Here is a 72,089-nt window from a genome sequence, read left to right on the forward strand (position 1 = left end):
AATATAAAGACCATCCACAATATTGCCAAAAGAGATAAACCCTTTATCCTTCTTTATTACAACATTGTCTTTCAGGATAATACAATACCTATGTTTACCTAAATAAGTTGCATAAATTAAATTCCTACGAACATTAGGTACATATAGATAGTCTTCCAATATCAAAACTCTAGAACTAAAACATAAATTAAACACTTCAACAGCTACAACCGGAATCCTGCTCCCATCAGCCAAAGTAAGAAACAGTTCTCTGTCATTCAATCTTCTGGTCAACTGAAACCCCTACAAAGAATTGCAGATATGATTAGTACAACCTGAATCCACACACCAGGAATCCGTGGGATTTTGTACTAAACATATTTCAAGAAGAAATGAACATTTCATACCCTTATTCTTGGCAACTATGAATTTTGGACAATTCCTCTTCCAATGCCCTTTCTCACCACAATGGAAACACTTTCCTTTGGTGCACTCCTTTCCCTTGTTGGCAACTCCTAAGGCAATTTGTTTACCATCTTGCTTGGTGAAGTCCTTCTTCTTCTTCTTACCTTTGCCTTTCGACTTAGGTTGAGAAGTAGAAGCTTCACCAATATTGGCTTTAACACTAGAAGTTCCAAGAATGCCTTCCATTGTCACTAACTCATTCATTAATTCAAACAACGAATAAATCTTTTTGTTCATGTTATAATTAAGTCTAAATTCCTTGAATGATTTTGGTAGTGACTGGAGTATCATATCCACTTGGGATTCTCCATCAATGTCGACACCTTAGACTTCCAATGTATTCAAATTAGAGATCATCCTAAGACAATGCTCCCTCACTGAACTTCCTTCAGCCATTTTGGTATTATAAATTTTCCACATAGTTTCTTGCCTTGCAAAACGACCTTGTTCACCAAACATCTCCTTCAGACTTAGCATAATGTCCGAAGCTAGTTCTACATCCTGCATTTGATGTTGTAGAACATTTGAAATAGATGCTAGGATATAGCACTTGGCCATCTCATTAGATTTCTGCCAACAATCATATCGTTGTTTTTCCTCAAGAGGAGCATCTAATGAAGGAATGCTAGGACATGGTTGAGTAAGTACATATTTGTGCTCTTCAGCAGTTAAAATAATGTCCAAATTTATTTTCCAGTCAACATAATTAGATCCAATCAGTTTGTTTTGATTAAGAATAGCAACAAGTGGGCTAAATGATGCCATGATAAAATCTGAAAACAATAAACATTAATATAATAAGTAAACTAGACATTATCAATTTAGCAAATAAGCATATAATATGGAACCTTAATAAAACCATAATATAATATATGCAACGACAACCCAATCCCATGTTTATAATTCCTTGATAACAAGTTTATTATAAACACTATGATTGATCAAAAATTATTCTCATTATTAATGCTATCATGATAACTCTTATCAAACACTAATAATATGTCGTATTACCTTTAGCCTCTAAGCAATAAGGACATAGCTCATTTGCGAGGTTAACATTACACTTAGTCTAGTGTACACTATTATCTAGAATCATGTGTAGCCACATTTCATCTCCCTTTATAGTATTTAAACTTGTAGTAACATGAAACAAAACACCCTCCTTTAGGATCGCAAGACATATACGCCAAGACGAGGTGCTTGTAACACTACTTTAAATGGGTAAGTTCAATCTTGCAGTACTATGAAATAAACACCCTCCTTTGGCTGTTACAAGTGGAAAAATTGTTTATTACTATATTATATTGTTTCTACCTATTTAGTGTATTTTGTCCAATTAAAGTGGTTACTATTTTATTTACTGATTACAGTGTTATAGTAAATGTTTTCTTTCTCATAGTTTTATAGAATATATTTTAATACTATTAGAACTATTTGTAAGGATTATATATTGTCAATGATACTATTGTTTTGTTTTGAAAGACATCCTTATATTATGTAGTCTCTTATTGAACTTCTAGCTCACCCCCCCCCCCCCCCCCCTTTTCTCCACCCTTTCAAATTAGAGCAATGGAATATATTTTGGTGGTATATCATTGAAACCATAGATTAAAGACTTCTTTTGGAGCAATGTTAGTTGATGGACTATTTTAGTATATTTTCTTAAGATGGTGAGTTTGGCATTGGTGGAACTCTTTGAGATTGTTATTTTTGGAGACTTTATTGTTAAAGTTTTTGTTTTTATGGAATTCATAGGAAAGAGTTTGATGGTTTAAATTAATTACGCTTTGTTTCATTATATTATTGTTGATTATTTATAAGACAGATCATATATCTAAATCCTTGGTATGGGTTTGGGATGTTGCAATTCAAAACTCTCAAGGCATCATTCTCCTCGGCTGAAGCAGAATATAACCCTAAAATCCCAAATCTCTCTCTCTCTCTCTCACTCTCTCATCCATAGGTTTTTTTTTTTTTTTTTTTTTTGTAATTGCTATAATCTCTTTGGGTTTCTCTTAGATTTTATTTCACTACCTTCTGCAATTTGGTTGGGTTCACTGAATTTAAAAGTTTGTTGAGTTTGGGACTAGATTTGATTCATATGTTGTCGAAATTTATGGGTTGAACATGTTAACATCCGTAGAGATAGAACCATGGACATTAAACGTGGGGTTAGAGAGAGAGAGGTTTTCTAGGCTAAGATCTCCGAAAATGGAGCAAGTGAGAGACATGAGAGACCCAAAGATCACCACGACTCTATTTTGGTTTTTAGCTTCTGGGTTTCGGCTGGGCTGGGCAGGTGGTGGTCTTCGGATGCAAAGTAAAAAAATACAGAGCGGAAGAGAGGGAAGGAAGGAGAAAAAGGTTATGAAAAGGAAGAAAGTTAGGAAAAGGAAGAGAGGTGGATGTTGATTCTAAGTTTGGAGTAGTAGCTGGTGTAATGAGAAAGAAGAAAGTGAGAATGAGCAATAGTCTTGTTCTAAGTTGATGGGGGACAACTTCCTGACTCGGGCTACACATGGATGCAATTAATTACAATAAATACCACTTATGCTCAGTTTTCATAACTTGAGAACGTTGGAAAGTTGTTCCCATTTTCGCCGACTCAGAGGGCTACACATGGATGCAATTAATTACAATAAATACCACTTATGCATTGGCTATGAACAGTAATTTTAGGCCAATAAACAGTAATTACAATAATTTTAGGCCAATGAACAGTAATTTTTGGCATAAACAGTATCTGCTACAGTATTTTCAGCAATTAGTTCTATCCAAATAGATCCTCAAACTCAAAATTTTGAGTTACGTAAACTCAACAAAAACTAAACCAGACACCCTTTTTTTTTTTTTTTTTTTTTTTAGGTGAGACCGGTGGATTTTCAAATTTTGGTATGAATTTTGAGTTTTGAGTTAGGAAATTAGCTAAACTAAACACTCTAAATTAAGAACTGCAACTCAAACACTCTTAATAAAAAACTTCTACAAAAAACACTTTTTTTTAAGGCCAACAGTTTTTCCGTATTTGATCATTGAAAACTGAATGAATCTCATTTAGAGCTATTACTATTTTTTTTCCTCCTGGGCGAGGCAGGGCAGAAGAATCCAAGAATGAAGCATTTCATATGTTGCAACCTCAATGCATGTAAGTCATATGGGGATGTTTATCACCCAGTTGTATCAAACCATCGTTGTAGGAAGGACATCACTATTCTCCGACATCAAGTTATAGACAAAATTGAGAATGGAACGGAAAATAAAATTCTACATACAATCAAATTAAATATACAAAGCATTGTACTTCTTTCCACCACGCCCATGTTAATAATAATCCTCTAACCAGTACACCGCATGAACAAAAGGTAACACTCGGAACTAAGCTATAAACAGGTGTAACACAAAAGCAAATGATATTACTATCCTCATTTTCTGTGGCTAAGGGCATATACAATCTGTCCAGACATCCACCATCTTGCGTTTTGCCACTGGGTTGGTATCATAGTGCTGCCCTCATAGCTCCTCTTGCTGCATCTCGCTTCATCTCAGCAGCTTTACCACTGCCTCGGAAATACATGTACACTTGCTGCAAACAAAATAAAGAGAGAAATTATGAGAAAACAAGAAAAGAAGAGTGAGAGCTCTGCGGTGTGCGTGCATTTGCTTTTCTGATTTTAGGCCAGGAGAATGGTGGAATAGGTTATACCTGAATTACCCAGATGCTAATCAATGTTTCAAGACAGAATAATCCAAACCCGATGAAGTAAAAGATCTACAAGCAGGAAAAAAAAATTATGATCAAGCTTCGGCAATACAAGAAATTAAAATATAGAACTCAAGAGTCCAATCAATAAACTTTAACAGAAACATACCCCAGCCAACGAATGGTTGCCCACAACATCTATTGCAGCCAGAATGCCTCTGTTTCAAAGGAACACAACATAGAAACATCAGCACCACATGGGGAAAATATTGTGTTCCTCCATCAGCATTAACAAAGATAACAATTGAACATTTTCAAAAATTTTAAGGTATATGCTTTAAAGGTTAGGGCCAAAAATAAATAAATAAGCACAAGGGAAATGCAATTAAACACCAGTCTCTTTGCAGTACATCCACTTTGAACAAAAGAAAGATCCATGATTCCCCAGAGGAACAAACTTAGAATTTTTAGAGGAACATACGTGAGTGATTTTCCTTTGAAAATTATAGGAGGTGCAACAGCAGCTAAGATGCAGAAGCCAATGTGAAGCTGTAGACAGAAGAAAATTGAATGAGAGTAATTAGATGTCCATCCTTTTTTTCTTTTCTTTTTTTTTTTTTCTTTTTTTTTTTTTTTGCTGAATAATTAGATGTCTTTCAATTCTTAAAGTAAATAGCATTTCTAAAGGAACATAAGAAGCTTACCATATAAAACATAAAAAACCATCCAAAATTCATGGCACTTTCAGTCCTGCAAGAGATTTCTTGCCACTGTGAACAACTGAATCAAGTAGCTACATATACGAACAGCTAAGTGAAGGAAATCAGGGGAAATAAGTACCTAAACGCACGATAAAGAGGCCGATACCACAACACATAGGCTCCGGGAACCCCTGATATGAAGTAGATAAGGGCAAGGAACCAGATTTTTACCCCTACAACCAAAGAATTAAGAGGATTAAGATTCAAAACCTTTTTAAGGTATTAGACCCATAACGAGGACTCCCAAATACCCAGGAAAGATGTGAAACATATTTATGAACTCACCTTCCCCCTGAATCCACGCTGTACTAACAGCTATGACATTCCACATAAGGCACAGAACCAATCCTGCGCAACATAACCAACCATCGCCAACATCAACACCTTCGTATATAACACCTCAAAAAAATTCATCATATTACACAACACAAATGCAATGTCTCTTATAACAACAAATTGAATAAAGATTACATGATGCTAAGAAAAAGGTAAAACAGAGTTTGTGGCAGATAATTTCATTGACTTGGTCAACAAAAATTGACTAACTCAAACAAGCCAAGTTTATGCAGTGGAGAGTGGAGACTAACACCAAACAATTTATTTCCTTTGTTCGTTATTGTACTTTAGATATTGGGCTTTCGTTAAGGCAGTTTTGATGTAAGAGGTGAACAGCCTACCACCGACATCCATGAATTGCACTAAAATGAAATAAAACACCTGTTTGCATCTATACTATCTATACTACTAATAACAAGATTCCCCTATTTGGACTTCACTATTTGGCTGTACAAAATTGCCCCCATGTGAAAATGTCAAAATTTCTGTACTAATAGGGTTAACAACGTAAACTTACTACCCCAAAATACCCACTGCTATCACAACTCCTTTACCCACAAGTCAACTTACGGTTTTACCCACGTTCAGCACATTCAAACCCACAATCAACCAATATTAGACTCAAAATATAACTTCCAATATCAAATTCAATTCTTTCAATCCCTTATTTTTATAGGCTCTTGCCATCGTTAACTTCTCTCATTTTTATTAAATTTTTAACTTTTCAAATTTTTCAACCCACCTCCAACTCTTTCATTTAAGTTCTCCTCAATCCTTATTCTGATGCAGGACAACCAGAACAAAACTAAAACAACAATAAAATAAATGGATATGACCTAGGAGTCAACACCTAGGCGTTGCTTAGAGTCAGCACCAAGAGTAGACCTGGAGTCAGCACCAGACCAAAGAAAAGACCAAACGACCATTTTTGCATTCATCAAAATATCAACTAACTCCTCAAGGAGTACAATAAGTGGCTTATAAAGGATTGCTAATCTTATTATAAAATACCCTAATTGCCTTATTACAAAAATAACCTTGTTTCCAAATTAAAATACTAATAGCCTAATAAACTACTAGAACCTAAAACATAAAAATACAATTGACTTGCAAACATAAATAATATTAAATAATAATTTTTCTGCATCTCCCGCATCATATTCCTTCCCTTAAAATTAGGCACTTAACTAAATGTTTTGGATAACTACCTCCAAAATTTATTAATTTTCCAAATTCTAAATTAAAATTGTGTAACACTCAAAGGTTTGTAACCACAATGGAATAGGATTTCTTTTATCTTGAATAAGAATCCCCCACCAGGCTAATGGATTTAATGCTAGACAACAAAAAAGCATTCCCACACTCCCAACCCTTGTGCACCCAGTAATTGTTTTTCTTTTTCCTTTGGTCTTTTGACTTACCTTGGTTTAATTTGTTTGTTTAGTTGTGACTCGTTTAACTTGAATTATCTATGTTCACTTATTCTAGCAATTTTCTCTGTTTAGGATATAAATTTGCCTAATTGAGTAGAACATTGCATAAAGTTCAAATAATTTCCCATTTGTTTTGGTGATTAGAATCTTCATCTGGGGTTCAGGTAACAGAAATCAAATAAAATTTTGAATTTCTTTTGTTTTCCCATATTTTCCCGCAGCCCAACAATAGGTTTCGTAATCCCATATGTACGAATTATGAACTCAGTTCATGGAGGATTTCTGTAGTTTTGCACTGACAATTTTGTTTTATTTTTTTCATTGGGGCCATATGTTGTTGCTAGCTACTTTGTTGTTTCCTCTACTGTTATTAGATGTTGCCACCAGCCAAGCTAGAGAAACAACCATAATTTTTATTCTTCAATTTTATGTCATTCCTCTTTGCAAATTATGTATCCTTCCAGCCAATGAATTGCAGATTTAAAGTTTAATTGGGCTTCTCTTTTTTATTTTTTGGAGTAAAAGTTTAATTAAATAACTTTTTTTTTTTTTTTTTTTTACGCTTAGCAAACACAAAATTGAAACAATTGCTTTTTTGTTTATATTTTTTTTTTTTTTTTTGAGAAATAATTACAACATGCTGCTAACCCTGCAGCTCAAGCCCTTTCCCCCCTAGACCCCCAAGCACTTTGTACATGAGGAGGTGTCAATTCAGTTACAAGGCCTTTGACTTGTTTATATTATTTGAGAGAGTCTATGTTGGATATTTTCAGAATTTCTAGGATTATTTATTTTATTATTTTATTTTATGATGAATATGAGAAGTTTTAGGTGATAAAAAGGAATTGGATTTTTTAAGTTTTTGCTTCTGTCAATCTGATTTTGTTGTATGCTATACTTGAATTTCTCTAGGTTTTGTTTCTTTGTTGATATTGCTTTAAAAAATAGTTTTTTTTTTTTTTTTTTTCATTTGATCCTGACCTTGAATTGCCTAAATATGGATTCAAATAATTTTTTTTTTAATTATTCAATTTAGTACGTGTTCTGATTATATTTTCCTTGATTAAATTGTTAACAGCCACCAAAGTGTTCATCATTATGACAAGATGATACATATGGATAATGCATGAGTATGGTGCAGCCTAATCTTGGACAAAAAGACCTATACCGGTAGATTGGGTTGAGATGTTCTTTTGGTGCTTCCACTATTGTGAATTTCTAATTGAGATCCTTGACAAAGAGATCATATAGTGATGTAGAGTCTAAATGAAAACAATCTTGGAATTCAAAGTCTTTATGGTTGGCTTACACTACTGATTTTATGGACATCTTGGTTTACTCAATGGGGTTAACGTGTAATATGAATACAGTGATTTGTCTATAGCAAAGATTATTCTATTGAAGTTTTTAGCAAGTTGAAAAGTAGCAATTTTTGTGAACTATATTGACAAGTATTTAATAGTATCACATGTCAAATTTGGGTATTAAATGTTGCTCTTATTATGTTGTCATTTTTATTCTTTTATTCTTATTTTAGTATTACATCAACGTAGAGGTATTAATTTATTAAACAAAAAATTATCTCTTGGAGACTCTAGGTATTTTATGCCAAATGATTATTTTGATGGTCTAAAAAATAACATTAACCATGCATTTTTTTTGTTTTTGGAAAAACTAGCCTCATAGGCAGTCTTACTTTTTTTTTCTAAGGACAAAACTTTCCAATCATAATTCAAGGCTAATACATTTTCCAATCACAAAAATACCAAGAAGTATCATAAAATGTAGCACAAATAAAAACACATCTGAAAACACAATTCTTATTACATCCCTAGGTATTTTTGTGATTGAAAAATGCATCAGCCCCAAATTATGATCAACGAAAAGTTGCCTTAAAAAAATAAATAAAAAAAATAAAAAAAAGAAGAGAGATAGAGCTTTGGAACATGCGCAACGCATTATACCTATAATATATGATGCAAATTCCATACAATCTTCATCTCTACATCATCAATATGTATATACCATAAAAAACAAAGCATCTCTGACAGGCCTGTTCATACCATATTTTTGGTGATTTATCTTATGTACTCCCAACTTGTAAGGACAAAACCTCTTATGATATATCATATGCCATGATCATCATGTTCAGCATCCTCAGTGCTTCATTGTCATACGCATTAAGCACCCCATAAGGTATTGATCAACTAAAGTTCCCTTATCTCATCAATATCCCATCCTTCAGGTCTCAAAAGACACGTTCAGCAGTCACTTGAGTGCCCTTTGAATGGGTAATTTGCAGATGTAAAAAATAAATTATGAAAAATAATGTCATAGAGGCACCAGCTAGAGTGCATAAACCAGGCTCAAAACAACCCTCATTGAGTATGGTGTTTACCAAGAGGTGGGAAGAGGAAGGAGATGCAGTTGCAATCTATCTAGGCCCAAGCAATTTAAGCCTTCAATATAAGGTCGACAAGTAGGGGTATGCCCAAGCCAATTGGGTTTGGGTTGATGGTCAACCCATCACTTGACCAAGCATGTAAGGTAGGAAGAAACCTTCCACCGACTGACACAATCCAGCCACTGACCTGACTTTGCCTTTGGATAGGTGGTCGGTTATGGCAGTATTGTCAATGTGAGCCAGCAGGTGGAGGACAGTGGGGGAGAAAAGTGAAGGGAGGGGAAGCTTGCTAGAGAGAGAGAGATGAGAGTTTGGGCTCATTGCTTTCCAATTTGGGTCACTACATGGGCAGCTCCACTTGGAGCCCAGGGTGTTCAAATGAACCCCCTGAATTGGCCCAAAATAAATTATGTATAATATTTGTTTTTAATTTTGTTTTAGTTTTGACCTCCCTAAAATCAAATTTTGAATTCCCTAATTCTAGATTTTTTTTTTTTTTAATCCCAACTAAAAGAAGTTTGAATATGATCATCTTAACAATATCCTAGTCACAAATCTGAGGCCTGGCTACCTCGGATTAGCCATCAAATTCTTTGGTTTTTTCTTTTTCTTTGTTATCATGGGAGGTTCCATCTTCTTTTTCATCGAGTCCAAAACTTTTGAATTTTCGGTTGAGGAGGGAGGTTCTTATTATATGTAACAAATATATGAAAGAAATAAGGATTCCCTTCAGTTAGTTTTCATGGGTAAAGAAAGTGCTAAACGTTTGCTAACTAATGTGGAGGATCTCGTCTAATATACCTCCTGGAAATTTTGCAAGAACCTTCAGGGATGGTAGTAAGGTTTTTATAATGCAACGGGGTTCCAATGCACACGGAAGCTTCCTTATGATCTCTGAACTTGTTCATGGGCGTCGGAAAGGTTCCATCATTATGCCAGAAGGGAAGCTGGGCAGTGGGTGGAGAGGATTTGGATTGCATCTACGCAAAGCTATTGCTCCCGACTCACTTATCGTCAAACCTCCAACCCTATCTGTTTTGAACCTGACAGGGCAACAGTTCAAGCAACAAAAATCTTTTTTGTTGGCAACGGTGGATGGTGATCAGAAAGACAATGGTGGAAGCAAAAAAGGAAAGCATTTAATGCCCAGTTTCCAAAATTCTAACATATCTTGCCTCAGCAATCAGTTCCAAGATTTGCGGGATAGGGGTGTTGGGAAGGAAAGCCCTGTACCTAGTGCTAACATCGTGCTGGCACCAATTTTCCCTTATCGCTAGAACTTTCTTTGTGCTTGGAGTGTGGGCTGAATGGTAAGTGGGAACTTAAGCACTCCAATGTCCCGGGAAGTGGGTTGGGGAATTGTTGAGCCCACGCAAGTCTTTAGGCCCACTGTTCTGTCAAAAGCTTATCAGCCCGACCCAACTCTTTTCAATATCTCTAAGCCCAAACCCACCTTGGTCTAGCGGCCCAAATCAAAAGATTTTAACTCCCTATCTTTCCTGATTCAAGAGTCCAAACCTCCAAGGAAGTCCTCGTCGCTTCCATCAGCCTCAACATCCCCAGTGGTTGAAATTATGAGTTCCGATGGGGTGGTGGAGGTGCGGATAACGCCGTCGATGTCGTCGACGGTTGCCGCTGCTCAATTTCACGTCTCCAATCAGGTCGACGACGCCAGGTATGTGTTATCGGCGCTGTCTGACTTGAATCATGCCTCCAATGTAGTCGAGGCTAAGCTTCTTGGTTCCGATGAGGCTGATAAGGCCAAAATTGAGTCGGCATGCACCACTGATAGTGAAGAGGGCTTAGAGCGAGACTTCCGACTAATTCTTCAAGAGCATTCCAGCAATATAGTCAAGAAATGGGAGAATTTGAAGCAGTGGGTTCTTGAACTACGCGACGGAAGGAGGGTTGCGGTTGCGGTTCCGGTTCAGATACCTCTGCCACGGTGTGAAGCTATCGAGGTTTTAGAGGAGCAAAAACAGCTGGCCTTAGTTCCGTGGGAGTCTTCTGAAGGTATCAATGGGTCAACGACTCTTATCGAAGAGGATGAAGTGCTGGTGGAGGACTGGGTTTCAGATACCTACTTGGAGGATGCTAATCAACCTCTAGTTGTTGAACCACTTGCTTTTTCTCTCCCTTCGACTACCGCAGAACAGTCGGTTGTTGATGAGGAGAGGTTTGTGGGTGTGGATAATTCAGAGAGGCAAGTAGCTTACTCAAAGTGGTTTCAAAGGAGATTCAATAATTTCAATAGTTTCCTTGGCACATCCCTAGAGGGTTTGGAAGATCAAGCAACAGAATTTTTATTGGCTGTTGAAGCTGAATTAAAGCAGAGGGCTAAGGTGAACAAGATAACATGTGGCTTTAAAAGCTCAGGGGTGAAAGGTTTAAGAGAGCTGAAGGGGTTGTTCAGTTCTATTAATTATGGCTCTACCTCTGCTAGGCAAAGTGGTTCTAATAGGGACCGAGTTCTCTCTATGGCTCAATGAATCTGAAGTTACTAACCTGGAATGTCAGAGGGCTGAAGGAAATAAAAAAAAGCCTTCAGATTCGCAACTTGTTGCGTTCCTGGAAGGTTGATATTGTGTTTGCAGGAGACCAAACTAGAATGGATTACTAGAGGTATTGTCCAGAGTATATGGAGTTGTCTATACGTAGATTGGCTGTACCCGGGTTCTGATGGTGCTTCTGGAGGTATTTTATTGATGTGGGACAGTCGGGTTGTGGAGAAGGTGGAGGAAGCGGTGGGGCACTTTTCGGTTTCATGCAGTTTAAAAATGTTGGTGATCATTTTGAGTGGGCTTTTACCAGTGTATATGGACCAAATTTAAACAAAAGGGGTAGGTTGATGTGGGAGGAACTAACCGAGCTGATCACTTGGAGGGATTTGCCATGGTGCTTAGGAGGTGACTTTAATATCATCCATTTCCCTTCAGAGCGGATGGAGGGCTACTAGCTATTCTCAGGCTATGTATGGTTTCTCTGACTTTATCTCCCTTCAAGGGTTGATGGATATTCCCATGGCAGGGGGCCTTTACACCTGGTCCAATTCTTCATCAGCTTCTCGTCTAGATCGGTTTCTTTTCTCCCCACTATTGGCAAATCACTTCACACAGTTCTCCCAAAAAAGGATGTCTAGAGTACTTTCAGACCATTCTCCTATTTTGTGGAGGGTGGAAGTCAGCAAAGAGGTAGAATTCCTTTCCATTTTGAAAATATGTGGTTTGAGGGCGGATAATTTTGTCAATAAAGTGAAAGTGGTGGGCTTCCTATTTGTTCCAAGGAACCCCTAGTTTTATTCTAGCTAAGCAGTTGGCTGCCTTGAAGTTGGATTTAAAAAAGTGGAACGAGACGGAGTTTGGCAATGTAACGTTTAAGAAGCAGGACCTTTGGAGCAAGTTGAATGTTTTAGATGCTAAAGAAGAGACCCATAGATTATCAGCTGAGGAGAAGTTAGTACAAGTTAATCATCATACTAATATTGAAAAGTTTACTCTTTTAGAAGAGATTAGTTAGAGACAAGTCTAGGGTGTTGCATTTGAAGGAAGGGGACGCCAATACTAGATTCTTTCATAGAATGACTTATTCTAACAGGAAAAATAATGATATTGAAAGCCTAATGGTTAATGGTACCTTGTCTTCTAATCAGGGCATGATTGTAGACTGCATTACTCATTTCTTCATGAATTTGTATTCTACGCACCAGGTTGTTCGGCCTTTTCCAAATGTGTTAGTTTTTCCAATGATATCCGGTGATAATGCGGACTAGTTAGAGAGACCTTTTGAAGAGGCAGAAATCTTTGATGTTGTTCAGAGTTTTCATGGTGATAAATCTCCTGGTCCAAATGGCTTCCCAATGGCATTTTTCCAAACTTGCTAGGAGATTGTCAAACCTGATCTTATGGCTGTCTCGCCGGACTCCGGTGTCCGAGCGGTGTCTTTTTTTTTTTTTTTGCTTCTCCGGCACGGCGCCAATGCGGTAGACACGCCAGCAGTGGGGAAAAAAAAAAAAACAAAAACCCACAGCCTAGAAACCCACCGGTGTCCAAGTTCCCTCTGCCCGCTGCCCTCTGTCCCTTGCCGAAGCTACATCAGACCGATCGGCGAGTCGGCGAGCTCCCTTTGTTCCTTCCGATCTCTCTCTCTCTCGGCGTGGACAGATCCGATCTTCTCTTCTTCTTCTCTCTGTTTCGCGATTTTGTTTTTCTTTTATCTGTTAACTGACCCTTCACTTGGTGTAGTTATAACATCAAAACCTTCTCTCTTTTTTTTTCTTTTTTAAATCCCACTCACTGTTATACTTTACTGTATATATATATATTCCTTCTTTACTCAACCTTGTCTTATAAATTATAATGTTTATTATAAATTTAGTGATTTTTATTTTTGTGTGTCTTGCTTAATTCATTTTATGTTTTTAGTTTGATATTAAATGTAATCTATTTAAACTTTTGGTTTGTACTCTAAACACTTTATGTGTATTATTGTACTACTTTGGGTGTTAGTTTACTTATCTGTAATTAGTACATAATTTAAATTCTAGATATAAACGTATTTTATGTCTAAAAATATTTAAAAATATGCCAAATATAAAATTTAATTAATTATTTAATTGCCGTGTCCACGCCGTGTCGTGTCCTTGTTTTTCAAAAATTGCCGTATCGCCGTATCCGTGTCCGTGTCGTGTCCGTGTCCGTGTCCGTGCATCATAGGTCTGGGGTGCCGGGGCTGATTTGTAAACTGAATGTTGAGAAGGCTTTTGACCATGTAAATTGGAGTTTTCTTTTGCAAATGTTAGAAAGAAGTGGGTTCTCAGCCAAGTGGAGACAATGAATTTCCTTTTGTCTATCTACAGTCCGCTTCTCTATCTTGATTATGGCTCTCCTTGTGGGTTTTTTGGTAGCTCCAGAGGTTTGAGACAAGGCGATCCGTTGTCTCCTTTGTTGTTTGTGTTGGTGATGGAAGCTCTGGGAAGAATGTTAGATAAAGTAGTTCATGAAGGACGCTTTTCAGGATTTAGAGTGGATAACTTGGAGGGAAGATCCTTGGCAGTGTCTCATCTCCTTTTTTCGGATGACACTCTTATTTTTTGAGATGCTGATCTAGACCAGATCTTGATTCTCCGTATGATTCTTATTTGGTTTAAGGCAGTGTCAGGACTAAAGATTAATTTGGGCAAGTCTGAATTGGTTCCAGTTGGAGTAGTGCATAATTTTGACTTATTGCTTAATGTCCTTGGCTACAAGCAGGGCTCTCTGCCAATGAAATACCTGGGTCTTCCTTTGGGTGCTAATTTCAAGGATAAGACTATATGGAATCCGATCCTGGAGAAAATGGAAAGGAAATTGGCGGGTTGGAAATGCTTGTATTTATCAAAGGGAGGTAGAGTCACTCTAATCAAAAGCACCATTTCTAATTTACCCACTTACTTTTTATCTCTATTTCCAATATCTGCTAGTGTGGCTAACTGAATTGAGAAGCTTCAGCGGAATTTCTTATTGGGCAGTCTCGATGATGAACCTAAAATTCATTTGGTTAAATGGGCTACTGTATGTGCAACTATTTATTCGGGTGGATTAGGGATTAGGAAGAAAAGTCTTTTCAATATATCTCTACTTGGGAAGTGGTTATGGAGATTTGGGATTGAGATGGATGCCCTTTGGAGGCAAGTGATAGAGATGAAGTATGGTTGAGTGTGTGTGTGTGTGTTGGGGGAGGGGGGGGGGGGTCTGGTGTACCAAATCTGTTAATGGCCCTCACGGTGTTGGTTTATGGAAGAGTATCAGTCAAGGCTGGCCTTCTTTCTCACGCCATATTTGGTATGATATTGGTGATGGGTCTAGGGTGAAGTTTTGGCAAGACCATTGGTGTGGAGAGTCTCCTCTTGCAGTTAGCTACCCTAACCTATTCAGATTTTGCAAGAATAACGAGGCTAGTGTGGCTGAGCTTATGAAATTCCCCAATGGAGTCCTTTGGATGTGAGCTTCTTTAGGGGTGTGCATGTTCGGGAATTAGAAGCTTTGTCAAGCTTCATGGAAACCATATACGGTTCTTCAATAAGGGGGTTTGGTGAGGATAAGATGTGTTGGATTCCTAGCAAAGATAAGGGGTTCTTGGTGAAAGATTATTATAGAATTTTAGCTGGTCCTACTATCTTCGGTTTTCCTTGGAGAAGTATTTGGGAGCATAAGATTCCCTCTAGAGTAGCTTTCTTTGTATGGACTATTGCCTTAGGGAAATACTTGACGATTGATAACTTACGAAAAAGGAAGGTGTGGATTTTGGATTGGTGCTTCATGCGCAAGAGTAATGGTGAATCAATTGACCATCTCTTCCTTCACTGTCCTATTGTTATGGATCTATGGTCTATGGTTTTGGGTTTATTTGGTGTTTCTTGGGCTATGCTGCATACTGTTTTGGGGCTGTTAGGGTCTTGGCAAAGCAACTTTGGTCGTCATCGAAATGGTTATATATGGTCCATCGTTCCTCATGGCTTAATGTGGTGTCTATGGAGGGAGAGAAATAGTCGTTCTGAAGATATTGAGAGATCTATTGCGGACCTCAAGCTTTTCTTCTTGCAATTTTTATTGGATTGGTTGTTTGCTTTGCAAAACTAATCATTCCCTTCTTTTATTGATTTCCTAGATTCTTGCAATTTTTGTATTTGATTTGTTGTACCCTTGTTCACTCCCTGTGTACTAGGGTGCTTCCTTTTTGGTATCAATATATCTTTTACTTATTAAAATATATATATATATATATATATATATATATATATCCTAGAATTTTAAACACAAAAAAAAAAAGCTCAATAACAAATGAATTTGATCTAAAATTTGGAAAAAAAAAAATTTGATAAGCCCAATAACAAAAGTAGAAATTTGTTAATCTAAAATCTTAGAAAAAACACATTTATATCTTAAAAAATTTGAAATAAATCAATTAAATGAGAGATCAATAGATGAATGATTACTTGACTACGTATATTGAAAGAGATGTAACTCATAGGATTGATAATGAAAATATTTTGTAACAATTTCAAAATATGAAACATTATAGAAAGCAATTGTAAAACTTTATGTATTTCAGTTTTTGTTTTTTGTTTTGTTTTTTGTAATGTCAATATATTCAAGTTCTCTTTTGTTTTAAATTTTGTATAATTTATGTCTCTTATTGACACCCCTAAAAAATAATCCTAGAGCCGCCATTTGTCACTAGTGGCAGATCTAGGATCACTAACGCCAGAAAGGGTGGTTCAAAGGAAGAAAGGGGCAGGGGGAGAAAAGCAAGGAGGTCAATCTCATCCAAATATACAACATGGATTCCGGAAATGCAAATGAAATGTATATGGACTCTTATGTCAATTCGAATGAATCATCTTTTCCACTGAGGTAAATCTTTGCCTACTTGGCAAGAGGATAACAAGTTACAAATTTTGACTTGGTAAGATATCTATTTCTATTACTGTGAAATTCATAAATGAAGTAATTAATGGTGGGATTACCATTATTCCTATAGGCAGGTTGGGTTAGGCAGGTGGCAAGTGCCTAGACCCCAGTCTTACCGATAAGGGTTAGGTTTGATGCTTCAAAACTTTCCACTGAGCAAGCATGCCATCAAATCTGTCTAGACCTGATTGGGCTGAGTCAGAGCAGTCGGTTTTGTCACTTGTCAGGCCTTTTGGTTCCATGAACAGTCCTACCAATGAGTTTTACATAGGATATTGGTACACAAAAGGCTGGCAGGAAACAAGAGGTGCAGGCCCCAAGCAAGAGATGGCATCTAATAGACATTAAGTGCAAGGAGAGAGGGATCAATGCCTATGGGATTGCAGAGACTGGCAACCCAAATCAAAGCCATTGATCAGCACCAAGTTCATTATGAGTGTTGGGGAGAGAAACACTTTGGGGAGACTCCAATTGATAGAGACACACTTGACCGAAAAGGCCAAAGCCCTATGAGTATGAGCTCAACTATGTTATATTAATCACTCACTCTTCTCATTAGCATCCAATGTGGGACTTCACTCATTAATCAACCATACTACTCACACATGAATATTCCAACCATGAGCATATTGAGGCATAAAAATTTGGAAATAAAATTTTAGCCTAAACAAGCAGACCATAATGCTGTGCCCCAACACTAAAGCAATGTTATCAACTTCGTACTGAGTTGGCCAGTACAAGCAAACCCTTGGAAACCTACTGGCTTAAATTTTGGAGTGTTTCATGAAGTTTTGGCCATTTCAAGGTGTTTTGGACAGCAAATTCTTTCAGACCAATACAGATTTTCAGACTTCTTTTCCAAAAACTTTTAATCTAACAATGGAATGAGGAGAAAAAAAAAACAAAACAAAAGCTTACACGATTCATTTCTCAAAGCTAAAACAAGGAGTGTAACAAAAATTGTGACAATCTAAAACACAACTATTGAACCGGGGAGATGGTATGCCTTGAGAGTGATGAAGGTGATATGGTGTTAAGGAAAAAATAAAAAGAAAAAGGTGTTGAGCTTTAGACAAAAAGGACTTAGTTTTCCCTCATGTATGTTTGGTTGGGAGGATAGAAAAGTGGAGAGATGGTTTCCATGTTGTACCCGAACACTTCATTTGAGATTCCGTACCTATGTTGGACACTTGACACATCTAGGACATTTTTGAATGCGAGTCCCACCAATGTAGAACACAACTGGGACATGAGAACAAGAGAAATCGAATACCCTTTCACAAAAGAGAGAGCATCCATGCTCTAAATAGTAATAGTGCGTTTGAAAATTAATAAATATCTTCATTCTTGGATTGTATTCTAATTTCTAAACGTCCCTTAATAGTCATTGATTTGCTTTATTATTCATTATGACTCTTAATTTGATATAAATTTAACATTATATTGAAAATAAATGCTTAATAATATATAGAAAATAAAAATATATTTAATAGACTTGTCCCACCATACCCATGTCCTATTTTTTCAAATAATTTCGTGTTGCCGTCTCATACTTGTACCCATTTCCGTTAATCTTAGGATGGAAAACTCTTTTTGTTTGGTTGAGAAGAAAAATGAAAAGATAAAAAATGTAGTTTATAAAAATTTAATCTCATGCCCCTATTACATTAAAAAAAAAATTAAGATGAAATAAAATTTGTAAGAAAAAATAAGAAAAGGAAGGAAAGAAGGGAACCAACATGAAAGGGAGGAGAGGGGCAAATGAGTAAATTCCTATCTAAGCCCCTCTTTCTCTCCCATTTTCTCCCCAATTTAGGGACTCCAAAATCACTCCAAATGGTGGGTCCAGAGAGGAAACACCTGGGCCCCACCAAAATTAACCCCCCTCCCCCCTCTCTCTTCCCCCTCCCAACCAAATACACAAATCACCCCTATTTTATCCTCTTCATTTTCCATCTCCCACAAATTACCCCAACCAATAATTAAGAAGTGTGAGGAAGAGCCAAAGGAGAAAAGAGAGGGAGGAAAAAAAAAAAAAAAGAGCAGGAGATAGGAAGAAGTCAGAAGAGACTGTGTAGCAGGGGGGGAGAGAGAGAGAACATGTGGAGGAGAAGAAAAAAATAAAAGAAGAGACTGAGTGGACGAAAAAAAAGAGAAGAAAAAAGAAAGCAAGAATGAAAGAATCTGTTGGACTACAAACTAAGTTGAGATATGGGTAAAAATAAAAAGAATTTGGCAATAATTGGCCCAGTGAGTAATAAAAGAAACTATTTAGCAAATTAGTAACTTTCATTTTACGTCAATGGAAATATTATAGTTAATTGTGTATATATACACACAAGTACACACACACATATATAGCAGTAATCCATAAATGGTACAACAATATAGACTAGTACTAAAATGCTTTGCTTTGTTCGCCTGGCCAAATTGAAGTGGCCTCCAATTTGGCATTCACGACTTTGCACTAAAGACTTCAGTTATGCGGTTAATTAATTTTAATCCTATAGTCCAACAAAAGTTAATGTTAATTTTTTTTTTTTTTTAAAGAGAGTTTCAACCTATAGCTTCTAATCTTGATAATTGCTCTTTATCATCAGTCTAAAACATCAATCAATTTTTTATGTAGGCAAAGATTGAAGCCTAAATCTCTTATTCAACCATCAAACACTTTACCAGTTGAGCTAACTAGAACCCACTATTAAAATTTTGTTGATGTTTCATGTTCAAATTATGTCTCAAGAGGTGCTTCGAGGTGCTTCGAATTCTTGGCTTCCTTGGAAGGGGGTTTGGAAACCGAAGATCCCCAAGCGCGTGGCTTTCTTTCTGTGGTCTGCTGCTCATGGTCGGATCCTCACCTTGGACAACCTTATGCTTAAGGGTCGGCCCTTGGTTAATAGGTGTTGCTTGTGCTGTAAGGATGGGGAGTCAGTTAACCATCTTCTTTTGCATTGTCCTGTTACCCATTCTCTTTGGTCTTGTATGCTTCAGACCTTTGGGATTCTTTGGGTTATGCCAGGGTCGGTGGCGGAGTTGATTCATTGTTGGCATCAGTGGCTTGGAAAGGATAAGTCGGACATATGGAATTTGGTTCCAGGGTGCTTAATGTGGATTGTGTGGTTGGAACGAAATCGTCGTTCCTTTGAAGACAAAGAGAAGACCTTGGTTGAGTTGAATCTATTGTGCCAGCGTAGTCTCTTAGAGTGGTCTCGTTGTTGGGGGTTTTCTAATTGCTCGTCTCTCGCTGAGTTTTTGCCCTCCCTTTTCTTTGATTCCTAGTAGTTTTTTCTTATTGTTCATCATCATGAACTCCTTGTATGTCGTTCTTTCCCTTTTATAAAAATTTCCAGATTACTTATCAAAAAAAAAAAAGGACGAAGGCAACCACCCTATCCCCACACACACCAAAAAACATATTCCACTAGTGGAAACAGCCTAAGCTCCAACATAAAAGGATCAATGTAACCAATGATCAATACATAAATAACTCAAACCACAAAATTTGCAGGTAAATTAGCAGCCTGACTGAGATTCAAAACAATGTCGTAAATGCAATAACCATAAAATCAAGCAAAGAGTGACATACCTAAGAATGTGGAAAATGCAGTATACTGCAATTTTTGCAAATGAATTGGTATGTCATTTGCAATATCATGATGAATAATTGGAAGAAAAGGAGGCCAATTCTTCTCCTCAAGAACAATTCCAGCTGCAGAATGAGAGAAAGAACTGAAACTATAAATTACATGGCAGAACCATGAGGAAGAATAACTTCCCTACAAAATAGAACTGGTACTATGTATTGCACCAAAATTTAGAACACAACTTTATAATGTAAATATTTCCATAAAGAGAGTTAGTGAACTCAATATGGTGAATATTGACTTCATTTAAATGCAAAAATGACTTTGAATGCAACCCAAAACATGAAGGATGTTCCAAGTTGAAAGATGGAAATATAATACACAATTTTAGAATAATTGTTAAGTGACTAAATTCATCATTTCCTAATAGTTTAAACTTTTGGGAAAATCGGTAATTTAACAGAACATTTCCTCCCACCCCTTACCCCCCCCCCCCCCCGAGAAAAAAAAAAGGCAAATTCAAATATAAGCAGAGCAAATTACCTCGTGCAGCAGCATCTTCTTTCCGTTTTACTTCCTACATAGCATCAAAAAAGCTGATGAGTGAAATTCATGGAGATGCCACAAATCAACTAAAACATGAATCACTAAACAAATTGGGAGAGCTATTTACAATGAAATTAACAGAAGAAGATATATAGGGAAAAATTCTACCAAAATGGCTTTCTTATTTTTTGGCTATTGTTAAAGATTTTCAGTATCTAATATCCATGTCAAAGTTCAAATTTTTTATGGCCATCTAGTCAGTGAGAGCCAACCTACCATTTCCACATTTCAGTGGCAGAGAAAAACAAAGTATTTTAATAGAGAACATGACCTTTAAACAAGAAAAAAGCAAGAACTGTTATACTATGTATAGAATGGAAAATTTGTAATTTTACATTGTTACTAATATGTATAAATATACATAGAGAAGCCAGCCACTCAGGGGTTGAGCACTCAGTCTTTTCGTATTCTCCCTCTTCTCTAGCCATCAATGTCACATGGTATTGGAGCATAATTCAAAAACCCTAGCCCTGTATTCCTAATTATTGTCTCATTTTTTTATTGGTAATTACACATGCACTTGGGGGATCTACTCTTGAATCCATGATCTTACCCTCAACCTCGCTCTTTTAAGGGAAGGAGGTTCAATTTGAGCTCAACCACCTTGGCAAGTTTTGTCTACATCTGTCTTTTTCTCTTCACTTTTCTTTTTAATTCACTCCCAAACCCTATAAATCTTCAGCACCCTGATAAGTCGAAGGCTCGAAGCCACTGATTAACAGAAATCAGTAAAGTATTATACAGACTGAAGGGCCCAACTCGTGTTCTTCCTTTTTGTAGAGCCATGGCTCATGCATCACACAAAATGTTACGGGGGAAATCTCTTTTACAAGAATTGGGTTTTTTCTAGTGAGCCTATGAAGATGTTTTGTGATAACCAAGCTACCGTATTCATTGCTATTAATACCACATTCCAAGAGAGTACAAAGCATATTGAGGAGGTCTGTCACTTTTTCCAGGATATACTTATGCATAAACAATCTATTATACGTTAAAATCTTGGCCCTCACAATCTTTTCATATTCTGTGTGAGGGTGTTTAACCAGCCAACACCACAATAATTACATAATATATATTGAATAGGAAAAAATATTTTGAGACAATAGGTTTGGTCCATAAAAAATCTCTAACAATGGTTTTGAACCCATACTTATAACTTACTTTCCTTCAAGCACTAAACAACAATACTTGAGTGTACTACTATGAGTAGACTTAATCTCATTACGCCTTCATAAAATGTAATCCCAGATATTATAAAAGAAGAAACTTAAATGCATCTCATATAAAATTAATTGACAAGCCTTGTTGGCTGCCAGATTGAAAAATATGAATGCCACAAGGTAGGTCCATAGTTCTTTCAAAAACAGAAGAAAATTTGAATTCCATCAAAGGCATAAGGCACACCTGCTCCCGCCTTCTCAATTCAGCCTCCTTAGTTTGGAGTTCCCTCTCTTTCCTTTGCAAATCCTAAATTTGAAACAGATTAAAACATGAAAAATCAATATCAATTCTTTTACAAGCAAATGCATATGGAAAAACATGATTCAGGAATTCAACAACCTTAGAATTTCGCCCCCCTGTAGTTGTGTCAATAGGTATATCAATTGTCGCGTCACGGCCAAAATTGAAACCAGCAGGTTCAGGAGGAAGAGGTGAAAGCCTTGAGTTTCCAGGATTCTGAAAACATGGCAACATTATGATCACACGTAAGAGTTCAAGTAGTAACAATAGCAAGTTTTTTTTTTCTTGTAGTATTTTTTTTGGGGGGGGGGGGGGAGAAGGAACACAAAGCTAACTAAATACAAATTATACACAACCATGGGCTTGGATATTTTCTCCTGATAAGTGTACCCAAGCAGCTTCTTCCCCCCTTAAATGAAGGTGGTTTCAAACTCAGGTCTAGTGTCTACCAACAAACATGGTTACTACCTAAATTAGGTGGTGCCAAAATTTTATTACAATTATACCTTTGAAATAGAATAACAAATCATATATTAAGGAAAAGGATCAAACAGCTCCAGCATTAAGTTTTTCAACAGTTTCTGATATATTATGAAAATACATAAAGACTAGTACAAATATGTGCACTTCAGCCACTATGCTATAAAATCTGGAGAAACTGTTACACAACAAACTGGTGGTTCGATGTAAGTGCTCCTCACTTCAACTTGTACAAAGGGAACAATATTACAACAGTGAAAAACACCAACAGCAACCCTCTTGCTCATTCTAAGGATGGACACTCATACTGAAAGACAAAGATAGTTGTAGCTCAACAAAACGTAGTGCCATGGCTTTGGATCATGAACAGCAGCACTAGAAGAATGCATGTATTATGACTAAGAAAAACGGAAGAGAGAGTTATTTTACATATGGGGAAGAGAATATATTTGCATAGACTTCCCACAACATGAATGCTTTTATATTTTGATCTAGTTAGATTTTGCTAGTGGACTAATGAGAAAATTAACTCAAACAAAAAGAAAAAATTGCAGCTAACAAAAAGAGTGATATAAACATCAAAGGAGAAAACTAAGTCATTAAGAGTGCAACTCTTCTGTTAAAGATTAAACTACAGTTTGCAAGTAAAAAATCAAAGTACAACAGATTACTCTGAAACAAAAAAGCATGAAGTCCAATATAAAATTAATTATCTAACAGATATATAAATTGTCAATCTGGATGAGAAGGGGACAGGGGAGTTCTGTAACAGCTTAAAGAAGGGGAAAAAATCACTCACTGTTGTGAAAAATGAACCTCCACCATAGTTTGACTGCCCTGATGCCTTTCCCCTAACTGCTGGATCCTGTTTGTAAAAATTAGAGTAGTGAGAAGTTGCAGCAAGAGTTTGTCCAAAACATATATCAAAAATATTAGCCGAAGGAAAGAATTTATATCATTAGAAGTTCAAAGAAGTATATATTTGTGTATCGATGACAACTAAAACCCTTAGGTCAGAAAATATATCATAAATGTTTAGGTACAACTGTTGTTCAATTCATCGTTTTTTTTTTAGCTAAGTAACTCACGCACTGATAAGGGATTGAACCCATGACCGCACTCCACCACTAAGGGTGGAATGCTTCAGCCCATTGGTGGTTGTCCAATCAATCAAATCAAACACAGGACACCAGACAGAATGAACAGTATGAGAAACATTCAACGTACAACATAAGAAAAATTAAATTAAATGTTACTAAGAATCAATTAACATCATCTTTTAGATTAAAAAATTCACTCATCTTAGAATGAAACACATCTAAAAAAAAAAAGCATTTTTCTTTCACCTTAAGCATATTAAGGTATTTCAATCATCCAATCCATATATCTTGTTACAAAAGCAACTACTAGATCAGCTAAAAAATTCATAGCAAACATATTTCAATTCTTCCATTCAAAAAACCCATTAAGACCTGGAAAGAGAGTTTGAGACTAATTAAATTATAAAACAAGAATGATCAAAATTAACAGAAAATCTAAATTTAATTCTTCATATGCTAAATTTATAAGAAACCCATAGTAAAATAAATTTACAAAACAATAATTTAAAAAAAAAAAAAAAAATCATGGACTTCAAAGTCAAACTACAAAACCAGCTCAAAATGAGAACAACATAAAAAGCAAATAAACAAAGTTACTGGATCCAACAATTAAAAACAATATTACGGAGTCTATACTCTATACGACCACTTCATTCAGTTAGTCAAACTATAAAAGATAGATAGGAGCTGAACTTTGAGTGCAGAGACAGTATGTAGTGAGAAAGAAAGACTCACAGAGAAGGGATTGACTTCTTCTTCTTGTTCTTCTTGAAAAGGGTTTTTCTCAAAACGGCCGGCCATGGAAACAGCACGCACAAAATCCCAGAGATTTTTTTAAACTTTTAAAGAGAAACTTGTAGAGGAAGTTTTCTAAAGCTTTTTTTCCCGCAATTGAGAGCCAGGAAGAAGAAGAAGAAGAAGAAGAATATATAAAGAGAGAAAGAAGAAAAGTATGCAGGTAGGACTTGTCTTCTGTCTTCTATTCTATGGTTTGGAAACCAATATTTGGATTTTCTGTAGAAGCCTGCTATGTGTTGTTCCAACTTTCAACTTCCGACTTTGAATTGAATGTTATTATTATTATTATTATAATAACTAGTTGCTATAGCACGGCAACTACTTATTTGTAAAATAAACTAAATTAATTTTATAAAATCTTAAATTGATTAAGAAATTACACTATTGTATGATTTATTTTTGTATAATTTTAATTTGTGTTACAATTTTACGAAGAAGTCATTGTTTAAACGTGCAATAGTTTAAAAAAATTTGTCAGATAATTCTGTAAAAAAATAATTCAAAAATTTAGATATTAAAACTTTTAAAAGATAAAAAAATATTAAAGAATCAAATGAATAACTTAAAAATTATTGAAACAAAACAAAATATATATGACTAAAAAATAGAGAAATATAAAAGAAAGATGAATTATATTCAAAAAAATAATTTCAATTATTGCAAGCTTTTTTATCTTGTAAAAAACGGCTAAAAAGAATTTGGTGGTTTATGTACAAAAATTACTTTTAAAAAAATACATGAAAAACCATAAAATATATTTTTTTTAACAAAGTAGAGGAGAAGAAAATAAGATAAGAAGAGCTCATACCTCTACTTGACTTAAAAAAAGAAATTTGGGGTTTGCATTGCTTTTATAGTATTCATGATTAACCTCGCAAAATTTTGAGTTCAAGTTAGACTTGTTAAAGATATAGAGTTTCACTACTTGTTAAATTTAGACTAAATAAAAATAATTTTGTTTAAAAAAATGATAATGATGCCTACCAAGCATCTTAATTACTACGTTATTGTATAAGAAGTTGCAGTAGAGCTCTTCTATTATCCAAAAAAGTTAAACTTTATCAATAGGTGATAATTTTTATATTTATCCAAAAAAAGCCACGTTTAGGATCTTAATATAGAATTCATTCAAGTTTTTTTTTTTTTTTTATCAATGTTTGAGTTTGAGTTTGAGTTTAAGTTAGACTTGTTAAAAAAATAGAGTTTCACTCCTTATTAAGTTTGGACTAAACAAAAATAATTTTGTTTTAAAAAAATGATAATGATGAGTTGGAGTTTAAGTTGGACTTGTTAGAGAAATAGAATTTTACTCCTTGTTAAATTTGGACTAGCAAAAAATAATTTTATTTAAAAAATGATGAATTTGAGTTTAAGTTGGACTTCTTAGAGACATAGAGTTTCACTCCTTATTAAGTTTAGACTAAACAAAAATAATTTTATTTAAATATTGTGCTGACATGGAAAATTGTGAACAAAAATAATTTTGTTTAAAAAAATGATAATGATGAGTTTGAGTTTAAATTGGACTTATTAGAGAGATAGAGTTTCACTCCTTGTTAAGTTTGGACTAAACAAAAATAATTTTATTTAAATAAAATGATAACTTTATTTAAATATTGTGCTGACATGAAAAAGTATGAGAGTTTCAGAGGCTTCGGTTGTATATATTTTTATTTAAATATTGTGCTGACGTGAAAAAAAGAGTTTCACTCCTTTCTAAATTTTGACTAACAAAAAATAATTTTATTTAAAAAATGATATAAAAATCGTAATTTATTTTGAATAAGCTCTCAAAAATTTATTTTGAATAAAAAGATGCACTGTTAGTGAGCTAATATGCCAGCTTTTTTTATACATTTACTATTATCATTCGGTAGGATGTGTAAGTGCACAATTGCACCTGGACCCAAAGACAATCACGGGCTCAGGCCCAATGAGCCTTAAACAATGAAACTTGTAGAGTGTGGGTTTGAAATCTAGATTAGAAGTACTGGGACGTGAGCCGAGGATTACTTCTGTATTATTTCTCTTTCTTTCTTAAAGGTTACAATTCTTTTTTTTTCTTCTATTTCTTCCTCCCCCCTCCCTTTGGCCTTCACCCCCTTTAAATACTTCCTTCCTTGATGCCTTTTGGCTAGTGACTAGAAGTTTCAGCCCTACTGTTCAGGGGTCACTTCCCCATTAATGCGGCCAGGAAGGTAGATGCAGAGTCTTTAATGCGGAGGTGGCAGCCTTTGCTCTTGATATTTTCTTTAACACTGGTGCATCGAGAAGGTTCAGGGTTTCCCCCTTTAACCATTAGTCTTTCTAGAGTTGTGCTTTGACCTTCATAATGAAATTTTGAATTCTCTTGGGCTTGTCCGAGGAGAAGCTCGTCCGAGGCTGCACCCTCGGACCCTCGGCGTATGGGCCAATTTGTAAAGTTCAATTCTGGAGCAGGTCGGCCCTCCATGCTACAGTCCAAAGGCCCATATGCCCACTTGGGCCATTTTACACCTCACAATAGCCCCTCAAAACTCTATTTTTCATCATCCGAGGAGAAAAAAATAAGGTTTTGATTCAACGAGAACCTACCCCACACGTTTTGTAAACAGCTGCACGTGTGGAAACCGTTTCGCATTCCAGAGGATGCCACTTGGCGGTTTGATTTTCAAAAACGCGCGCATTTATTACCGTAAGTTACACCTTGTCCCCCGCGTTCAACGATGAGATGAGCATCCAACGGCCCTTGTTACTCCATGAAAATTTGGGCGGGACACATGTAATTTCGAGACCGCTTCCCGCACGTCGTGACGCTTCGGGAACCTGCACCTTCATTTATTTCTCCAGAGGCTAATCCCATCAAAACATCAGCAATCACCTTTTGTCTGCAGAAATCCGTGGAAGTTTGCACAACTTGAAATTTGTAAGTCCTCATTTCTTTTCTCTTAACCCTTTCTCCTCGGACCCTGTCCTCGGCTACCCTTATAACAGTTCTCACTCTTAGAACTTAGTTTTTCGTTTCTTTCTAATGGGAAAGTTTAAATGTCTAGTTGATACCGCCGCTAGGATGGAAGGCTTTAGAGCCAAGTATCGTATTCCCAGCGACGTAGGTTTAGAATACTGCCCGGCGGAAGCCGTGGCCGGTTCTAGGAAGGCTGGAGAGGTTATCATCCCAATGGTAGCCTTCGTAGAAGGTGGGATGACCCTCCCAATGAAGCCTGTGACCAGGGAGTACCTCCGCAACCACCGGTTGTGTCCCAATCAGTGCGCCCCAAACGTTTTTAGAGTTTTGGGTAGCGTCGACGCTCTAAACGAGCAAATGGGTCTGAACCTCACCTGGCATGATGTCGTCTTTATGTACGAATGCCACAAACTCACTAGAGTAGGTTACTACATCAAATCCCGCTCCAGCGTAGTTAGGTTGATCTCCTATTTGCCCAAATCAATAAAGGTGGGCATATGGGCCTTTGGACTGTAGCATGGAGGGTCAACCTGCTCCAGAATTGAACTTTACGAATTGGCCCATACGCCGAAGGTCCGAGGGTGCAGCCGAGGACGAGCTTCTCCTCGGACAAGCCCAAGAGAATTCAAAGCTTCATTATGAAGGTCAAAGCACAACTCTAGAAAGACTAATGGTTAAAGGGGGAAACCCTGAACCTTCTCGATGCACCAGTGTTAAAGAAAATATCAAGAGCAAAGGCTGCCACCTCCGCATTAAAGACTCTGCATCTACCTTCCTGGCTGCATTAATGGGGAAGTGACCCCTGAACAGTAGGGCTGAAACTTCTAGTCACTAGCTAAAAGGCATCAAGGAAGGAAGTATTTAAAGGGGGTGAAGGCCAAAGGGAGGGGGGAGGAAGAAACAGAAGAAAAAAAAAGAATTGTAACCTTTAAGAAAGAAAGAGAAATAATACAGAAGTAATCCTCGGCTCACGTCCGAGGAGGTCTATTTGCCATTATCGTTTATTATTTACAAGTGTTTGTAACTTTTAGTCTGTTATCAAGTTCCCAGTACTTCTAATCTAGATTTCAAGCCCACACTCTACAAGTTTCATTGTTTAAGGCTCATTGGGCCTGACCCCGTGATTGTCTTTGGGTCCAGGTGCAATTGTGCACTTACAGGATGCATGCTTCATGAAAATTTATATGTAAGCTAATATATTTTTAAAAATAATTAAAGTAAAATTATTAAATAAATATTAATAATAAATTATAAATTATAAAATAAGTAAATAGTTCTATTAAAAAAATTGCTTTAATTTTCTTTAGAGAATTTTAATTTATAGCATCTGTTCCTAATAATAACTCTTTATCATCAAATCAAGACATCAATCAATTTTTCATGTAAGTGATGATCGAACTCTAAATCTCTTACTTAAGTTCTGATTGTTTAGAGTTTGGATTTTAACTTAAATGGGTGTCCATTGTTTTGTTTCTTTATAGTAAACTTCTTTTAGCATAATATTTCGTACACAAATTTAGAAACAAAGAGCAGTAAGTAAGATGAATTTATAAGATTAAAATATAAGCATAAGTTGCATCTCGGGAAAAAAAATGAAAAAAATATAACAACATGGGGTGTATTGTGTGTGATTTAATTATAAGGATGACTTTAATGGTTAAGAGAGATTATATCAAAAATCGATGGCTATATATATATAGTGGTAATAGACTATTAGTTGGAGTAGAAATTAAATTTCTAATACTTAGATAATAAAGTTTTATCTAAATTAAATTATTGTTAAATATTATCCCTTAGCCAAGAAACTTGCAACTTAATATTCTGAAGAAAAAATATTAATTTAATAGAATTTTAGTTTATTTAAATTAAATAGCTATTAAATGTTATCCCTTAATTTGAGGAAATATAATATAACAAATAATATAAAATCAATTTACTAATTAGTTATTCTTAAAATGTTGATAATAGATTTTTAATTAGAGTAAAAGTCAAAATGTGTTTTTTTTATTAGAAAGAAAATGTGGGTTGTTGTCTAGGATTTAAGTTTAGAATTTTTTATAATAGACTTTTAGTTTGAATAGAATTCTTATTTATTGAAATATTTAAATTTAGAATTTTTTATAATAAACTTTTAGTTTAAATAGAATTTAAATTTTTTGAAATTTAAATGATAAAGTTTTGTCTAAATTAAACAATTGTTAAATATTATCCCCTAATTTGAGGAAATATATCATAAAAAATTATATAAAATTAATTTACTAATTAATTGTTCTTAAAATATTAATAAAAAACTTTTAGTCAGAGTGAAAGGCAAAACGTGGGATTTTTTTTTAAGAAAGAAAATGTGAGTTATTGTATGTGATTTAAGTTTAGAATTTTTTATAATAGACTTTCAGTTTGAATATAATTTGAATTTGTTGAAACTTAAATCATAAATTTTTACCAGAATTAAATAGTTGTTAAATATTATCCCTTAATTTCAGGAAAAATATCCTAACAAATAATATTAAATTAATTTACTAATTAGCAAAAGTAACCTTTGATAATGGTGTTGGAAAAATTCGGAAGCAACACAAGAATCTACTTCATTCATGAGCGATAACATATAACTTTGAGTTCTAGAACAAAGAACTGATAATATACCTTGATGCAGTGAAATTCAAAAATAAGACTTGAGAATATCATCAATCTTCACCCCAATTTCACATAGTGCCCAAGATGGGTGATCTTTCAATCAGTTCTTAAGTACGTTAATTTTCCAAAAAGAAAAGTGTATTCAAAAGCTACTGTAGAGAAAATCTGTTTTCTCTTCTTTTTATCATATGCACATATTAACTATCTTAGCAGTTACTTTATTTAGCAACTCTTATTAAATAAAATAATCGATTATCTAATTGGGTTAACCTTTTGGGCCAGGCCAATTGGGCTTAAGTGTGTGGCTTAGGATGGGACCAAAAGAACTAATAAGGCTCTAACTCTAATGGGCTTTAGATCTATCTATCAATTCTTGACATACCCAAAGTTACCATTAATTATATAACAAGAACCATTATGGAAATATAATTGCACTCTAGGCCTTATTAGTGATTATATCTCAAGACTCTAATATGATATCATTTAACCCCTCCATGAAATATCCATATTGAATAAAGTCATAATGAACTGTCACTTTATAAACAACCATTTTATTCCTTGAGTACCTGGTTTAATCTTTTAGTTATTCATATTTATGAAATATAATTTCAATAAATACAAATTTTAGCAACTCCTTACTAAAGTGGCCAGCTCTGAATAACCAGTTCCCATTAAATTTTTCTCAAGGGGATATTTCGTGTCTCTATAAAAAGAGATTATGGATTTCAACTTGAGAATATGTGTTCCCTCAATACTACATGTAGTTATCCAACATATTGAGGTTTTGACTGTTAAATTAGATCCAACTCTTGATATATTAAAGTAACCTATATTTCATGATCAGATTCACTATCCTTTCAGGATTGAGAGTTTATGAAATTAAAAGTCGTGAGATTAATCATTCAGGTGAAAATTTTTAATTAAATAATTAATCTCACAGCGCTTCACTTCAATATGTCTTACACACTCAAGACATATCAATACATCAACTAGAAGTCTCCGCTTCCATGATCAAGACAAACCATCTTAGTTGATATGTTATAGTCTTCGTAGATGAAACGCTCAATTTCATCACCAACTACGAACTACATTTTGAGTTTAAAAGAAACTTGTGATTTCTATCTTTTGTAACTAAATCACATACAATGCATCTCAATGACTATAATAATGTCCAATTAGTTCATTTACAAATAGTCTCATAAAATTAAACAATTTAATTATTTAACATGTCAATAAATTGGATTTTAGAACATAAACAGTAACAATCTCCCTCTTGCCCTCAAAGACAATTTTGCGTGTATCTGACACTTACTTCCCTTTAGAGTAAATCATAGTCACTCTAAGGCAAGGTCTGGAAAGAAGTTTCAGCTAGATTTATGGCATAAATTATCTTTTCTACTACTATATCCCACGTGCTCATATTTCTCTAATGAGATAATACTTACGCTTAATGTGTATTCTCCTAAGATATTTGAGTATATGCTTTGCTTCTACTAAATTAAGTAATCCTGGATTTTAATTGATATTTGCTTACAATGCCCACTGCAAAATAGATATTTGGCCAAGCATATAACATAGCATAATTGAGACTTCCTATTAACATGGTATACGGAACAGTCTTCATATGCTCTTTCTTTTATAAGTATTCAGACTATAGTCCTTTACAAAAGAACTTTAAACTTAAAAGGTAGGAATCCTTTCTTGAAGTATCACATGCTATACTTGGCTAGAATCTAATCTATATAAGCAATTTAAGATAGACCCAACATCCTAATTTCTAAATCTTACCAATGTTTAATTCTTAGGATGTAACCAATCTTGCCCAAGTACTTTAGATCAAACTGATCTTGACAATAAAAACTCTATTGATGACAATATATGTACATCATTCTAAATGATTAGAATGCTATCAATATACATTAAGAGATTTATTACTCTATATAGCTTTTACACACATAAGACTTATCACTACTTGATCAAAATCAAACAATTTGATTGTTTGATCAAAAATGATATTCTATGATTTAGATGCTTGCTTTAGTCCATAAATGGATTTGAAGCAACCTGCATATTAAATATAACTGGTTCTTTGCTTTGAACTAGTCTAGCTACATCTTATAGATGTCTTTCTCAAGATTGCCATTAAGAGAAGCTTTCTTGATATCCATTGTCATATTCCTTCTAAATGAAATACAATGGATAAGATAATTTAGATAGATTCAAAGATGACTATTGGTGAAAAAATATTTTCATAATCGATCCATTTCTTTCTGAATAAATATTTTCGCCACTAGTTTTGACTTTGAAGGTTTACACCTTCTAATCTATCAATCTCATTTTCTTGTAGACCTTTTTGAAAACAATAAGCTTGATGCCATTAGGTGCCTCTACAAGTTCTATACTTTTAAATAGAATCTAATTCTATTTACATAACTTTGATCCAGTCATCCATATTCATATCATCTATTGCCTCTACATAAAACTGGGGCTCAAATTCATATCCTTGAGAGATAACTTCTCAAGTTTTTCCCAAAAGTATGAATTTATTAGGTAATTTGATAATCCTGCCACTACGATATTGTACTGGTGTACTACTATCTATAGAATAGTGTCTTGTGGTGTCTTGTGGTGTATCTAATACAACCATCTCATTTCTAAATGTATTTTCATATTTTTCCTACAATAGAATCTGACACTTTTCTTCTAGAATAGTTCTAAATCTAGCTTTAAGATTATTCACATAGTCGTTATCTAGAAACTTTGTATTTGTACTATACAAATACCTTTTCATCTTTATGACTACTAAAATAATTTTCCACAATTCCTTTTGGATACCCAACATAAACATACATTTTTTTACCTTTTGATTCCAATTTGTCAAACTTCCTTCTAGCACAAATGCTGGACATCTCCAAAAGTGGAAGTATCATATATTAGGTTTTCATCTAATCCACAATTTGACAAATGTCCTAGGAACAAACTTTTGGAATCAATTTTAGAAAATGTACAGCAATAATTAGAGTATATCTTCAAAAGAAATAAGTAAATAGAAATATTTATCATGTATTTTACCATTTCTAAAAGAGTCATATTCCTCCTTCATGTATGCATTGACTTAAAGAAGTCATTGGAACTATATTCTTTTACAATAAAGGAGCCCTAGGTCATATTATCCTTTAAATAAAATTCATAGACTGAGAATATAACAAAAAACTAATGGTTCTAAAAGCCCATCTTTCATCAGTCTAGAATATCATTTAAATTAACTAGTCGCTAACCCGTGTGATGCACAGGATTGTTTTAAATTAAATGTTAACATGTTCAGGTTTAAACATTTCTCAAATTTCAATTATTGAAAGCTAAATTGGCTCTAATATAAGATGAAACATGTAATATTATGAAGTAATATTAAAAATGAGATAAATACAAATATTATGAAGTAATATATTACAATAATCATAATGTGCTCTTACATTTGGTTTAATAAGTATTACAAAAGAACCAATAAATAGAATAAATATACAATTGTCACTACAAGAAATCTGGGTTTAGGCGACGTTTGTAAAACGTCACTAAAACCCCAAACACGTCACTATAGACACAAATGGTCTACAGCGACGTTTTCTTTTGCGACATTCAAAAACGTCGCTATAGAGCAATCACTATAGCGTACAAAAACTTTTAATGACGTTTTAGAAAACGTCACTAAATAATATAACATTTTCGTATATAATGGTGGAAAATAGATTTAGCAACATTTTTAAAACGCCGCAAATAATAACACTAATAGTTTACAAACATCACAAAAGCATTTGTCCTCTTGCTTTTTTTTTTGGGTCAAAAATCCTCATTTAATGGAAGAATCTCCTTGTAGACATTAGTGGGTAGTGGGTTCTTTTTAAAAATTAATTTCAAGCTAGCTAAACCACAAAACCAATAACAAAAAAAAAAAAAAAAAAATTGAAATCTACCAACTATAGAAAAATTAATAGTAGAAATAAAAGAAATACAAGATTTACAAACTTGTACATAAACTTACAATCATTTGGCCCTTGATCCTCAGGTCCTTTTGCTCAAAAAGCCAAATCTGAATAAAAGCTTTATGTACGAATTTCCAACGAAAAAAAAAAAAAAAGAAGCACAAAATTAGCACAAAAACTCCATGACCCATTAAAGAAAAGCCAAATCAAAGCAAACCCATAAGTCAAAAACAAGGACTTACACTCTAAAGAAACTTGAACAACAAAAACTTTCCAACCAAAACAGAAAAAAGAGCAAAAATTAGCACAAAAACTCCATGACCATCAAAGAAAAACCAGATCAAAGCAAACTTATAAGCTAAAAACAAAGACTTACACTTTAAAGCAACAGTGGGTCAGCGGTGGCTTGGGGTTGCTACAACAGTGGCTAGGGGTGGCAAGGGAGGAGAGAAGATGTGTGGCGGCTTGAGGGAGAAGAGGTGTGGCTGCTTTGGAATGGGAGAGGAGAGACTATAGAACTGAGAGTGTGGGGCACGAAGTGAACAAAAGGAAAAGAAAGAAAAACAAAAGAAGGGAAGTGGGAGTGTGGGACACGGTGAACAAAAGAAAAGAAAGAAAAACAAAGTTAAAAAAAAAAGGGGGGGAAAAAGTGTGGGAAATGAATGAGTTTGTGTGGAAAAGTCAAAAAAGGGGGGCAAAAGTTTTTTTCTTGGGAAAAGTTTGTGTGGAAAAGTCAAAAATGGGGGCAAGAGTTTTTTTTTCTTTTGCTGGCAAAAGTTTGTGCGGAACCGGTAGCATTCTTTAATACCTATAGCGACGTTTTCTTAAAACGTAGCTATAAACCAGAAAACGCTACTAAAACTATCCTTATTGTGGCGTTTTCAAAAACGTCGCTATTGTTTTGAGTTATAGTGACGTTTTTTTGAAAACGTCGCTAAACACTCACTCTTTAGCAGCGTTTTTCAAAAACATCACAATATACCACTTATAGCGGCGAATTTAAAAACGTCGCTAAAAAAAACGCCACCTAAACCAAGATTTTTTGTTGTGTGTGCTTACATCTTCAAGCTTTATCCAATGCTTTTCAAGAATGTATTTCCTCCATTTCTTAGGCTCTTCTCTTTTCTAAACTTCTTCAAGCTACTTAATTTTTCGCCAAATTAGTATCAAGTATAGCACCAAATTATACCAATTCATCAAAGATTTACAATGTAAAACCAAACACTTTTAATGTAAATAAATTTCATAATAACCCCACCCCAACTATTGAATTATTAAAAAAGTTCAACATTTCTATAATCTTCATGAAAATAAGTATTCCATTGGTTTTCATCATGAAATTTAGAAATAAATAACAAAATAGATTAACAATCCCAACTCCTATAAGCTTTTATCAAGATCCAAGACAATTTCAATTCCTAATATCCAAAACAATTTCAATAACACCAAAAGTATATCCCAAATATATACAAATCAAAGAGAAGAAACAAATTAATAGGAAACAAACGCTTACAAAGGGACCAAGGATCTTGCTCTGTTAATGTCATCCCTACTAAAACTCTCATTGCCTACAATTGCTCAATGGTGATCTTGCCTACTATATTTGCCATATTAAAAAGTCACAAATTCTGGCCAATAACAAATAAAAGTAGAAAACTTCTAAAAAGTTCATTCAAGCATTGCACAATGTAGGGACGTGTGATTAAATAAAGCATATATATTTGAATGTTTCAAGAAGTTACAAGGGTACCAAAAAAAGTAAAAAATAGTGATGCCAATATCACATTGCACAACTTATTATTGCTAGAACTACCAATATAGCAAAACAGAACTTTGTTGCTCATAGTTTGGTTAGACACACCATTAATATTCCAAACTTTTACTGTAGATGGAGAATGTTCCACCACAACTTTTTTCTGTATTTCAGGCTGTTTTAGCCAATCTTTTTAAATAATATTATTCAAATTCTTTCTCAAAAAAAGGAAAAAAGAAAAACAGAATTGTGACACTAAATATGAAAACAAACATAACAAATACAACAATTTATTTATGTGGTTATGCCCCCCAACAACATAGGTTTTTGTTTTTACCTCAACATGCTGCCTGAGGTTGATCTTTTGTGTAGGTTGTATATGCCTGGAATCACTCACAATATTAAAAGACCACATAAAAACCGAAAACCCAAAATCAAATTTGCATTTAATTTTAGCATGAAAATTTTGTGGGATATAAATTTAACTAAAGCACAAACCCAAAAATTAATCATTCATATTCCAAATCCCATCAAGTTTCCTATCATGGGCTAACCACAATTCAACGAACACCAACTATGAAGCCTTGCAACCATAAATTCATTGACGCAACTTTGATAAGTATAGTTTATAGCTTTTGTTATGTTAGAGAATGAATAGAGCATCAAGCATAATTGTAATCGACCGATCAATGATTTTATCAACAAGAATTAAGTTTGACTCCATGACATCTAAATTGTAATCAAATAGCACTAAGAAAAGAATTTTTGAGAAAATATTATATAATAAAGAATTGAATACAAAACATTACCTTATGCAACATCAGCGACAGAAGGAAATTGAGAGTGGTGATGGATTTAGTTGAGATTAGAGAGAGAGAGGATAGGGTCTAAGTTTGAGCCCTGAGAAAATAAAAGAGAAACAAATGAAACAAATCAGAGAGAGATTATAGGCACTGGTTAGCTCCATCCTCTGATACTGAGGTGAAATTTCAAACATGATACAATACCTTTTTTTAGACATTTTGTCATACAGATGCGTGCCTGAGCATAGAGTAATTCAAATAAATTAATAACTATAAGAGATATTATGAGGTAAAAAAACAATTTAACATATGGTAATCAAAATTTAACATACTTCCACTTTTTGAAATTCCAATAGAAGGTTTATCAGTTCCAAAGCTAGTCTCTGTTGCAACAATGCAAGAATTAGCTTGGGTTAGGTTTTGAATTATTGAAATCGTATTGTATTTTAAATACAAACCCACAAGATTTTCTTGTACTCAGCTTTGGACATGTAAATATGTAATGAAAAATACTATGAAACCAATTAATAATGATAAAAGAAGTTTGATTTGCCCCATACTTTTCCGGTATCAAAGGGGGTCACCTATCCCCACATTTGTTTAATATTGCATTGAAGCTCTCTCTCAATTAATGTAGCTGGCTGTCCAAGGTCTTCCAAATTTCACCTAAAGTGTTTAAGTATAAAGCTAACACAATTATGTTTTGCTGAAGACTTCATGGTGTTTAGTGTAACTGGTAAGTCTTCTTTTCAGCTTGTAAATGATCTTCTCACAAAGATCCAAAAGCTACCTAGTCTAGCTATAAATCCTAAAAAGAGTGAGATTTTCTATGCCAATGTCACTCATATGTTGAAAGCTCAAATTTTAAGTACTCTACAATTTAAGGAAGGGAAGCTTTCAATGAAGTACCTAATTATGTTTCGCTGATGACTTGATGGTGTTTCTCTCTCTCATTGCAAATTGAATTCTATTGATTGTAAACCTCTAGTGGCGAAAGTATCTGGTAGGATCAACTTTCGGGGAGCCAAGAGACTGCCATTTCCTGGTAGAATTCAGCTTGTATCATATGTATTTTATAGCATACAAGTGTATTAAGCGTCTTGGTTTTAGTTAAGAAGGCAATCATAGATATAACTATTGAACAAAAATTCAGCAAATCCCATTGGAATAGTATTGATAGTTTAGTTAACTATATTATATACATATATAAACAAAATATTAATAGGAAAATGATAGATAAGAAGAGTGCACCTCAAGCAGAAAACGTGCTCAGCAGTAGTATCCCAAACCAACCCACATTTCATTGACCTTCTGCAAACCAAAACCAATAAACTAACATTTAACTCTTAAAACTTAAAAGAGTTCACATCACGTTTTTCCTAAGAATCAACAAAACAAAACAAAACAGCCACAAGTCTCATAGCTAAACTAACACCTCATGTTTGTTTCCAACAGGGTTCAAATCCCCCCACATTATAACAATTGAATTAGACAAACAAACAAAACCCAAATTACTAATTATTAATAATTACCTCAAGAGAGGCCAGAGATAGGTGTTGAAGGGTGGGCCATTTCTGTTGGGGTTTATGCCCTAAAATTCAATTTATTGGCATGTCATAAATAATTAAATTGTTTAATTATATGAGACTATTTATAAATGAACTAATGGGACATTATCTTAGTCCATGAGATGCATAGTATGTGATTTATGTGAAAAGTCACGGAAGATATAAATCACAAGTTATTTGTAAACTCAGAATTTTAGTTCTTAGTCGGTGATGAAATTGGGCGTTTCATGATTTGTCTTGATCATGGCAATGGAGATTTCTAGTTGATATGTTGATATGTTTTAAGAGTTAAGACATATTGAACCAGACCGTTGTGAGATTTATTATTCTCCTAATGATTGTCAAATGAATAATAAATCTCACGACTTTTATTTACATCAACTCTAAATCCTGAGAGAATAATAGACCTGATCATGAGATGCAAGTTGCTTTGATATATCAGGAGTGAGATCTATTAGACAAGGTCAAAACCTCAGTATGTTGGGCAGCCACATTTAGTGTTGATGGAACATGTATTCTCAAGATGGAATTCATAGTCTCTTAACGGAGATACAAAATATTTCATTAAGATAAGTTTAATGGGTTTGGTTATTTAGAGAGTTGGGCCCAACCACTTTAGTAAGGAATTACTAAAGTATATATTTATGGCATTGAATTTCATAAATATATAATGAATAACTTAAAGGATTAAATTGGATACTCAAGGATTAAGATGTAGTAATCTTCAAAGTGGTAGTCTGTATCCATGACTTTGTATCACTACGAATATTTTATGAATGGGTCGCATGTATAATAAAGTCTTGGGATATAATTTATAGATAAGGCCTAGAGTGCAACTATATTTATATAGTGGTATTAAATATAGTTAATGGTAATTTTGAACTTGTCAAGAGTTGATAGAAAAACCTAAGGCCCATTGGAGCTAGTGTCTTATTGGTCCCTTTTGGTCACACTCCAAGCCACACACAAGAGCCCAATTGGAATGACCCAATTAGATAATCAGTTATATATAAGGAGAGAAACATACAGAATTTCATAAGACCTTTTCATTAGTGTTTTCATACAAGGAATGAAATGGTTTGTATGTGAGTGTTGGACACTCTCTTATTCTCTCATTGGAAACTGATTGAGAGACCACACATCTTGGGCATTAAGTGGAATTGGAGTAAAGATTAAAAGTATTCCCAAGTGCTTCTAATCTTAGGTTTTGAATTTAATCGCACCAAGGTATGCTTTCTTATTCTCTAATTCTGAAACTTACATAGTACATGTTATCAATTGCGAATGAAGTAGATCCGTTAATTTTCCGTTGCGCATGTTTTGTATGAGATACAAATACGTTTTTTTTCACATGTTTTCCCAACAATTTCTCCATCCAACAGTTGTAGTATTGAATGACAATCTGAACTCTTGTTTGCTGCATAATATATGAGAATCCAAAATAAGCAACTGAAAATTGAATTGCAAAGAACCAAAGGTCAACGTGAAACAAATATATGAGCCAAAGATGGTAAATTTGTTAAATAATTTAAACTGGGGAATTTAAAAAATCAAAGAACAACAACAATCGGTACCCTGCCTAAAATAGCCCTAATTAAAAAAAACAAAGGCTTTACAAATCAATGTCAAGCATCTGTTCTTCCTAAATCAAAACCAATCAGACCACAATACCATAACCTAAATCATATGTCCAAATTAAAAAAAAAAAAAGAGAGAAATATTTCCTCTGTTTTCATCAATAAGTAGGTTGCCATTCCTCTGTTTGGTTTCAATTGAAAAACTTAAATTCAGAGAAAAGAGAAAGAGGAAAGCAAGCGTACCTAGGCATTGGGTGTGGAAAGGGTGATATGTTGAAAAGGTCAAAATGGGTACATTGAAAAGACCCTTATGTTGTTCTGTGATATGTTGATGGCTGATTTCGCCATGGACTATAGCTGTTGCACTTTTGAATAGATCAGGCATTGGGACTCATCTGCGTGCCTAGATTGCAAAGTTGGGCTCAGATTCAGATGTCTCTATTGGCATTTCACTGATGACTATGTACTCCAAAATCTGGAAGCGTAGGAGATTGCCGCAAAGCATTTGATCACATGATTTTCAGCTATTCCAACATGGGTGGGAGAATCTGAGTTTTGGGTTTTGATTTTGGGGGAAGGAAAGGGTGAGTTTTAGGTTTAGGGGAAGGTGATGTTATTGTGTGAGAAGAGAAGAGAGAGATTTTGAGGAAGTATCGGTTTTAGGTTTAGGTTTTGAAGGTGTATCGGTTTTGTAACGTGTATCTGGTGGGGGAAATAATGAGATTTAATTTTTATTTTTAATAATGCTGACGTGAGTAAATGGGTTGGGAAAAAAATCAAAACATATAAATCAAATTAAAAAAAATATTAAATGCTGACGTGGAAAATTGTGGAAGCTTCGGAGGTTTCGGTTTTATATATATATAGATAAGACCTAGACTTAAGTGCCAAAACATACAATACTAAAGGATGGGAACTTTTTCTTTAAAAGTAAAATACGTAAATTTCCTTCTAAATTACAATTATGGACAATGCTTAGCTTTACCATGATGGAAACACTTTCCTTTAGGTCATGCTTTTGAGTTTAATTTCCTTTTTGGCAACTCCTAGGACAACTAACTTGCCCAACTGTTTGGTATTATCATTCTGCTTCTTACCACCCTTATCTTTTGTTGAGACTTAGAAGTTGAATTAAGTCATATTGATCCTAACCTTAGCTTATAGGATGTCTTCCGTTGCGTAGAACTCACTTATCAACTCAAATGAAATAAAAAGAATTTATTTATTTTCGAAACAATCTAAATTGATCAAATGATTCTAACAAGGACTTGGAGATCATAGCTATATGAGATTAACAATTAATCTCTACATCCAAGGATTCCAATTCATTTAAAGATGAAAACATTTTCAGAAAATGACATAGAATTGGAACTCCTTAAGCCTTTCTTAGCACTTAATATGATTCATACCAATCTCCATTAGGCTTAATATAAAGTCTAAACTTAGTGCTAACTTTTGCATCTAATGTTGTAGCACAATTGAGATAAAAGTCAATGTAACATTTTAGCATCTCAATGAGACTATAATCACATCATAAGCTCTCTTCCAAAAATGCATCATGTATGGGAAATTATGACAATGCTGATTCGAAACATATATACTTTAGCTCTTTTAAGTACAATGTCCAAAATTATTTGTTAGTCAATGTGATTAAATAGTAGTCAGAGAACAAAATTTATGACAACTTTAATTTGAGACTATGAACATAATTACATGGACATTATAATTTTGCATCCACAACCATATAATATGGAACCCTAAAACCATATTATATTAGGTGCAACGACAACTCAATCCTGCAATTGATATCCCTTAACATAGAGTGAATACTGACCACTATGATCAAGTGAGAAATATTCTCATTATTAATGCTACCATGGTAACTCTTACCAAACAAAAATAATTTGATGCTCTTCCCTTAGCCTCTAAGTAATAATAGCAAGAACTCAGCATAGAGGATACTATCAAACTTAGTCTAGTGTACACTATTGCCTAGACTCATGTGTAGCCACATAAATCTACCCTTGTAAAGCTTAATCTTGTAGTACCATGATGCAAAACACCCTTTTCGTGAACACAAAGCTCGAGGCTAAGATGAAGTGCTTGCCTACACCACTATAAGCCGGGAAGATCAATCTTGTAGTACCATGAAATAAATACCCTTTGCATGGAACGCAAGGTCGAAGCTAAGACGAGGTGTTTACCCTACACCACTTATGAACTGTCAATGGAGGCTGCGAGACTCAACTCTTGAATCTCTCTCCCACTAGAAATTTTAAAACAAGTGGATTGTCTTGAAATCATTGTGATTTTATCACAATTTTAACCCTATACATCAAATGTGTTTAATTGTTTAAATTCAATGTGAACTGACTAAGTCACGTCACAATAGTGTAACAAACATTCGTGTAATCACAAAGAAATTTAATCATGTAATTCGTGAAGTAAATACTCTCTGCATGGAATGCAAGGCCCATGGCCAAGACAAGGTACCTATTTACATTACAATAAACTTAACAAAAGGGTTATTTTGAATCCAACACTCCCACATGTTATTTGGGTTTTCTTTAGATTATTGTGATCTCATCACAATTTATAACCTTGCATTTGTAAAAGACTCTAATCTCATTAGAATCACTAACTAAAATGAATGTCCTAAACTATTTAGGATTCCTTTACTCTAATGAATCAAATTTTAGTTATAAAGAACTCTATCCTTATTTGATAAAGAATTCTAATCTTATTATAAACTATATAACTTTTAATTAGAGCTTTAATCTCATTAAAACTTCTAATTAAATAAATTAAGGACTTTTAATAATACAACAATTCCAATCTCATTAGGGATGTTTCTCAAAAGGCAAGTCCAAAACAATTTAGGACTAAGAGTTCTATTTAACTAATATCTTTAATCTCATTAGGCCTCTTAGTTAGATAATGATTAATAAATGTCTTTAACTTTTAAGGACTATAAAAATTTATCACTTTATATAGAATCATGTGTAATCTCATCACACACAGCCTTGTTTTTTATCAAAGTTTTAACACTTAGTCAAAAGCAAGTGAAAATTCAAAATCCAGGACCTTTGATCAGTCGAACATTTTTCTCGATTGATCGAAGAAGTGAAGAAATTCATCATAAAGTCACTACCTCATTCGATCGATTTTTGATTCCTATTCGATCAATCGAAAAGAACATTTGATCGATCGAAAGGAATTCTCGATTGATCGAGACTCATAAAACAGAATTTTTTCAGAATTTTCTGAAAACTGTTTTTGATGTTTTTATTATTTTCCATCAAAAATAGCTTTTGATTTTATAAATAAAGATTTATAGATCAAACATTAAAGGTTTCAACCCTAATAATTCTAGAAACCCTTGAAAATAAAATCCTAATCTCATTAGGAATGGATCTCTTTAAAAGATTTCAATCTTTGTATGTCTCCAAATAATCCACGACATATGAAACACACTTCCAAAATAACATACGGATCCAAGGGAATTAACACGTATTTATAAGATGGCTAATAAGCTCAACATCAAGTTGTCTTATTATCATTATTATAAGGTTGAATTTATTCAACCATGTGTTGGCTTTATTCTGTGCCAAATTTTCTTGTAATTCAGCAATTAGATGCCCTGTATTTAGGTGGGAATCATGTAAGGGTTGTGTGTGAGAGAGTGTGAAGAATTCAAGTGTGTGTGTGCAATCAAAAGCATTCTCGAGACTGGAACTCGCGAGTGACTTGCGACTGATGACTCGCCAGAAGTGCCACACGTGTGAAGCATGTAGGAAGTTGATGGATTATGATAGCTGGAACACTATAGGACAAAAAGTATAGTTTGTCCAGTTAGTTATTTGGCGAATGGAACTCGTGACTTATCCCAGTCGCAAGTGAGTCGTCAAAACCCCCTGTTATGCATAAAAATGACTTTTCACATTCCTTCTTATACCCTACTATATATACCCTTATACCCACGAAATGTAGAAAGTTTCTAGAGAGAATTTTGAGAGATAAACCCTAGAGAACAACAAGATTGATTCATCCACAATCTTATACCTTTGATTCTCAAATTCCTTTACTCTTACCCTCTCCATTGACATACCCTTGAGAGAAGCTTTAACCAAATCCTTATCTCACCATACTTATATCAGTAAGAAGGTTATTTGGTGCTTGGAAAGTAGTTCAGAGAGGACCAATTCATTTGGTTGATGCAATGGGCTTATTGTGGGATCCGGTAAGCTAGAGAAGACAATGTTAGGCTTAACCCTGTTGGAGCAAGAAGCTTGGAGGACTTAGGTGCATCGGGTAGATTAGGCTTGGAGGGTCTATTGCTATTTATGTATTCTAATTGATTTTCTAGTGGATCATTTTACCGCTTGGAGGGCAGCGGAGAGGTTTTTTGCCGAGTTCTTCGGTTTCCTCTTCGATAACACGTGCCGGTGCTATCCTTGTGTTTGCATCTCTCTAACCCTTACTCTTTGCTTTTAATTACTTCTGTGTTGTGATTAAATTATGGCTTAGAGTAGTTTGTTTATTTGGGTATAGCTTATATTTATTAATCTGCACATACATTGTTTGAATATAAACTTGTGTTGGTTATTTTGAAATTAGGGGTCTAAACATTCACTAGTGTTTTACACACCAAGTGAACTTTCAATTATCATAAATAATGAAACAAAGATGGCCAAGGAAACAAATGTTAACATGTCATAATAGATATACTCATATACTGCAGAAGTAATACAAAAATTAAAAAAGTTGTAATCTATACAAAAATAAAATTAATCAAAAGACATGAAAGTAACATTGTGCGAAATTTCATAAGTTTTTATCTCTTTAAACCCAAGAAGATGTATAAATAGAGTCCAACTCTATTACAAACATTAAAACACGGTTCAAAACAAAAATTTTAAACCATGGCCTCAACCAATGAAGCAACCGTTAATGTATGTTGTACATTAATCATGACACATGGGTCGATTAAACAAAAACTTTATGCAGAAAAATAACTGCAGAATTTTGAAACACCAAGAAAATGGTTTTGTTTAATTCTAAAACCCATTCACATGTTATACAAGCATGATATTGAAGTTTGCTCTGATACCAATTGTTGGAAAAACTGGTTTTGCATCTCATACAAATCCCGTAGCGAAAGCAACACAAGGATCTACTTCATTCATGAGAGATAACATATAACCTTGAGTTCTAGAACAAAAAATAGAAAGCGTACCTTGATGCAGTGAAATTCAAAAACAAGACTTGAGAATACCTTCACTCTGTTGGAAAATCACATGTTTGTATCGCATACAAAACATACGTAGCGAAAATTTAACAGATCTACTTCATACACAATCGATAACATGCACTATGTAAGTTTTAGAATTTAAAAACAAGAGAGCGTACTTTGGTGCAGTGAAATTCAAAACCGAAGATCAAAAGCACTTGGGAAGACTTTTAATCTTCACTCAAATTCCACTTAATACCCAAGATGTGTGGTCTCTCAATTAGTTTTCATCAAAGAGAGAATAGGAGAATGTCCAACACTCACATACAAACCTTTTCATTCCTTGTATGAAAACTCTTATGAAAAGGTCTCATGAAAACCTTAATGAAATTCTGTATATTTCTCTCCTTATATATAACTGATTATCTAATTGGGCTAGCCTTTTGGGCCATTCCAATTAGGCTCGTGTGTGGCTTGGAGTGGGACCAAAAGGGACCAATAAGACACTAGCTCCAATGGGCCTTGGGCTTTTCTGTCAACTCTTGATAAGTCCAAAGTTACCATTAACTATATTTAATACCACTATATAAATATAGTTGTACTCTAGGCCTTATCTATAAATTATATCCCAAGACTTTATTGTACATGCAACCCTTTCATAAAATATTCATAGTAATACAAAGTCATGAATATAGACTGTCACTTTGAAGATTACTACATCTTAATCCTTGAGTACCCGGTTTAATCCTTTATGTTATTCATTATATATTTATGAAATCCAATTCCATAAATATATACTTTAGTAACTCCTTACTAAAGTGGTTGGGCCCAACTCTCTGAATAACCAAACCCATTAAACTTATCTCAAGGAATTTTTTGTATCTCCGTTAAGAGACTATGAATTCCATCTTGAGAATATATGTTCCATCAACACTAAATGTGGCTGCCCAACATACTGAGGGTTTGACCGTGACTAATAGATCTCACTCCTGAGATATCAAAGTAACCTACATCTCATGATCAAGTCCATTATTCTCTCAGGATTAAGGTTCATGTAAAAAGAAGTCGTGAGATTTATTATTCATTTGATAGTTATTAGGAGAATAATAAATCTCACAATGTCCGATTCAATATGTCTTAACTCTTAAAACATATTAACATACCAACTAGAAATCCCCATTTCCATAATCAAGACAAATCATCTTAGTTGATATGTTATAGTCTCCGCAGATGAAACACCTAATTTTATCACCGACTACGAATTACATTTTGAGTTTACAAGAAACTTGTGATTTACATCTTCTGTGACTAAATCACATACAATGCATCTCATGGACTATGATAATGTCCCATTAGTTCATTTATAAATAGTCTCATATAATTAAACAATTTAATTATTAATGACATGCCAACAAATTGGATTTTAGGGCATAAACCCCAACACAATCTTCATCCCAATTCCACATGGTGCCCAAGATAAGTGGTCTCTCAATCAGTTCTTAAGTACGTTGATTTTCCAAAAAGAAAAGTGTATTCAAAAGATACTGCAAAGAAAAACTATTTTCTCTTCTTTTTATCATATGTACATATTAATTGCCTTATCAGTTGCTTTATTTAATAACTCTTATTAAATAAATAACTGATTATCTAATTGGGTTAGTGTAGGCACTACCTTTTGAACCCCTTATGACTTGGGCCCTTGTTTCCCAATGATGCTCAAACTCTAAGGCCCAATCAGATATCAAATTGACTTAAGGAGTGTTAAAATAGAAAATATAACCTTTTAAATGAGCAAAAATTTATTTTTGGAAATAAAATAACTAATGTGGCCCTCAACCCATGTACGTGGATAGCGGCCCGCGTACGTGGGTCAAAGCATGCGTACAAAGGCACATTCCTAAGGTTTTAGATGCATGAAAAAGACAAGTTTTTCTACAATAATGACTGAGGTTTGGAATGAATCACACATTATCTGGGAGTCGCTCCAAACACCATTTTTTCTACTATAAAAAGCCTTACATGGTACATTTTCAAAACACACAGAACCCACAAGAAAAACCTAAGATTCAGTAGAAAATAGTGAATCAAAAGGGAGTTTTTCACAAAATGTCCTTAAGTCAATTTTGTTTGATTGGGACCTTTCTAACCCCAATCCTTTTAGTTTAACGTTGCTAATCACTCTCTTATTGGTTTGTAAATAGACTTGACTAAGGGGAACGGTCTAAAATCAACCCTAAGAGCTTTTTACTTTAAGGTATTCTTTCTAACTTTCTTTTGCTTAGTTTATATTTATGTATGTTTGTTTAGGGTAGTTTTATGGTTCTTTTATGTTCTGATGCATGTTTGTTTGTTAGAATTAGAGTTTTAGTTCATGCTCTATTTTCTGCCTTATTCATTTATGGGTTAGGGTTTTGAATAAGCCCCATGTACACATGTCATGAGCATGCATATGTAGGTTAAATCCTAATCTAGATTCCTAGAAACCCTAATCCAGATTCCTCATGTTGTTTGATTGGTTTGTTTCACATGCTGTCTTTTTTTAAAGCTTTTTTTTATTAAATGTTTTTACGTATTTGTGCCTCTGTCTTGTATGCTTGTTTTCTTTAACATACTTAGATTAGGGTTTTTAATGTTTGTTTCTTTCTTTAATGTCATTCCATTCATTCACATGTCCATGCATCAATGTCATAGGTGTTGTGTTGCTGCAAAATAAGTAAAGGGGTAAGTCATGCATTTGTGTTATGGTTTTATTTTGATGATATGATGGAGCATGCTTAGATTTATGATTAGGGTTTGTACTGTGTTGATGCATTGCTGCTATGATCAAGTTGCTGCCTTAGATGTATGATAGGGTCTTCATATGCTAGATGAATGCTAGGGTTTCTTTTGTATGTTTGGCTCTCTTTTACTTTGTGGATAGATAAGTATGCTTGTTTAGAGATAAAGATGCCATGTTGTTGTTGGAAAAACACATGGAAAATATGTGTTTGTATCTTATACAAAACATGTGCAGCGGAAAATTAACGGATCTACTTCATTCGCAATTGATAACATGTACTATGTAAGTTTCAGAATTTAAGAACAAGAAAGCGTGCCTTGGTGCGGTGAAATTCAAAACCAAATATTAGAAGTACTTGGGAACACTTTTAATCTTCACTCTAATTCCATTTAATTTTCAAGAAGTGTGGTCTCTCAATCAGTTTCCAAGGAGAGAATAAGAGAGTGTCCAACACTCACATACAAACTTTTCATTCCTAATATGATCTTAATGAAAAACCCCCTTATTAAATTCTATATGTTTCTCTTCTTATATATAACTGATTATCTAATTGGGCTAACTTTTTGGGCTATTCCAATTTGGGCTCTTGTGTATGGCTTGGAGTGGGACCAAAAGGGACCAATAAGACACTAGCTCCAATGGACTTGGGCTTTTCTGTCAACTCTTGACAAGTCCAAAGTTACCATTAACTATATTTAATACCACTATATAAATATAGTTGCACTCTAGGCCTTATCTATAAATTATATCCCAAGACTTTATTGTACATGCAACCCCTTTATAAAATATTTGTAGTAATACAAAATCATGGATGTAGACTGCCACTTTGAAGATTACCACATCTTAATTCATGAGTACCCGATTTAATCCTTTAAGTTATTCATCATATATTTATGAAATCTAATTCCATAAATATATACTTTAGTAACTCCTTACTAAAGTGGTTGGGTCCAACTTTCAGAATAACCAAACCCATTAAACTTATCTCAAGGGAATATTTTGTATCTCCGTTAAGAGACTATGAATTTCATCTTGAGAATATATGTTCCATCAACACTAAATGTGGCTACCTAACATACTGAGGTTTTGATCGTGACTTTAGATCTCACTTCTGATATATCAAAGCAACCTACACGTCATGATCAGATCCATTATCCTCTCGGGTTAAGAGTTTATGTAAATAAAAGTCGTGAGATTTATTATTCATTTGACAGTCATTAGGAGAATAATAAATCTCACAGCGGCCTAGTTCAATATGTCTTAACTCTTAAAACATATCAACTTACCAACTTGAAATCTCCATTTCCATGATCAAGACAAATCATCTTAGTTGATATGTTATAGTTTTCGTAGATGAAATGCCCAATTTCATCACTGACTATGAACTACAATTTTGAGTTTACAAAGAACTTGTGATTTATATCTTCTGTAACTAAATCACATAAATCACATACTATGCATCTCATGGACTAAGATAATGTCCCATTAGTTCATTTATAAATAGTCTCATATAATTAAACAATTTAATTATTTATGACATGCCAATAAATTGGATTTTAGAGTATAAACCCCAACAGTTGTATGTTAGATGCATGATTAGTATGTGTGTGAGTTTAGAATACAAGTGTTGAATTAGTTTTTAATAGGGTTAAGACATAAGACACGATGATGGGAATCCAATCTTAGGGTTGGGCAATCTTGGGTGCCTAACACCTTCCTAAGAGCGTACCTAAATTTTGAACTAATACTCTGGTAGTAATATTGAAAGTCATATGGTCTAGGAATTATGAATATAGCGTCCTTTCGAGGAAGAATCTTTGATCTTACTACAACAGTGTGGGTTCGGTGTTAGGATATATGCTATTAAATCTTATTGTATGATGCTATGTATGACATTATGTATGACTTAATATTGTGGTTAATAAAATTGTTTTATTATTATCTAAAATGATAGCAACATGAATATGAGACATTATTATATTGTCCATGAGATGTATAGTATGTGATTTATGTGAAAAGTCACAGAAGATATAAATCACAAGTTCTTTGTAAACTCAGAATTATAGTTCATAGTTAGTGATGAAATTGGACATTTCATCTACGAAGACTATATAACATATCAACTAAGATGATTTGTCTTGATCATAGAAATGGAGCTTTCTAGTTGGTATGTTGATATGTTTTAAGAGTTAAAACATATTGAACTGGACCGCTGTGAGATTTATTATTCTCCTAACGATTGTCAAATGAATAATAAACTCACTACTTATATTTACATGAAGCCCTAATCTTGAGAGAATAATGGACCTGATCATGACGTGTAAGTTGCTTTGATATATCAGGAGTAAGATCTAAAGTTACGGTCAAAACCTCAGTATGTTGGGCAACCACATTTAGTGTTGATAAAACATATATTCTCAAGATGGAATTCATAGTCTCTTAACGGAGATACAAAATATTCCTTTGAGATAAGTTTAATGAGTCAGTTATTTAGAGAGTTAGGCCTAAGCACTTTGGTAAGAAGTTACTAAAGTATATATTTATGAAATTGGATTTCATAAATATATGATAAATAACTTTAAAAGATTAAACCGGGTACTCAAGGAATTAAGATGTAGTAATCTTCAAAGTGGTAGTCTATATTCATGACTTTGTATTACTAGGAATATTTTATGAAGAGGTTGCATGTACAATAAAGTCTTGGGATATAATTTATAAATAAGACCTAAAGTGCAACTATATATATATAGTGGTATTAACTATAGTTAATGGTAATTTTGGACTTGTCAAGAGTTGACAGAAAAGCTCAAGGCTCATTGGAGCTAGTGTCTTATTGGTCCCTTTTGGTCCCAATCCAAGCCACACACTTAAGCCCAATTGGAAAGGCCCAAAAGGCCAGCCCGATTAGATAATCAGTTAGATACAAAGGGAGAAACATATAGAATTTTTTGTGTGAGAAATAATAACACGATTGTGAAAAGGTGTGTAAGAAGTGTTAGACACTTTGACATTTTTCCTTGGAAAAACTGATTAAGAGACCACACTTTTTGGGCATTAGTGGAATTGGAGTGAAGATTAAAAGTGTTCCCAAGTGATTCTGATCTTCGTTTTTGAAATTCACCGCACCAAGGTACACTCTCTTGTTCTTGAATTTTGAAACTTACATAGTACGTGTTAACATTTATGAAAGAAGTAGATCCGTTATTTTTCCGCTGCATATGTTTTGTATGCGATACAAACATGTATTTATCCAACAAATGGTATCAGATTGGTCTTCATTTTCGAATCTGTTTAACATGTTTTGAGTTTTGAAATTGGTGACAATAGTTTCATGTTGTTAGAAATTAGTTTTTTGCATGGTTGTTGAAATTATTGTTTGATGAAAACTGATATTGATGTTATGATGTTGTTTAAATTTGAGTTTAAGTATGTTAAATTGATTTTTAAGGCTATAACATCAATGAAATTCAGTTTAGATATCAATCTCTGTCCATTATATTCACATGATGGTTGTTTGTTCATGAAAAACGTTAAAAAACAGTCTTAGAAAAATTCTAGAAAATTTAAAATTCGCGAAGGTCGATCGATCGAGCATCAATCGAGTTGGCAAAATTTTTCTCGACCGTTTGAGGATCTATCAAGCATCGATCGAGCTGGTAGAATATTTCTCGATCGATTGAGGACTCAAGATTCAGAATTTTCTCTAAGTGTTTATATATATATATATATATAATGCAAGGCTATGTGTTATTTGTTTATGCATGTTTTAAATTAAAATCCTTTATTTTTAAAACATTTAGTGGGAGAGAGATACAAGAGTTGCATCTTACAACCTCCATTGTTGGTTCACAGTAGTGTGAAATATATACTTTGTCTTTGCCTCGAGCTTAGCATTCCATGCGGAGAATATTTATTTCATGGTTCTACAAGATTGAATTACCTGGTTTATAGTGATTTGATCAAACACCTTGTCTTAGCTTCAAGCTTTGCATTCCAAGTGGAGGGTGTTTCTATCATGGTACTATAAAATAAGCTTGTTAAAGGGATGAAATGTAGCTACACATGATTCTAGATAATGGTATACACTAGACTAAGTATTATATTATCCTCTATGCTGAGTTCTTACTATTATCACTTAAAGGCTAAATTTAAAACGGCATATTATTAGTGTTTGATAGGAGTTATCATGATAGTACTATTAATGAGAATAGTTCTCAATCAATCATAGTATTTAATGTTTACTCTATGCTGAGGGATATTGAATATGGGATTGAGTTGTCGTTGCATATATTATGTTGTGATTTTATGATTTTATTAAGGTTCCATATTATATGTTAATATGCTAAATTGATAATATCCAGTTTACTTATTATATTCATGTTTATTATTTTCAGATATGATTATGGCATCATTTAGCCCACTTGTTACTATTCTTAATCAAAACAAATTGACTAGATCCAACTATGTTGACTGGAAAATAAATTTGGACATTGTTCTTACAGCTGAAGAACACAAGTATGTGCTTACTCCACCATGTCCTAGCTTTCCTTCATTAGATGCTCCTCTTGAGGAAAAATAGTGATATGATCATTGGCAGAAATCTAATGAGATGGCTAAGTGCTACATCTTAGCATCTATCTCAAATGTTCTACAGCATCAAATGCAAGATGTAGAACTTGCTATGGACATTATGCTAAGTCTGAAGGAGATGTTTGGTGAGCAAGGCCATTCTGCAAGGCAAGAAACCATGAGGCAAATTTATAATACCAAAATGGCTGAAGGTAGTTCAGTGTGGGAGCATTGTCTTGGGATGATCTTTAATCTGAACACATTGGAAGTTTTAGGTGCCGACATTGATGGAGAATCCCAAGTGGATATGATATTCTAGTCACTACTGGAATCATTTAAGGAATTTAGACTTAATTATAACATGAACAAAAAGATTTATTGTTTGTCTGAATTAATGAATGAGTTAGTGGTGGCAGAAAGCATTCTTGGTACTTCTAGTGTTGAAGCCAATATGGGTGAGGCTTCTACTTCTCAACCTAAGTTAAAAGGCAAGGGTAAGAAGAAGAAGAAGAAGAAGAAGAAGAAGAAGAAGAAGAAGAAGAAGAAGAAGAAGGACTTCACTAAGCAAGAGGGTAAAGAAATTGCCTTAGGGGTTGCCCATAAAGGAAAGAAAAACAAAGGAAAATGTTTCCATTGTGGTGAGAAAGGACATTGGAAGAGAAATTGCCCAAAGTTCAAAGCTGCCAAGAATAAGGGTATGAAAAGTTCCTTTATTCTTGAAATATGTTTGGTACAGAATCCCACGGATTCCTAGTGTGTGGATTCAGGTTGTACTAATCATATCTGCAATTCTTTGCAGGGGTTTCTGGAGACCAGAAAGCTGAATGAAGGGGAATTGTTTCTTACTTTGGCTGATGGGAGCATGATTCCGGTTGTAGCTATTGGAGTTGTTAATTTATTCTTTGAGAGGGTTTTAATATTGGAAGACTGTCTTTATGTACCTAATGTTTGTAGGAATTTAATTTCTGCAACTTATTTAGGTAAACATGGATATTGTGTTATCCTTAAAGACAATGTTGTAATAAAGAAGGGTAAAGTGTTTATCTGTTCTGGCAATATTGTGGATGGTCTTTATATTTTAACTCCTAATAAGCATGAATTATATAATTCTAAATTAAATAATAATTCACATGTGAAATCATTAAAGAGAAAGTTTCCTTCTACTAGTGAAGCATATCTTTGGCACTTGCGTTTAGGTCATATTAATTCAAACAAAATTCAAAGACTTATCAAAGATGGACTCTTAGGGCCCTTGGACTTTGATGGTTTTCCAGTTTGCGAATCTTGTTTGGAAGGTAAAATAACCAAATGACATTTTAATGCAAAAGGTAGAAGAGCCCAAGATTTGCTAGAATTAGTACATTCAGATGTATGTGGTCCTATGTCAATCCAAGCAAGAGGTAGCTAAGAGTATTTCATTACTTTCACTGATGATTACTCTAGATTTGGTTATGTGTACCTAATGAAACGGAAGTCCGAAACTTTTGAAAAGTTCAAAGAGTTTAGGGTTGAAGTTGAGAATCAATTAGGTAAACACATAAAGGCCATTCGATCTAATCGAGGTGGCGAATACCTTTTTGGGGATTTCAAGGATTACTTGACTGAAAATGGGATTATATCTCAGTTGACTGCACCTGGAACTCCATAACAAAATGGTGTAGCAGAAAGAAGGAATAGGACTCTTTTAGATATGGTTAGATCCATGATGAGTTATTCGACTCTACCAATTCCTTTTTGGGGAAATACCTTAAATATTGCAATGTATCTTCTGAATTTAGTACCTTTGAAGTCTGTTCCTAAAACACCTATAAGTTGTGGAATGGGCGTAAGCCTAGTATGAGACATCTCCATATTTGGGGTTGTCCAGCACATGTGTTAAAAGGAAAGTCTGACAAGTTACAGTCTAAAACAGAAGTGTTATTTTTTGTAGGGTATCTAAAAGGAACTGTTGGAGGTTTATTTTATAATCATAAGGATAATAAAGTGTTTGTTAGCACAAATGCCAAATTCTTGGAAAATGACTACATAAATAATTTTACTCCTAGAAGTAAAGTTGTATTAGCTAAAATGAAAGAACCTATAGTTAAACAACCACTGGATGAAACTAGGGATGATGTGGTTGTATTAGATACACCACAAGATACTACTCATGAGATGTCTAGTACACAGGTGCCTCGTCGTAGTGGGAGGATTGTTTGGCCACCTATAAGATTTATAGGTTTGGGAGAAGCTTATGAAGCTATCTCAAGAGAGGCTAAATTGGATCCCTACACTTATGAGGAGGCAATGAATGATATAGATGCACATCATTGGGTCCAAGCTATGAAATCTGAATTAGATTCGATGTATTCCAATCAAGTTTGGGATCTTATAGAGGCACCTAACGGCATTAAACCTGTTGGTTGCAAATGGGTTTACAAGAGGAAGAAAGGGACAGATGGAACGGTTGAAATCTTTAAAGCAAGACTAGGTGGCAAAAGGGTATACACAAAAAGAAGGCATTGACTATGATGAAACTTTTTCGCTAGTAGCCATGCTTAAGTCTATCAGAATTCTCTTATCCATTGCTGCTCATTACGATTATGAGATTTGGAAAATGGATGTCAAGACTACATTTCTTAATGGCAATCTTGAAGAAGAAATCTATATGATGCAACCGGAAGGTTTCATAGCAAAGAACCAAGAGCATATGGTATGCAAGTTGAAAAGGTCCATTTATGGACTTAAACAAGCATCTAGGTTATGGAACGTCAAATTTGATCAAGCAATCAAGTCATTTGGTTTTGAACAAAATCTTGATGAACCATGTGTGTACAAAAGACATCGAGATAAAGTAGTAATGTTCCTAGTGTTTTATGTTGATGATATTCTACTCATTGGAAATGATGTAGGGGTAATGTCATCGGTAAAGGTTTGGTTGTCAAGCCAATTTGATATGAAGGACTTGGATGAGGCTAACTTTATTCTAGAGATCAAGCTTTGGCGAAATCGCAAGAATAAGATGTTAGGCTTATCACAAACTGGATATATAAATAAGGTTCTAGAACGGTTTAGCATGCAAAACTCCAAGAAAGGATTACTTCCTTTCAGACATGGAGTTCCTTTGTCTGATGAACAAAGGCCTAAGACTCTTGAGGAAGAAAATATGATAAGACAAGTTCCTTATGCTTCTGTAGTGGGAAGTCTCATGTATGCTATGCTTTGTATTAGACCAGATATCTGTTATTCAGTTGGCATGGTCAGCTGATATCAATCAAATCCAGGACCAAAACATTGGTAAGCTATAAAGCATATCCTTAAGTATCTTAGGAGAACGAAAGATTATATGTTTGTTTACCGGTGTGAGGATTTGATTCCCATTGGCTAAACAAATTCAGATTTTCAGTCAGATCTTAATTTCAGAAAATCCACTTCAGGTTGTGTATTCACCTTGGGAGGTGGAGCCATAAGTTGGAAGAGTGTTAAGCAATCTTGTATTGCCGACTCCACCATGGAAGCTGAATATGTTGCTGTTTGTGAAGCAGCAAAGGAGGTTGTTTGGCTCAAGAAATTCCTTTTTGACCTTGGTGTTGTGATAATTGAGCAAGTTCCTATTACATTGTTCTGCGACAATAGCGGAGTGGTTGCACAATCTAAGGATCCAAGGAATCACAAGAAAGGAAAGCACATAGAAAGAAAGTATCACATCATTTGAGACATTGTTACTCGTGGAGATGTAGTAGTTGTAAAGATTGATAGTGCAAAGAATCTGGCGGATCTCTTTACCTGCCCCAAAGGACTTTTGAGTCACATTTGGAGGAAATGAGGGTTAGATTAGTGCACAATAGTCATTAGGGCAAGTGGGATATTGTTAGGATATGTGCCCTTAAATCCTATTGTATGATGCTATGTATGACATTATGTATGACTTAATGTTGTGGTTAATAAAATTATTTTATTATTATCTAAAATCACAGCAACATGAATATGAGACATTATTATATAGTCCATGAGATGCATAGTATGTGATTTATGTGAAAAGTCACAGAAGATATGAATCACAAGTTCATTGTAAACTCAGAATTATAGTTCGTAGTCGGTGATGAAATTGGGCATTTCATCTGCGAAGACTATAACATATCAACAAGATGATTTGTCTTGATCATGGAAATTGAGCTTTCTAGTTGGTATGTTGATATATTTTAAGAGTTAAAACATATTGAAATTGACCGCTATGAGATTTATTATTCTCTTAACGACTGTAAAATGAATAATAAACTCACGACTTATATTTAAATGAACTCTTAATCTTGAGAGAATAATGGACCTAATCATGACGTATAGGTTGCTTTGATATATCAGAAGTGAGATCTAAACTTACGGTCAAAACCTCAGTATGTTGGGCAACCACATTTAGTGTTAATGGAACATATATTCTCAAGATGAAATTCATAGTCTCCTAACAGAGATACAAAATTTTCCCTTGAGATTGTTAGGATTAGTGCCCTTAAATCCTATTGTGTGATGCTATGTATGATATTATGTAAGACATGATGTATGACTTAATATTGTGATTGATAAAGTTATTTTATTATTATCTAAAATAATGGTAACATGAATATGGGACATTATCATATAGTCCATGAGATGCATTGTATGTGATTTATGTGAAAAGTCACAGAAGATGTAAATCACAAGTTCTTTGTAAACTCAGAATTTATAGTTCGTAGTCGGTGATGAAATTGGGCATTTCATCTGCGAAGACTATAACGTGTCAACTAAGATGATTTGTTTTGATCATGGAAGTGGAGACTTCTAGTTGATATGTTGATATGTTTTAAGAGTTAAGACATATTGAACAAGACCGCTGTGAGATTTATTATTTTCCTAATGACTGTCAATTGAATAATAAATCTCACGACTTCTATTTGCATGAACTCTTAATCTTGAGAGAATAATGGACTTGATCATGAAGTGTAGGTTGCTTTGATATATCAGGAGTGAGATCTGAAGTGACGGTCAAAACCTCAGTATGTTGGATAGCCACATTTAGTGTTGATAGAACATATATTCTCAAGATGAAATTCATAGTCTCTTGATGGAGATATAAAATATTTCCTTGAGATAAGTTTAATGGTTTCAGTTATTCAGAGAGTTAGGCCTAGCCACTTTAGTAAGAAATTACTAAAGTATATATTTATGAAATTGGATTTCATAAATATATAATGAATAACTTTAAAGAATTAAACCGGGTACTCAAGGATAAGATGTAGTAATTTACAAAGTGGCAGTCTACGTTTATGACTTTGTGTTACTACAAATATTTTATGAAGGGGTTACGTGTTTAATAAAGTCTTGGGATATAATTTATTAATAAGGCCTAGAGTGCAATTATATTTATATAGTGGTATTAAATATAATTAATGGTAACTTTGGACTTGTCAAGAGTTGACGGAAAAGCCCAAGGCCCATTGGAGCTAGTGTCTTATTGGTCCCTTTTGGTCCCACTCCAAGCCACACACTAAAGCCCAATTGGAAAAGCCCAATAGGCCATCCCAATTAGATAATCAGTTAGTTATAAATGGAGAAACATACAGAATTTTTTTATTGGAAGAGAAAGAAAAAGTAAAAAATAAGAAACGGTGTGTGAGAGAGTGTGAGACACACTTTCATTCTCCCTTTGGAAAACTGATTGAGAGACCACACATCTTGGGCGTAAAGTGGAATTGGAGTGAAGATTAAAAGTGTTCCCAAGTGCTTCTAATCTTTGTTTTGAATTTCTCCACACCAAGGTACGCCATCTTGTTCTTAAATTCTGAAATTTACATAGTACACGTTATCAATCATGAATGAATTAGATCCTTGTTTGTTGTTTCCGCTATGTGTTTTGTATGAAATACAAAACCAGAATTTTTCCTTCAGAGATAAGTTTAATGGGTCAGTTATTCAGAGAGTTAGACTTAACCACTTTGGTAAGAAGTTACTAAAGCATATATTTATGAAATTGGATTTTATGAATATATGATGAATAACTTTAAAGGATTAAACCGGGTACTCAAAGAATTAAGATGTAGTAATCTTCAAAGTGACAGTCTATATTCATGACTTTGTATTACTACGAATATTTTATGAAGGGGTTGCATGTACAATAAAGTCTTGAAATATAATTTATAAATAAGGCCTAGTCTGCAACTATATTTATATAGTGGTATTAAATATAGTTAATGGTAACTTTGGACTTGTCAAGATTTGACAGAAAAGCCCAAGGCCCATTGGAGCTAGTGTATTATTGGTCCCTTTTGGTCCCACTCCAAGCCACACACTTAAGCCCAATTGGAAAGGCGCAAAAGGCTAGCCCAATTAGATAATCTATTAGATATAAAGGGAGAAATGTACAAAATTTTTTGTGTGAGAAATAATAACACAATTGTGAAAAGGTGTGTAAGAAGTGTTAGACACTTTGACATTCTCCCTTGGAAAAACTGATTGAGAGACCACACTTCTTGGGCGTTAGTGGAATTGGAGTGAAGATTAAAAGTGTTCCCAAGTGATTCTAATCTTTGTTTTTGAAATTCACCGCACCAAGGTACACTCTCTTGTTCTTAAATTCCGAAACTTACTTAGTCCGTGTTAACATTTATGAAAGAAGTATATCTGTTATTTTTCCGATGCGTATGTTTTGTATGCGATACAAACATGTATTTATCCAACATTTGGAGTTTAGGTACACTCTTGGGAAGGTGTTAGGCGCTCAAGATCGCCTAACCCTAAGATTGGGCTCCCATCATTGCGTCTTATACCTTAACCTTATTAAAAATATTCTCAACACTTGCATCTATACTCTCTCTCTCTCTCTCTCTCTCACACACACACTAACATACATCTATGCATACAATCATGACATCTTTCATCCTAGAACACACATACTTATCAATCTAAAACAAAAGAGAGCCAAACACAAAAGAAACCCTTGCATTCATTTAACATGTGAAAACCTATCATACATCTACGACAAGGCAGCAACCATATCATCATAGCAAGGCAAACATGCTACAAACCCTAATCATCCATCTATACATGTTCCATCATATCATCAAAAGGAAACCCTAACACAAATGCATGGACATTGCTAATGCATGACTTAAACTTTACTAGCCTTTCAACAGCACAACACCTATGGCATCAATGCATGAACATGTGAATGAATGGCATTAATACTAAGAAACCCTAATCTACACATGTGATAACAAACAAACATGTTAAAAGGTAAACAAACAATTATGGGGCTTAAAACATATGAAAAAGAGGCTACACAAAACAAATATGTGAATTCAGGAAGAAAGCAAACAAAAATTGGGGTTTCTAGGTAATGACATCACGCACGTTAGAACAGGTCTACGTATGTATGAGTTCAGCCTACATGTGTAGGGTAGATCATGTGTACGCAAATCCTTACCCAGAAAACCTAATTTACACAAAAACAGTGTAGAAGCCAAACAAATAGAAAATGTAAATCTAGTAACCTGACATGATTAAAAACATGAAGAAAACCTAAAACTAACCTAGACAAAGATATATAAACATAAAATAAACACAGAAACAAGATTAAGGGGAAGATTAAAGGTAGAAAAGAAAAGAAAAGTTTAAAAGAATACCTTAAAGCAAAAGCTCCTAGGCTTATTTTTTGATCATTCCTCTTAGTCAAATCTATCATAATTCAATAAAATAGTGATTAGCAGTCTTAAACTCAATGGATTGGGGCTAGAAAAGGTCCCAATCAAATAAAAATGACTTGAGGGTGTTTTTTGAAAAGCTCCCTTTTGATTCACTATTTTCTAGTGAATCTTGAGTTTTTCCCGTGGGATTTTTGTGTGTTTTGAAAATGTACCATGTAAGGCTTTATATAGTGGAAAAAATAGGGCTTGGAATGGCTCCAAAACAATGTGAGATTTGTTCCAAAACCTTAGTCACTATTGTAGAAAACTTGTCTTTCTTATGTTTTAAAACCCTAGCTGCGTACACTGGAATGTGCTTGCATACGCATGTTTTGGCTTGTGTACGCATGCCGCGACCCACGTGCGTAGGCCAAGGGCTACTTTGGTCATTTTATTTCCAAAAATAGATTTTTTGCTCTTTTAAAAGTTATATTTTCCATTTTAATACTACTCAAGTCAATTTAAAATCTGATTTGGCTCTAAACTAGCCTTGGGCCTTAGAGTTCGAGGATCATTGGGGAACGGGGGCCCAAATTGTAAGGGGTACAAAATGCAGTGTTTATAGATGCCCCTCTTTTAATTCATAAGCTTCGCTAACGGAATCAAAAGAATAAGAGACAAAATATTTTGTTTTGACGTATTGCTCAAGCCCAACCCACGCACATGACACACATCACACATACATGGGGCAGGGTGTAACTCTGAAGAGCTGCGTGGGATTCGTATGTCCAGAGTCCCACCTTTTTTTCTCGGGAAACGAGCAACAATAGGTTCACTATCCTAGAACTTGTTTTGCCACTTGCAAGCAACTGGCGAGTGACTCACTATCCTAGAGTCATGAAAAAAGAAAAAGAACAAACAAGGGTGTTCTTACTAGTTAACCCAACAAGCAACAAAAGGATATAGTCTCTATGGTGTCTAGCTATGGCTCTTGCCTCAAACTTCTTTGGGTGACTTGCTCCTTTTGTCTTCTTCACATCTTTCTCTACCTTTCTGGTAAGGCTCTTGCCTCGGGTTGGTCTTGGCCTCTTTCTCTATCACTATCTCTACCTTTTCTACCGTGCCTGCATGTTCGATTCTTAGAGGATATGTGCACGAGGTGATAAACTTGCTGAGGAGTGGATGTGCATAGGCAGGAATCTTCTGCCTCTTACACCTTGCTTGCAGATGAGAAGCTCGCCGAGGAGTAGTGTAGATATGTGATCCATTAGGGAAGAATCTTCTACTTCCTTCATGGTTCTCAAGGACTTTGAGCAAGAATCTTCTGCTTCCTTGCTGGGGATTTTATTTTGTATAGGATTTGTTGGGAAAGAATTACTGGGGATACTTTGAAGAAGAATCTTTTGCTTCCTTACTAGGGATTGCTTTAATGTGCTGGGGTCCCTTGGGGAGGAATCTTCTACTTCCTTGTTGAGTATAATATGTTTGAATTTTTTTGGGGAAAAATCTTCTGCTTCCTTACTAGGGATTCACTTTAAATGCTTGAAATATTGAGGAAGAGTCTTCTACTTCCTTGCTGAGGGTGATGTTTAATATGCTTGATCTACTTTGAGGAAGAATCTTCTGCTTCCTTCATTGGGGATATTTTGTTTGAGATGCTTGAATTTTGAGGAAGAGTCTTCTAATTCCTCTAAAGGAAGGATATTTGACATGCTTGATCTGCTGGGGGAAGGTTCTGGATGTGGTTGATGAAGGAAAAATTCTGGTTTCGCATCTCATGCAAAACCCACAGCGGAAGCAACGAACAAGGATCTATTTCATTCATGATTGATAACGTGCACTATGTAAATTTCAGAAATTAAGAACAAGATAGCGTACCTTGGTATGGAGAAATTCAAAACAAAGATTAGAAGCACTTGGGAACACTTTTAATCTTCACTCCAATTCCACTTTACGCCCAAGATGTGTGGTCTCTCAATCAGTTTTTCAAAGGGAGAATGAAAGTGTGTCTCACACACTATCACAGACCGTTTCTTTTTCTTTTCTAATCTCATCTAATAAAAATTATGTATGTTTCTCCCTTTATAACTAACTGATTATCTAATTGGGCTGGCCTATTAGGCCATTCCAATTGGGCTTTAGTGTGTGGCTTGGAGTGGGACCAAAAGGGACCAATAAGACACTAGCTCCAATGGGCCTTGAGCTTTTCCGTCAACTCTTGACAAGTCCAAAGTTACCATTAATTATATTTAATACCACTATATAAATATAATTGCACTCTAGGCCTTATTAATAAATTATATCCCAAGACTTTATTATACACGTAACCCCTTCATAAAATATTCGTAGTAACACAAAGTCATAAATGTAGACTGCCACTTTGTAAATTACTACATCTTATCCTTGAGTACCCGGTTTAATTCTTTAAAGTTATTCATTATATATATTTATGAAATCCAATTTCATAAATATATACTTTAGTAATTTCTTACTAAAGTGGTTAGACCTAACTCTCTGAATAACTGAATCCATTAAACTTATCTCAAGGGAATATTTTATATCTCCATCAAGAGACTATGAATTCCATCTTGAGAATATATGTTCCATCAACACTAAATGTGGCTGCCCAACATACTGAGGTTTTAACCGTCACTTCAGATCTCACTCCTGATATATCAAAGCAACCTACACTTCATGATCAGGTCCATTATTCTCTCAAGATTAAGAGTTCATGCAAATAGAAGTCGTGAGATTTATTATTCATTTGACAGTCGTTAGAAGAATAATAAATCTCACAGCGGTCCAATTCAATATGTCTTAACTCTTAAAACATATCAACATATCAACTAGAAGTCTCCACTTCCATGATCAAGACAAATCATCTTAGTTGACACGTTATAGTCTTCGCAGATGAAATGCCCAATTTCATCACCGACTACGAACTATAAATTCTGAGTTTACAAAGAACTTGTGATTTACATCTTCTGTGACTTTTCACATAAATCACATACAATGCATCTCATGGACTATATGATAATGTCCCATATTCATGTTACCATTATTTTAGATAATAATAAAATAACTTTATCAATCACAATATTAAGTCATACATCATGTTATACATAATGTCATACATAATATCATACATAGCATCATACAATAGGATTTAAGGGCACTAATCCTAACAATCTCCCACTTGTCCTAAAGACTATTGTGTACTAATCTAACTCCCATTCCTTCCAAATGTGACTCGAAAGTCCTTTGAGGCAAGGCTTTGGTAAAGGGATCTACTAGATTATTTGCACTTTCAATCTTTGCTACCACAACATCTCCACGAGCAACAATGTCTCGAATGATGTGGTACTTCCTCTCAATGTGCTTTCCTTTCTTGTGATTCCTTGGATCTTTGGATTGTGCAACCGCTCCACTATTGTCACAAAACAATGTGATGGGAACTTGCTCCATTCTCACAACACCAAGATCAGAAAGGAATTTCTTGAGCCAAACAGCCTCCTTTGCTGCTTCACAAGCAGCAACGTACTCGGCTTCCATGGTGGAGTCCGCAATACAAGATTGCTTAACGCTCCTCCAACTTATGGCTCTACCTCCCAAGGTGAAAACACATCCTGAAGTGGATTTTCTGAAATCTAGATCTGACTGAAAGTCTGAATCTGTATAGCCAATGGGAATCAAATCCTCACTATGGTAAAGAAGCATATAATCTCTCGTTCTCCTAAGATACTTGAGAATATGCTTTACAGCTTGCCAATGTTTTGGTCCTGGATTTGATTGATATCAGCTGACCATGCCAACTGAATAACAAATATCTGGTCTAGTACAAAGCATGACATACATGAGACTTCCCACTGCAGAAGCATAAGGAACTTGTCTCATAATATTTTCTTCCTCTTGAGTCTTAGGCCTTTGGTCATCAGACAGAGGAACTCCATGTCTAAAAGGAAGCAATCATTTCTTGGAGTTTTGCATGCTAAACCGTTCTAGGACCTTATCTATATATCCAGCTTGTGATAAGCCTAACGTCTTATTCTTGCAATCTCGCCAAAGCTTGATCCCTAGAATAAAGTTAGCCTCACCCAAGTCCTTCATATCAAATTGGCTTGACAACCAAACTTTAACCGATGACATTACCCCTACATCATTCCCAATGAGTAGAATATCATAAACATAAAGCACTAGGAACATTACTACTTTGTCTCGATGTCTTTTGTACACACATGGTTCATCAAGATTTTGTTCAAAACCAAACGACTTGATTGCTTGATCAAATCTGATGTTCCATGACCTAGATGCTTGTTTAAGTCCATAAATGGACCTATTCAACTTGCATACCATATGCTCTTGGTTCTTTGCTATGAAACCTTCTGGTTGCAACATGTATATTTCTTCTTCAAGATTGCCATTAAGAAATGTAGTCTTGACATCCATTTTCCAAATCTTATAATCGTAATGAGCAGCAATGGATAAGAGAATTCTGATAGATTTAAGCATGGCTACTGGCGAAAAAGTTTCATCATAATCAATACCTTCTTTTTGTGTATACCCTTTCGCCACTAGTCTTGCTTTAAAGGTTTCAACCTTTCCATCTATCCCTCTCTTCCTCTTGTAAACCCATTTGCAACCAACATGTTTAATGCCATTAGGCGCCTTTACAAGATCCCATATATGATTGAAATCCATAGAATCCAATTCAGATTTCATAGCTTGGACCCAATAATGTGCATCTATATCATTCATTGCTTCATCATAAGTGTAAGGATCCGATTCAGCCTCTTCTGAGATAGCCTCATAAGTTTCTCCCAAACCTATGAATCTTATAGGAGGCCGAACAATTCTCCCACTACGACGAGGCACCTGTGTACTAGACATCTCATGAGTAGTATCTTGTGGTGTATCTAATACATCCACATCATCCCTAGTTTCATCCATTGGTTGTTCAACTACAGGTTCATTCATTTCAGCCAAGACAACTCTACTTCTAGGAGTAAAATTATTCACATAGTCATTTTCCAAGAATTTGGCATTTGTGCTAACAAACACTTTATTATCCTTATGACTATAGAATAAACCTCCAACTGTTCCTTTTGGATACCCTACAAAAAATACCACTTCTGTTTTAGACTGTAACTTGTCAGACTTTCCTTTCAACACATGTGCTGGACAACCCCAAATGTGGAGATGTCTCATACTAGGCTTACGCCCATTCCACAACTATACAGGTGTTTTAGGAATAGACTTCGAAGGTACTAAATTCAGAAGATACATTGCAGTATTTAAGGCATATCCCCAAAAAGAAATTGGTAGAGTTGAATAACTCAACATGGACCTAACCATATCTAAAAGAGTCCTATTCCTTCTTTCTGCTACACCATTTTGTTGTGGAGTTCCAGGTGCAGTCAATTGGGATATAATCCCATTTTCAGTCAAGTAATCCTTGAAATCACCAAGAAGGTATTCGCCACCTCGATTAGAACGAATGGCCTTTATGTGTTTACCCAATTGATTCTCAACTTCAGCTCTAAACTCTTTGAACTTTTCAAAGGTTTCGGACTTCCGTTTCATTAGGTACACATAACCAAATCTAGAGTAATCATCAGTGAAAGTAATGAAATACTCATAGCCACCTCTTGCTTGGATTGACATAGGACCACATACATCTGAATGTACTAGTTCTAGCAAATCTTGCGCTCTTCTACCTTTTGCATTAAAAGGTCGTTTGGTCATCTTACCTTCCAAACAAGATTCACAAACTGGAAAACCATCAAAGTCCATAGGCTGTAAAAGTCCATCTTTGATTAGTCTTTGAATCCTACTTGAATTAATATGACCCAAACGCAAGTGCCATAGATATGCATCACTAGTAGAAGGAAACTTTCTCTTTAATGATTTCACATGAGAGCTACTATCTAATTCAGAATTGTATAATTCATGCTTATCAGGAGTTAAAATATAAAGACCATCCACAATATTGCTAGAACAGATAAACACTTTATCCTTCTTTATTACAACATTGTCTTTTAGGATAACACAATATCCATGTTTACCTAAATAAGTTGCAGAAATTAAATTCCTACGAACATTAGGTACATACAAACAGTCTTCCAATATTAAAACTCTAAACTTAAAACACAAATTAAACACTCCAACAGCTTCTACCGAAATCTTGCTCCCATCAGCCAAAGTAAGAAATAGTTCTCCCTCATTCAACTTTCTGGTCTCCTAGAACCCCTGCAAAGAATTGCAGATATGATTAGTACAACCTGAATCCACACACCAGGAATCTGTTGGATTCTGTACCAAGCATATTTCAAGAAGAAATGAACTTTTCATACCTTTATTCTTGGCAGCCTTGTATGTTGGACAATTCCTCTTCCAATGTCCTTTCTCACCACAGTGGAAACACTTTCCTTTGGTTTTTTTTCCTTTGTTGGCAACCCCTAAGGCAATTTGTTTACTATCTTTCTTAGTGAAGTCCTTCTTCTTCTTCTTCTTACCCTTGCCTTTCGACTTAGGTTGAGAAGTAGAAGCTTCACCCACATTGGCTTCAACACTAGAAGTACCAAGGATGCCTTCTGCCACCACTAACTCATTCATTAATTCAGACAAAGAATAAATCTTTTTGTTCATATTATAATTCAGTCTGAATTCCTTGAATGATTCTGGTAGTGACTGGAGTATCATATCCACTTGGGATTCTCCATCAATGTCGGAACCTAAAACTTCTAATGTGTTCAGATTAGCAATCAACCTAAGACAATGCTCTCTCACTGAACTTCCTGCAGCCATTTTGGTATTATAAATTTGCCTTATGGTTTCTTGCCTTGCAGAACGGCCTTGCTCACCAAACATCTCCTTCAGACTATGCATTATGTCCAAAGCAAGTTCTACATCCTGCATTTGATGCTGTAGAACATTTGAGATAGATGCTAGGATGTAGCACTTGACCATCTCATTAGATTTCTGCCAACGATCATATCGCTGTTTTTCCTCAAGAGGAGCATCTAATGAAGGAAAGTTAGGACATGGTTGAGTAAGCACATACTTGTGCTCTTCAGCAGTAAGAACAATGTCCAAATTTCTTTTCCAATCAACATAGTTGGATCTAGTCAGTTTGTTTTGGTTAAGAATAGAAACAAGTGGGCTAAATGATGCCATGACAAAATCTGAAAATAATAAACATGAATATAATAAGTAAATTGGACATTATCAATTTAGCATATAAGCATATAATATGGAACCTTAATAAAACCATAAAATAATATATGCAACGACAACCCAATCTCATATTCAATATCCCTCAGCATAGAGTGAACATAAAATACTATGATTGATTGAGAACTATTCTCTTTATTAGTGCTATCATGATAACTCTTATCAAACACTAATAATATGCCGTTTTATATTTAGCCTCTAAGTAATAATAGTAAGAACTCAGCCTAGAGGATACTATAATACTTAGTCTAGTGTATACCATTGTCTAGAATTATGTGTAACCACATTTCATCCCTTTAACAGGCTTATTTTGTAGTACCATGATAAAACACCCTCCGCATGGAATGCAAAGCTCGAAGCTAAGACAAGGTGTTTATCAAACCACTATAAACCAAAAAATTCAATCTTGTAAGACCATGAAATAAATACTCTCCGCATGGAATGCTAAGCTCGAGGCAAAGACAAAGTATATATTTCACACTACTATGAACCAACAATGGAGACCGTGAGATCCAACCCTTGAATCTCTCTCCCACTAGATATTTTAAAATAAAGGTTTTTAAGATCAAGAATGATAATAATGCTAGACACGTGAAAAATATAATCCTAATCTAATTAGGAATAAATTTCATTAAACTAGCATTAACATATATAAATAAATATAACGTAATAAAAATCTTTATTATATATAAAAATCTATATTATATTATATATAATATATAAATTAATATATATATAATATATTTAATTACATTGTATATATATATATATATAATATATATATTGTACGGATTGCATGGCTTGGTTGTTGGCATGCATAATCTTTATAAAACAAAGTACATGACACTTATGACAATAAGCCAAAACATGCACTAAATGCCAACCAAGGATTCATATATTTATATGCACACACGTAACCATATGATGCTTAGAATGCTTTATAGGAATTCAATCTCTAAAAACACAAGATAGCCAAGCATTAAAGTCAAGCCATGGAAGCCATGCAATTACATTCACCAAGCCAATTAAAGTCAAGCCATGGAAGCCATGCAATTGCATTAAATCCATGCCATGAAAATAATAGACCAAGCGGTGCAATCATAAACAGTTATAAAACAGTTTTTTTTCATTCCGTCTTGTTGTATCACAAAGATACCGTAGCCACAAAACAATGCTTTTCAATCCGAACTGTTTGATAACTAAAATCTCCATGGACAAAACTAAGAACACGGCACTTGATCAACAAAAATATATATATTCTTTTATATATATATATATATATACATATAAATATATATACACAAGTGATACAATTCTCTTCATTATATCCAAATGATGCAGAAAATTGAAAGACAAAGATAACGGTTTTCTTAAATTCTAAAATTCAATCACACGCTATACAATCATGATATGAAAACCTGGCTCTGATACCAAGTGAAGGAAAAATTCTGGTTTTGCATCTCATGCAAAACCCACAGCGGAAGCAACAAACAAGGATCTATTTCATTCATGATTGATAACGTGCACTATGTAAATTTCAGAATTTAAGAACAAGATAGCGTACCTTGGTGTGGAGAAATTCAAAACAAAGATTAGAAGCACTTGGGAACACTTTTAATCTTCACTCCAATTCCACTTTACGCCCAAGATGTGTGGTCTCTCAATCAGTTTTTCAAAGGGAGAATGAAAGTGTGTCTCACACACTATCACCGACCGTTTCTTTTTCTTTTCTAATCTCATCTAATAAAAATTATGTATGTTTCTCCCTTTATAACTAACTGATTATCTAATTGGGCTGGCCTATTGGGCCTTTCCAATTGGGCTTTAGTGTGTGGCTTGGAGTGGGACCAAAAGGGACCAATAAGACACTAGCTCCAATGGGCCTTGAGCTTTTCCGTCAACTCTTGACAAGTCCAAAGTTACCATTAATTATATTTAATACCACTATATAAATATAATTGCACTCTAGGCCTTATTAATAAATTATATCCCAAGACTTTATTATACACGTAACCCCTTCATAAAGTATTCGTAGTAACACAAAGTCATAAATGTAGACTGCCACTTTGTAAATTACTACATCTTATCCTTGAGTACCCGGTTTAATTCTTTAAAGTTATTCATTATATATATTTATGAAATCCAATTTCATAAATATATACTTTAGTAATTTCTTACAAAAGTGGGTAGGCCTAACTCTCTGAATAACTGAACCCATTAAACTTATCTCAAGGGAATATTTTATATCTCCATCAAGAGACTATGAATTCCATCTTGAGAATATATGTTCCATCAACACTAAATGTGGCTGCCCAACATACTGAGGTTTTAACCGTCACTTCAGATCTCACTCCTGATATATCAAAGCAACCTACACTTCATGATCAGGTCCATTATTCTCTCAGCATTAAGAGTTCATGCAAATAGAAGTTATGAGATTTATTATTCATTTGACAGTCGTTAGAAGAATAATAAATCTCACAACGGTCCAGTTCAATATGCCTTAACTCTTAAAACATATCAACATATCAACTAGAAGTCTCCACTTCCATGATCAAGACAAATCATCTTAGTTGACACGTTATAGTCTTCGCAGATGAAATGCCCAATTTCATCACTGACTACGAACTATAAATTTTGAGTTTACAAAGAACTTGTGATTTACATCTTCTGTGACTTTTCACATAAATCACATACAATGCATCTCATGGACTATATGATAATGTCCCATATTCATGTTACCATTATTTTAGATAATAATAAAATAACTTTATCAATCACAATATTAAGTCATACATAATGTCATACATAATATCATACATAGCATCATACAATAGGATTTAAGGGCACTAATCCTAACAGTTGAACCACTGGGGAGGTTTTGAGATGTCCCCCCCTTTTTATAATTTTTTTTTATTGTTCATAACTAAACTACATGTAGTTTGGTGGTGAGGTCTAACTACATGTAGTTTAGCCATTAGGTGTGTTCCCGCCTTTTCATTTTCTCCAACGGTTGTCAATCATTTCTTTTCTTCTTCTTCATTCTCTTCATCTCCTTCAACTCTTTATATTCTTCATAACTCCTCTCCCTTTTCTTTCTACAAAAACCTCCTTCCCTTCTTTCTTTTCCTCACTTCCTAACTCCTTCATCCTCTCAAACCTTCTCATTTTTCTTATTTTCTCTCTTTCTCTCAATATCTTCTCCAATGGCATCCAAGGCCAAGAAATCCTCCTATGTCCTATCTTCTGATGCCTTCATCTCACGCACTAAAGTGGAGCCACGAGGTTGGTGGGACCTCCACCATTGACATACTGGCCCAAGAACCATATTCCCATGAGTGAATAAGTTTTTCATTTTTTTTTTCTCATTTTCAAGTCTCTCTCTTATCTTTGGTTTAAATGTATTTTTGGCTATGTGAATGCTTGGGTTTTGCTGTGGGATGGGTTTAGATGAAAACCTACTGTCTTAAGAGGGGTAGGAACATGTTTAGGATTGATTTTGGATGATGCTTTTTTGAAAATGTAGAAGAACTGTTTTTGTCTGTGTTCTTGCGTGCGTGTGCTTGGGCTTGCGTATGTAGCTTGCATTCATGCGTTCACAGCTCTTTTCTTACGTACGCAAGTATGTTCTTAAGGTTTTGCGTACATGGGAATGGACCTGCGAACGTGGGGTCTTGTCTGTGTGCATGGGCTTTGACCTACGTACGTGAGACGCTTGATAGAAGCCCTACTCTGCCCATTTTCACTCTTTTTTCAACCATTTCACTTCCACATGCCATTCTAACACACATTTTTGTCATTTTTGCATTTGAATGTCACTATATCATTATTTTTATCTTTACTCTTGCATTAAAACACCATATTCCTTGAATTTCACTTGAATCATGAATCAAATGACCTTTTTTTTTGCAGTCATCATCTCCTTATGCTGGTAAGGGAAGCAACAATAAGGTGGTGGAATGGTTCAACTTGCTTGCCCTCGAAACTAGGGGCTACATCTGGGAGGCAGTTTTAAGCCCATCATCGATCTTCTTCCAGAGAAGTCTGCACGTGCCACCTTGGTGCAGTGCCTCATTGAGAGGTGGTGGGATGCTACCCACACCTTTCATATCACTAAGTAAGAGATGACGGTGACTTCCTACGACTTTTATTGCATGATCGACCTTAGCTTTGAGGGGGTCATCATTAGTTTGGACAGTGTGTCGAGTGTGCTGCTGGGCATTGACATGTTGGGGAGGAAGTACTCCACTGAGACCATCCACTACTTCAACTTAGTGTCGGATTACGTGTTCCTCCCATAGAAGACCACGAAAGAATGTGTCTGTATGGCTAAGGCTTTCCTTCTCCACTTGCTGGGAGCCTACCTCTTTGCCAATGGTGGGTAAACGGTGTCTTTGGGGTGGCTAACCCTCTTCCAAGACTTTGGGGAGGCACATAGGGTCAACTGGTGGCAAGCATGTCTTGCTTATCTTTACTCCACCCTTGACACTCTTAGCCGGGGCACCTTACGACAACTTATGGGGCCTTGGAAGCTTCTTGAGGTTAGTTCTCTTTCCATTCTTTGCACCTTTATTTGTAGCTTGTAGTCTTGCAAACTAAATTGTCTTGAAAATTATCATCTTGCATTTGTCATCTTGCAAATTTCCATCTACCAAACTATCATCTTACAAGCTGTCATCTTGCCTTTAACTTGTGACTTGTGCTTCTTCTTTTTTCGTAGTGATGGGTGGTTAGGTATGGCCTTATAACTCCGGGCACTGACCTAGTTCTGAGGGATTTTCATCAAGTGAGTGTACATCTTACGAGGCGGACTTCAGATAAGGTAAATTCAAA

General features: G+C 34.7%; 1 protein-coding gene across 1 annotated transcript; it reads right to left on the reverse strand.

Annotated features, from left to right (window-relative positions):
• Positions 1-3,689: 3,689 nt before the first annotated feature.
• Positions 3,690-24,817, reverse strand: LOC142635982 (secretory carrier-associated membrane protein-like). Its single transcript, XM_075810028.1, has 13 exons — positions 24,493-24,817; positions 23,457-23,522; positions 22,277-22,393; positions 22,121-22,183; positions 20,654-20,687; positions 20,113-20,235; positions 5,191-5,253; positions 4,985-5,078; positions 4,849-4,894; positions 4,626-4,693; positions 4,314-4,362; positions 4,148-4,213; positions 3,690-4,027 (listed from the first exon to the last, which is right to left on the reverse strand). Exons 1-13 carry the CDS (start codon positions 24,556-24,558, stop codon positions 3,941-3,943), a joined length of 942 nt encoding a protein of 313 aa, XP_075666143.1. The 5' UTR covers positions 24,559-24,817; the 3' UTR covers positions 3,690-3,940.
• Between the last annotated feature and the right edge of the window lie 47,272 nt (positions 24,818-72,089).

This window comes from Castanea sativa, chromosome 5 (assembly GCF_040712315.1).
Source record: "Castanea sativa cultivar Marrone di Chiusa Pesio chromosome 5, ASM4071231v1".
Taxonomy (NCBI): Eukaryota; Viridiplantae; Streptophyta; class Magnoliopsida; order Fagales; family Fagaceae; genus Castanea; species Castanea sativa.

What these genes read in the sequence shown, in the direction of transcription:
- LOC142635982 (XM_075810028.1), bottom strand. Translation starts at nt 24,558, where the DNA reads ATGGCCGGCCGTTTTGAGAAAAACCCTTTTCAAGAAGAACAAGAAGAA. An exon ending in GAGGTTCATTTTTCACAACA is followed by an intron (nt 22,394 to 23,456) that starts GTGAGTGATTTT and finishes CCATGTTTTCAG; the next exon opens with AATCCTGGAAACTCAAGGCT. An exon ending in AGAAGATGCTGCTGCACGAG is followed by an intron (nt 20,236 to 20,653) that starts GTAATTTGCTCT and finishes CTCATTCTGCAG; the next exon opens with CTGGAATTGTTCTTGAGGAG.